Source organism: Nomascus leucogenys, chromosome 22a (genome assembly GCF_006542625.1).
Source record: "Nomascus leucogenys isolate Asia chromosome 22a, Asia_NLE_v1, whole genome shotgun sequence".
Classification (NCBI taxonomy): Eukaryota; Metazoa; Chordata; class Mammalia; order Primates; family Hylobatidae; genus Nomascus; species Nomascus leucogenys.
Genome location: NC_044402.1, coordinates 104,162,490 through 104,234,578, shown reverse-complemented (window position 1 = coordinate 104,234,578; position 72,089 = coordinate 104,162,490). Strand labels below are relative to the sequence as shown.

The window sequence follows — 72,089 nt, the reverse complement described above, 5'->3', positions numbered from 1 at the left end:
AGGTGAGGACTTTAGGAAGTAGGTAGGTCATTTGGGTGAGGCTCTCCTGATGAAATTAGTGCTCTTCTAAGAAGAGACTCAAAAGAGCTTGCTTCCTCTCTCTATTTCATACCCTATAAAGGTACCACAAGAAGATGACCATGTGCAAACCAGGAAGCAGGCCTTCACTAGACACTGGATCTTGGACTTCCCAGCCTCCAGAACTGTGAGAAATAAATCTTTGTTGTTTAAGCAACTAGCATATGGTAATTTGTTATGGCAGTCCAAACTGACTCAGACAGACGGGAATGCCAATAAACACTATTAAAGCAATTAGATTTAACTTAGATAAGCTATAGAATACATTAGCAAAGATAAGTAAAACAACAGAAGAAGATCCTCAACAAATTGCAGTCTTTGTCAGAAAATGAAATTACTTCTGTGTTAGTTCTAGCTCTAGTTATTTGATATGAATTGTTGCTTACTATTTACTATTACAAAAAGAAACAAATCTAAATGTGGATATTTTATTTTAAAAAGAAATTTAATTGTTATTTTAGAGTGAATGAGTTTTCTGAATAAAAAATACATGTTAAAAATGCAACTAAAGTAGCATTTCAACAAAACAAAGAAATTAGAATAAAACACAAAACCATTGGCATGGATATGAAGGAAAAGATTCACCTATAAATAATCCTGAAACGAATTTCTCTAGAGACTATTTTCTGGTTGTCTGAGATAAAGGCACAATCTCAATTGAGACTAACAACTACAATGAACAAAGAAAACGTGTTTAATTTATAATAGTATTAAGTCAATAATACACAAATTATTTGAAAAATCTTCATTAGACCACATTATTTATACTGAAATAAAGGCAAGAAAAATAAATTTTATGGGCCAGGCACAGTGGCTCATGCCTGTAATCCCAGCACTTTGGGTAATTTGTTATGGCAGTCCAAACTGACTAAGGCGAGGCGGGCGAGTGGATCCCCTGAGGTCAGGAGTTCAAGACCAGCCTGGCCAACACAGCAAAACCCTGTCTTTACTAAAAAGTGCAAAACTAGACGGGCATGGTGGCAGGTGCCTATAATCCTAGCTACTTGGGAGGCTGAGGCAGGATAATTGCTAGAACCTGAGAGCCAGAGGTTGCAGTGACCCAAGATCATGCCACTGCACTCCAGCCTGGTCGACAAGAATGAAACTCTGTCTCAAAAAAATAAAAAAATAGTCCGGGCGTGGTGGCTCATGCCTGTAATCCCAGCACTTTGGGAGGCCAAAGCGGGCAGATCACGAGGTCAGGGGATCCAGACCATCCTGGCTAATACGGTGAAACCCCGTCTTTATTAAAAATACAAAAAATTAGCCGGGCATGGTGGCGTGCGTCTGTAGTCCCAGCTACTCGGGAGGCTGAGGCAGGAGAATGGCGTGAACCCGGGAGGCGGGGCTTGCAGTGAGCCGAGATTGTGCCACTGCACTCCAGCCTGGGTGACAGAGTGAGACTCTGTCTCAACAAATAAATAAATAAATAAATGTTATGACGTAAGTATTTGATAAATCCTTTAAATTTTCTGCTATGGAATAGTAAATACAGAAAAGTACACAAGTCATACATATATAGCTCAGAAAATTTGCAGTGAATAGTAATCAGCACCCATTTCAAGAAACTGAATATTGTATCTGTCTTAATTTTATTGCTCATACAATCATCTCAGCCCATAACAGAAGACCCGGACATGTGTGATAATAACTAAATTCAGTTGTCATTGATATTTTGCCAACTTTCAGTTTTACTTTACGTGTATTTTTCTATTTGTCATCATAAAGATATATTTGTCAAGATAGGGGGATAGAACATATGTAATAACACTTAGCTGTCTTGATTGATGATGTCTAGATATTTAGTGGGTCTCCGTTATTGGACTTTATCCTAAGTTCCACAAAGATTATGGCTGGTCCTGACCATGACTTCCACTTCAAAATGTCCTCTGCACATGGCTTCTTTAACTCTTCTGCACCTGGCAGATCTAGGTATAAAGAAGCTTTGCCTGCCCATCTGTTTCCCTCCCAGGCCCCAGTCTAAATTTGGTGCATGCTGTTATTCTATCACATAAGCCTGTATTCTTTTTTGTAGCACCTACCACAGTCCATAACTGCATATGTATTTGTGAGTTTCTGTGTTAATGTTTGTCTCCTCCGCCAGCTTAAAAGCTCCATGAGGTGAGGAAGTTTGTCTCTTCTCTCATTATTTTATACCCAGCATGTAGCTCATAGATGGTACTCAATAAATATTTATTAAATGAATGAGAAAATGAATAAACTACACGTTGAGGGTTGGCTCATAGATCTATCTCCCTAGCCTCTGCTCACTCCTGACTGCCACAACTCTATTAGTTGTCCAGCTGCATCATAAGGCATCTCCACCTGGATTCTCACAAACACGTCAAATTCAACATGTCCAAAGTGAAATTCAACATCATGCCCCCTACTAAAGTTAATTTCTCCTCCTGCATCTTTAGTTCAGAGAGTGTAAGTACCACCTGCACCAGTCTAAAACCAGGGAGTGGCCAGGTACGGTGGCTCACGCCTGTTATCCCAGCACTTTGGAAGGCTGAGGCAGGTGGATCACCTGAGGTCAGCAGTTCAAGACTAGTCTGGCCAACATAGTAAAACCCCATCTTTACTAAAAATACAAAAATTAGCTGGGCATGGTGGCACCCACCTGTAATCCCAGCTACATAGGAGGCTGAGGCAGGAGAATTGCTTTAACCCAGGAGGCGGAGGTCACAGTGAGCTGAGATTGTGCCACTGCACTCCAGCGTGGGCGACAGAGCAAGACTCCATCTCCAAAAATAAATAAATAAATAAAACCAAGGAGTGACCTTTTCCTTCCCTCTATCTTCTAGTCTTCCAATGGTCCTCACCTTTCTGTCCTCTAGGTACCTTCCGCTAATGCATCCCTCCAACTCATGTTCTTTGATTTACTGCAACAGCTGTTGAACCACTCCTCACATTGCTAGCAAAATAATCTTTCCAAAATGCAAATTTAATCAGGTCCTTCTTGTGCTTAAAACCTTCCAAAAAATTGGAAGGGTGGGAGTTAGTAGAAGTGAGCTGAATTCTTCATCTTCATAGTGGAGAGTCTGTAAATACTGTTCGGTTTGACAAACCAAGAAACAGGGATATAAACATATTGAGAGTTATGGAGGTAAATGGAAACTGTTAAAAAAAAAAATGGTAACCTCTGAAAAATAGAACCGTGGGACAGGGGACAAGGAGGAGGAAGACATTTAGTTTTCATTTTATAGCTTTCTGCAATGTAAGATTACTGGTTATATATTATAAATAATTTTTAAGCAAATTTTTAAAATTATATATTTTATTAGCTTTCCCTTGCCCTTGGGATAAGCCCTAAATTCCTAGGAATAAAGAGTTTGTCTTAATACAGGTGGTCTCATCTCTTATACTCTCTTGGACTTAACCTACTCTCCAGCCACCCGGAATTCACACATTGAACTCCTCAAAGGCATCGTACTTGTGCTTTTGCACAAGTCAGTCTCTCTACCCGAAATGTAATTCCCCGCTTCGTCACTTGCCTAAGCCTCCCTTGTTCTTTAAGATTCAGCTGCTATCATCTACAAATACTTTCCTGAGCCTCCCCAACTCCTTGCATGGTTAGGTGATGCCCCACCTTTGAGCCACAATAACTCCCTATGTATAGATCTATCATAGACCTGAAAACCATGTGAAAAGCTTTGTGTCTCCCATGGCCTGGGAGCTTCTTGAGGACAGGATCTATATCTAACTCCTGTGACAAGTGCAGTGTCTGGCATGGAATGGATACTTAATAAATGCTGATGAATAAACAAAGAAACAATAAGCTTACATCTTACATCTATTCATCTCTAAAATGAAGGAGTTACAAGCAAAGGAACAGTTTCTTTGAAGTGATTCTACATTAAAAAGCTGACAATACAACTGAAAAAAAAAATGGGCAGAGGATGAGTAGACAGTTCACAGAAAAAAAATAAAAATGACTCTTATGAGAAATGAAAAGATGATGAATCTGATTCATAAAAATGAAACACAAATCAACTCAATGATAAAATATTAGGCCGGGCGCGGTGGCTCAAGTCTGTAATCCCAGCACTTTGGGAGGCCGAGGCGGGCGGATCACAAGGTCAGGAGATCGAGACCATCCTGGCTAACATGGTGAAACCCTGTCTCTACTAAAAATACAAAAAAAAAATTAGCCGGGCGTGTTGGCGGGCGCCTGTAGTCCCAGCTACTCGGGAGGCTGAGGCAGGAGAATGGCGTGAACCTGGGAGGCAGAGCTTGCAGTGAGCCGAGATCGCGCCACTGCACTCCAGCCTGGGGGACGGAGCAAGACTCCGTCTCAAAAAAAAAAAAAAAGATAAAATATCATTTCAAACTATCAAATTGGCAAAGATCAAACATGTTAACACTGTGCTAATGAGAATAAATAGGGTAAAAGGCTCTCTCATATGTGACTGATGGGAGTGTATATCAATATAACCTCTGTGCAAAGCAAATTGACAATATTTCTAAAAATTAAAAATGTAAGTACTCCTTCTCAAAGCTATTCTATTTCCCACAAGTTTGAAAAGCTGTGTATTGCTTTTCGGGGCCAGATTGGAATTCCACTCCACAATAGTCTTTCACCTCTGAACTTGAATTGCATATCACTTAATTAGAGCTTAGCATATCCTACTTTTATGACCAGTTATTTCCCCAACCTAGTAGTAAATTGCTAAGGTCAAAATTATGTCAAATCTCTTTCTGTTCTTCTCAGTGCCCATCACTAAACTGAACACATGTGTGGCCAGTTTGTGTCCTTTTCACAGGACACAAGCAGGAAATCCCCAAGGCATTCTAGAAGCTAATGTGTTATCCCAGGACCCCCAGAGAAGATCAATGTTACCAGAGGTGCCACTGCCAGAATCAAAGAGAGACTGAAAGGATGAAGATCTAGGCCCAGTATCTACTTTGGTCTTATGATAACATTTCATTAGAAGAAAATTTTAAATATAAGTATACTTTGAATTTTTAAACATGACTTTTTTTTTTGAGATGGAGTCTCGCTCTATTGCCCAGGCTGGAGTGCAGTGGCTCCATCTCGGCTCACTGCAAGCTCTGCCTCCTGGGTTCATGCCATTCTCCTGCCTCAGCCTCCCAAGTAGCTGGGACTATAAGCACCCGCCACCAGGTCCAGCTAATTTTTTTTGTATTTTTAATAGAGACGGGGTTTCACCGTGTTAGCCAGATGGTCTCAATCTCCTGACCTCGTGATCTGCCTGCCTCGGCCTCCCAAAGTGCTGGGATTACAGGTGTGAGCCACCATGCCTGGTCTAAACATGACATATTAAAAAAAAAAAAAATTTTTTTTTTTTTGAGACAGAGCCTCGCTTTGTCTCCAGGTTGGAGTGCAGTGGCAAGATCTCGGCTCACTGCAATCTCCGCCTCCCAGGTTCAAGCAATTCTCCTGCCTCAGCCTCCCAAGTAGCTGGGATTACAGGCACGCACCACCACGCCCAGCTAATTTTTGTATTTTTAGTAGAGACAGGGTTACACCATGTTGGCCTCCATCCCCTGACCTCATGATCTGCCCACCTCGGCCTCCCAAAGTGCTGGGATTACAAGCATGAGCCACCACACCCAGCCTAAAATATTATTTTACAACTACAAAAACTAATCTCCTCTACAGGCCCCTGGAGTTTAGGCCAGCATTAGGTAACACAGGGGTAGAAAGAGATCACTGAGCTAGGAGAATCATGGAAGATTTTACTCATATGTTGTATTTTATATTACCAGGAAGTGAGCCAGTTTTCTCATTTTTCACATACATACTTTAATTCAAAATACAAATATTGGCTGGACTTGGTGGCTCATGCCTGTAAACTCAGCACTTTGGAAGGCTGAGGTGGGCAGATCACTTGAGGTCAGGAGTTCGAGACCAGCCCGGCCACATGATGAAACCCCGTCTCTACTGAAAACATACAAAAATTAGCTGGGAGTGGTGGCGGGCACCTGTAATCCCAGCTACTCGGGAGGCTAATACAGGAGAATTGCTTGAACCTGGGAGGCAGATGTTGCAGTGAGCCACTGTACCACTGCACTCCAGCCTGGGTGACGGAGTGAGACCGGGTCTCAAAACTAAAAATAAACAAACAAAAAAAATACGAATAATTTGGTTCCTTCCTGGAGGTGCTCCTTCTCAGCAATGTGTATGACAAAAAGAAGGGAAGAAGAAAATCTTGATGATCTCTTGTGGGGGTCTTTGTATCCTCTGCTGTTCTGTGACTTATAATGCTTCCCAAAGAAGCAAATTGTCCAAATTTCATATGTCAGTGGACGTGGATATTGTCCTAAATGTGGTAATGACATTTAGTTATTCAGGGTTATCAGCGATTAATAATTGAACATGTCAATAGAATAAGATACTATTGAGTCAAATCCTTTGTATCCCCCAAATAATAGAATCTATTAGTATTTATACACATCAATAAATATGAAGTTATCAGAATGCTTTAAACTTCATGCAATAGAAAATCCAACCCAAAAGAGCTTAAACAATAAAGTTATTTATTGTCTCACATGACAAGAACTGGAAGGAAGGAAGGAAGGAAGGAAGGAAGGAAGGAAGGAAGGAAGCAAGCAAGGAGAATTCAAGTCGGCTCAATCTGCAGCTCAATAATGTCACCAAGATCCAGGTTCCTCCCCTCTTTCTGCTCTTCCTGCCTCAGCATGTTCTCAGGCCAATTCCTCCCCTGGTCCCAAAGAGGCTATATCAGATACTGCTTGCAGACACAACATTCTATAGCAGAAAGGAAACTGTTTATTTCCAAACATCTCTTTTTAAAGAGCAAGGAGAGGCTGAGCACGGTGGCTCACACCTCTAATCCCAGCACTTTGGGAGGCTGAGGCAGGTGGATCACTTGAGGTCAGGAGTTCGGGACCAACCTGGCCAACATGGTGAAATCCTGTCTCTACTAAAAATACAAAAATTAGCCAGGCATGGTGGTACATGCCTGTAGTCCCAGCTACTCAGGAGGCTGAGGCACAAGAATTGCTTGAACCCAGGAAGCTGGAGGTTGCAGTGAGGTTGCAGTTAGCCAAGATGGCACCACTGCACTCCAGGCTGGGCAACAGAGTGAGACTGTCTCAAAAAAAAAAAAAAAAGAGCAAAAAGAAACTTTATCAGAAGCCCATCAGGCTATTGGTCAGAATTTTATCATGTGTCCATGCCTAAACCAATCACTGAGAAGGCTAGGACTACCATTCTGGCTTAAACTAATCCTTATCCACTCCCTGGAACTCCCCAGTAGCACATGGAGTGTAGATAACTGGACACAATTAGAGTTCTGTTTGTTGCCGAGGAACAGTTTTTGCTTCTGAATGTCTAAACAATGTCTTAAAATGCGTATTAATTAATACATTTCCATAATTTAAAAAAATATGAATTTCCCAAGTCTTTTCATAGTATCTAGTTAACTAATTTGTCCTCAATTTTCCCAAGTCTTTTCATAATACCTGTTTCATCTAATTTGTCAAAAACCAAAATAGCTTGCAGATATTTATCAAATGAAAGATAGTCATTCATTTATCCATCCATCTATTGATTCACTCATTAAGGTATTCTGAGCACCCATCACATGCAAGATGTAGTTTACTATGAAGACTTCAATAATGTATAAGAAGTTTATTTGGAAAATGACAAGCTTTAAAAAATGATGTAAACTATTATATCATTTTTTAAACTTTAAACTTCATTAAACTTTAAAATTCATTATTTTAACTTTAAACTAAACTTTAGAATTCATTATTTTCTCAAGAAAAAGTGATGGAAACAATTTTGGTAAATTAGTAAACTTAACACTTATAGAGAATTATAGATTTATTCAAATAATTTTGATTGACAAATCTCAAACATAAAATATTTATATCTGTAAGACTTAGAAATGTGATAGTGGAGAAACCCAAAACAATGGTATTCATGTTGGGAAGATAATTCCAGGAGAGTTATAATATGGAGTATGAAAACAATTATAGGAACGAGCTCTGAGTTTATTTAGTCTGGTCCCCTCATGTACTGATAACTAGGAAATAAGAGTTGACTACATTAACTGAAGGGTTCTAGGTACATCCCCAAAACTAACCCCAAACCCAGTGTCTTAGTCCATTTGCATTGATATAAAGGAATACCTGAGGCTGGGTAATTTATAACAAAAAGAGGTTTATTTGGAACGTAGTTCTGCAGACTGTACAAGAAGTATAGCACTCTATTCTGCTTCTAGCAGGGACTTCAGGAAGCTTCCAGTCATGGCAGAAGGGGGAAGGGGAGCTGGTGTGTAAAGATCACATGGCAGGAAGTGAGAGATACAGAGAAAGAAAGAGAGAGTGAGAAAGACAGAGAAATAGGCAGGGGAGAAGGGAGGCACTGAATAGGATGCCAGACTCTCTTTGACAACCAGATCTCCCCGAAACTAAGAACAAGAACTCACTCAATCCCATACGAATGGCACCAAGCCATTCATGAGGGATCCACCCCCATGACCCAAACACCTCCCACTAGACCCCATCTCCAACACTGGGGATCAAATTTCAAAATGAGATTTGGAGGGGACAAATATCCAAGCTATATCACCTAGTATTCCTCAGGTCACAAAAACATTTTTTGTTTTTCTTCTAAGAGCCAAACTAGGACACGAACTAGGAAGTTTCTTCTCTCATTACTCCCCAAAGACAAACCCACCCAGTGTAAGTCAAGAAAAACCAACCAACTAAATTGAAACATGCAGAGCTAAGGTGAAGGAAAGACTAAAGAAGAGACCGAGGAGATAAATTTTTGTGATATTTAGAACCATTCTATTTTGTGGGGGAGGGGGTAGTTTTATTTTGTTTTAACTATTACTCATCCTAGAAAATTCCTACTGTAAGAATGGGGATATAACTTCTATAAAGCTCAGTAACCAAGTGGCAGAAAGGCTAGCATTCTATCAGGGCCTCAATAGCCCATACATGAGGGCATTAGCGAAGGTACCCTCTCCTTCATTAAGCAGGTGCAGAGCTTGATAAGGGGAGCTTGACTAGATTTCAGCCCTCTTCATTCCCTTCACTAGGGGCCTTTGTGCAAGGCACACAATGCATAAATGTACATAGTAGCACTATTTTCTGGAGTAGAAAAATCTTGGGATTTCCTGAAGCTGTTCACCCCAAGTCAGAACTGGAACACCATGTGCAAAGTCAGGAGAATTCATTCTGCCAGAAGCTTTTTTCATTACTGACATCCTAGACTGTTGGCACAATAATCTTAATCATCTGACCTTTTAGAGGCAATTTCCTGATCTTGGCTGGACAGACCAGTCTAAATGCTCCATTTGGCCCTATTTTTAAATTGCCCAGATGGTGTGAATGGGTGTGTGGCTTAGGGTGCCCCCATATGCTGGGCTGCTTCCAGGAACGATTTGTACCTTGGGTATAACAAGACTGGAGTGAGGAATGGGGGCAAGGGATGGTAAGGGTTAGGTCGGTGCCTTTCTGATCTGAGTAATACTGATTTCATCAGCTACTTGTGAAATGCTGAGTCTTAATGTAGATTCATGAGGGGTTACTCTTGGCCACCCATAAATGGCAGCCAAATGCAGATTGGAAAAATGAGATAGGTAGAAAGTAGGAGGCCAATTCTGAGACAGCTGCTTCTGATCTCTACCCACTCCGAGTTGGATTTGAGTGTACTGCGTAGGGAAGAATTAGCAGGAAAGTCAAGCCTGTTCATCACATTGGACACAGACCATTTTCTGCCCCCTTCCTTCTGTGCATTTGTTTCCTGGCTGGGCGTGGTGGCTCATGCCTATAATCCCAGCACTTTGGGAGGCCAAGGTGGGTGGATCACGAGGTCAGGAGACCGAGACCATCCTGGCTAACACAGTGAAACCCTGTCTCTACTAAAAATACAAAAAATTAGCCAGGCGTGGTGGCGGGTGGCAGACGCCTGTAGTCCCAGCTACTCGGGAGGCTGAGGCAGGAGAATGGCGTGAACCCAGGAGGGAGAGCTTGCAGTGAGTGGAGGTCGTGCCACTGCACTCCAGTCTGGGCGATAGATCGAGACTCCATCTCAAAAAAAAAGAAAAAAGAAAAAATTTGTTTCCTTGGAGATTACAAGGATGTGATGCCTAGAAAAGAGGGAAAAGAGTAGAAAGGACTTGAGAAAAGAGTAACAACAGTTCCCAAGACATTTAGGCTTTCATCAATAATATAGGCCAGGCACGGTGGTTCGTGCCTGTAATCCCAACACTTTGGGAGGCCATGGTGGGTGGATCACTTGAGGCCAGGAGTTCGAGACCAGCCTGGCCAACATGGTGAAACCCCATCTCTACTAAAAATAAAAATAAAAATAAAAAATAAAAAATTAGCCAGGACTGGTGGCATGTGCCTGTCATCCCAGCTACTGAGGAGTCTAAGGCATGAGAATCGCTTGAACCCGAGAGGCAGAGGATGCAGTGAGCTGAGATCATGCTACTGTACTCCAGCCTGGGTGACAGAGCAAGACTCTGTCAAAATTAATAATAATAATATACAGAAGACTCTGTCATCCTGAAACAGCCTCTCATTCCCTTTGCTTATAACTTCCCATTTCTTCTACCTCAAATGGCTTTCCTTAGATGAAAGCTCTTCCTTCTTCTTTATTGATCCATGTCCTTCTTTCAAAAGAGATGCTTGACTCTCATCACTCCCAAGAAGCCTTTACACACATTCAAACTGATTCCTTCTGGCCCTAAAAATGTAGAAGGTGGCTGGAACTCAAAAATAAGCTTATAGCTAAGGTTGCGGCTTAGACCTAAGTCAAAGATCAGCAAACCGTAGCCCATAAGCCATGTCCAGCCCACTACCTGCCTTTGTACAGCCCATGAGCTAAAAATGGATTTTCCATCTATAAGTGGTTGGGGGAAAAAAACAAAGGAAAAGTAATATTGCATGACATGAAAATCACATGAACTTCACATATCAATAACCATACATAAAGGTTTATTGGAATGCAGCCATGCTTATTTGTTTATATATTGTTTATGGCTGCTTTCACACTACAATGGCAAAACTGATTATCTATAAGAGACAGTATAGTCACAAAGCCTAAAATATTTACTATCTGGCCCTTAACAGAAAAAAAATTTGCTGATTCCTGGTCTACGATGTTGAAAGAGTTAGAGATCTTAAATAGGAACATGTCAAAGAAATCAATTTCAGGCAAACTAACAAAGGCTATCAAGTAGCCACATTAAGATCTAAGTCCCAAAATCAAGACTAAGTGGTTACCCCTAGAAGCAGGATATAGGGGGCAGGAAAAGAAAAAAAAAACTGAAGTAATATACAAAGCAGACACTCTACACTTCAGAAGTGTGGAGGTAATATCTGTGCTGCTCACTGCCACATCCCTGTACCTAGCCCACATCTTAGTGCTGGGCAGGTGCCCATTAACTAGTTCTAGAATGAATGAAGTAGAAGAGAGGAAGGAGAAACATAAAGCAAATGAAACAAGCATTGCATAGGTTTGGGGATAAAAGAGGGTCCCCAACAACCACCTAAAGTTTGTCTGCCCTGTGTAATATGTCACAGATTCTCAAAAGTTAGCAGAAACCCCCATTTGGGAAGCTAAATGTGTGCCCAAGAGACTGAAGAAATGACTAAATAACTATGGTAACTACCCTGATGCCCATTCAAGGTCACTTTTTCCACCCCTTCCTCAGTCACCAGATGCAAATATATTTAGTCCAGAGAATAAATTCAGACGTGGAGATTAGCAAGGGGAAGGAAATCACATATAAAGCTCATGAAATAAACAGCACCACTTGTCACTGTTGATCTTTGATTAACAGGCTCTTCTTTCCGAAACAGGGCCTCCTTTTCTTCTTTTTCTCTCTCTGTCTTTCTCTTTGTTTTCAGGTGACACCCACACATATCCTTCAGTGTTGGCAGAGATGCTCACTCAGATAACAACTGGAGTTCATGCTGCACATTTTCATCTTCGTGTGTCATCATCACCACGTAAAACCACAACTATAGGAAAACAAAGCTGTTTGCTGCTCTTCTTCTCAACTGACATTTCCACCCAGCTCATGATTTGTTCTTTGGAGCCAGAGGAGAGTTTCAATCTATCATTGAGATAGCTCTGCCTGATGAAGTGAGTGTAAAATCCAGTCCACTCCCTGAAATCCATTCACCTTTCTTCAACTTTCTGTCCCTTCAAATTCCTAGCATTCAAGGGTCTTTCACAGAGTTTCAACAGGCAAATCAGATAGGAAAATGAGCTTCGGGGAACACACATTCTGGCCCTGAGAGTTGCAGCAAGAATGAGGTCAGCTTAGAAGAGCTGATACATTCTTTGATCACTTCAAGCAATTTATCATCTCAAGCAATTTTCAAGTGTTGGGCCCAGTGTCAACACCCTGAAATGAACAAAAGTCACTCTGAGAAAGTGTGTGACCTTCTGCTCTGGACAGTGGCCTGGGTTTCTAAGTGCTAGGATCCTGTGAATCTTCAAAGAGAAAGCACATATTTCTTCTGGGATACCAAATCAGGGAAAGCTGAGAGGCCCCACCATTCACATGTGTTCTTGAAGGGGTGTGATCCCAGTTCACTGCAGCCTCAGCCTCCTAAGTAGCTGGGACTACAGGCCTGCACCATCACGTCTGGCTAATTTTTTTTTTAATAGAGACAGGGTCTCCCTATGTTGCTCAAGCTGGTCTTGAACTCCTAGACTCAAGTGATCTTCCTGCATTAGCCTCCCAAAGTGCTGATATTACAGGCATGAGTGACCGTGCCCAGCCCCAAACTTTCTTATGAGCACCACTGTCAAAAAGTCAAGAGTTAGGCCTCAGTTTAGGAAACACAGACATAAGAAGCAAAGTTACCAGACAAGGTTCTGGTCTACTTTCCAGACCATCCCATTTGCTGCTGCATAGGGTGATGGTTAGGTCCCCATTACAATGGATCCGGAAGCTTCTTTAATTTTTTCTCACCTATCCATTATCTCTGATCCCGACAAGATGGGAGAGGAGAAAGGGTATTGCTTTAAAAAGGAATCAATCTGTTTTATCATACTGGAGGGAAAAAGTGAATTCGGGGTTGTGGGCAATTACAATATTCACCCAGTTGGGTAGCTAGAATGTTGTGGGAGGCGTTAGGTGAAGCGAAGTTTGCATTTTATTTTGTTTTGAACTTGAGTTTCAAAGTACTAGAACCTTTTTACAGAACTGAGTTACACTATTTTTATTAGCATGGTAAAGGAGTGCTTATTAAGCAGATTCAATTCATGGCTGACTTTTTTTTTTTTTTTTTTACCCATCTTGTTCCTTTCCAGTTGATTTAATTTGTCTTATTGAACTATCCATGAGTAACCAGCTGAGTTCAGTCTTTCTTGGAGTAGTAGGAGACATATAAGCTCATCTTTTTCAAGTTTAATTACCTTTATTAAGTTTAATAAGCTTCATTTCACCAAAGAAAAGAATCAGTTTAGAGATGAACTCATTGCACACCGATTTAATTGACTCTGAGTCACCTTCAGAGTAAAATTTCAACGAAGGAAACAGAAGGTGCTACATGAATTATTAGACCAGCTCTTGTGTCTATTGTTCAAGCACCTTTCCCTTCCCCTTCCCCTGCCCACAAGATGATGTGTGTGTGTGTGTGTGTGTGTGTGTGTGTGTGCTATTAGAGTGTTCAGCTATGATATGAGTATGACAGGTGAAGAAGTTGAAATTTTCTGTCCCCAGCATTTCCATTTGTGAGCACTTTTTGAATCAGAGCCAGAGAAGGCATTTATAGAATTTTTGGGGGGTAAAATCACCCCAGAAAAAAGAGCAGCAGGTCAGTAGTAGGATGGGATTTTAACTACAAAGACAACATTTTCAGAAGTCTTAAACTAAACATATGTTTAAGACATAGCCAATACTCCATTAAGAGGGAATTTGGGGACTTCAATGGAAAATCAACCTACTCCTGACAGTGGCTGAGTTGGCATGACTTTTCTAACAGTATTGGTTTTCCTCACTGCACAAAAATTTCTAAAATGTAAATGAACTTATATTCATCAGATTTTCTTTTACTAGATTTGGCTGTGTATGTATTTTGCCTCCTGTTTTTTTAATAAAATGCATTTTTGAATTTCTTAACAGGAAAGTAGAAAATAGAACTGGCTTTCTCCCTCTCAAAGTATGATCATAACATTTAGGCCGGGCGCGGTGGCTCACGCCTGTAATCCCAGCACTTTGGGAGGCCGGGGCAGGTGGATCACAAGGTCAGGAGATTGAGACCACGGTGAAACCCCATCTCTACTAAAAATACAAAAAATTAGCTGGGCGCGGTGGCAGGCAACCTGTAGTCCCAGCTACTCAGGGGGCTGAGGCAGGAGAATGGCGTGAACCCGGGAGGCGGAGCTTGCAGTGAGCCAAGATCGCACCACTGCACTCCAGCCCGGGCTACAGCGAGACTCCATCTCAAAAAAAAAAAAAAAAAACATTTAGACTGACCGTTCTGTTAATTCATAAGGCCATGTAAAACTCATTCACTCGGTCAATAAATATTTATTATATACCAGGCACTGCTCTGGGCACTGGAGATACAGCAAGAAACAAAGCAAAGTTACTTGCCTCGTGAAGCTTATAAACCACAAATAAATAAGAAAAATGTCTAATGTAAGAGATGGTAAAATGCTGTGGAGAAAAATAAGCAAGGAAAGCAGACAGGGTGTGGGGGAATTTAACTAGGGAAGAAGATGACACTTGAGCAAGGACCTGAAGGGTGATGAGGCAAGCCAGGTCATCTACAGAAGGACATTCTAGACAGAGTAAATAGGACCTGTAAAGGCCCTGAGGTAGGAACATGCCTATGATGGTTGAGTATTCCTGACACATTCCTATATGTCAGAAAGTATGCATATATCTATAGGAAAGAGAGACTTCCTGAGCTTCAAATGGCCTTGCAGATAACACAGACTCCCTCACCCCAGGTCTTGAGAGAGTCTATGTCACTGTCTTTGACCTGGATTATTAATAAGTCTATAGCAATCAAGATCCTGGTTCTGGGTCCATTATTGGCACCATCTCTAATCTCCAGCATGTAGTTGAATTTAACACTTTGGGATCAGTATCCAGGTGTGGTATAGTTCCCATCTGGTAGTGCAAATGGCTGGCATAAGGGATGAGACATCCATTTAACCATCAATATCCTCATTAAAATAGCCATGAGGACTGGTGGCTCAGTTAGTTAGCCTGAGGGACTGATGGGGTCAAGGCTGAAGTTGGATCTCTCTCAAACTTCTGAGCACTCACATGACACAGAACACATAGGTAAGCCTAGCCTTACATCTCAAAGAGGTCAGCCACTGGTCTGATAAGAAATTGTGACTGAAGTCAAGCAAACAAACCAGAAATGTACCCTGCTTGAAGTGAAATTAGTATTTGAAAGTCTGGCTTTTTCAAAAAAGGCTAAACTGGAGATTTATACAAGGATTTACCCCACACCTCTTTTAAATAGCAAATTCTACCCAAATTCATTGCCAAAGTGAAGCACATCTGTTCTGAAAGCATATCTTTCTTAATACCAAAAGGCAATATTAAAGTACAAATTTAAAGCAGACATATAGTAGTTTAGTAATTTTATCACTGAATATATAGAACATAATGTACACTTGGTCTCTTTAAATTGGCATGCTTAACCCAAATAGGTGGGCTCATAATCAAAAATTACAGGAGTACCATTAATTATAAGACTCTTACAATAATAGCAGCAAATGACATTGTTTTCTTCATAACTACCTTATCTGAAACTATAAAAGCATTGCTCCTACCACTGTTTTTGAACCATTTCTTGGTTCATACTAATAGTGAAAACGGACTTCCCTATATAACATTTCTTCTTTGTTTCTGTGCAGTGAGTAAGAAACATCTGAAGTGTGATTCATCTTTAGTAGGCCTACTTTTCCAGTCAGAAAACAAAATCATTTACTACCATAGATCAAGTCTTTCCATTTAAAAAAAAGTATTTATTTATTTATTTGCCCCTGCCATTTCGAAAAGCTCTCCAGCTCTGTCATTTTCAAATACAATCTGATAACTTGGCTTGAAGAACTCTGTGTGCCCAAGAAGCTGGCAAGTGGCACACATGCCAGGGTAAATCCAACAGTTCTTCAGCACCCAAGTACTGCTGAGTTTGATCTTCTTGGGACTGATTAAATTCATGGAATGGAAGCCCATTTAAAAATCAACCAAAGTACAGTATTTTCTATCTGGAATCTCAAGATTCCTACTCCTTCCTTCCTTCTCACATTAAAAAAAAAAATTAAAAGACCTCTTTCTATACATAAAAGTGGGAGATGCCCTATATTTCATTACAAGATAAACTATTTCAAAAAACAGGAAAATGATGGAAGTTAAAAGGTCCTCATATTATAGCACCTCATCCCTGTGTAGTGGGTTTAAATTTGTGTTACAATATTCCTCCCTTCTTAGGCTATTGCCCAGTTTAATTTTTATACATAATCTATCTATATGGCAATAATACCAATAGCTAACATTGTATGTCAGGCATGCTACTAAATGTCAGGGATAGACAGAGACAAAGACAGACTTGGGCCATGCCCTCATGGAGATTATACTACAGGAAGAGACATTTGTGACCATTATCTTCATTTTATAGTTGAAGAACCATCATCTTAGGTGGGCAGTGACTTGCCTGAGGCTATTCAACTACTAACGAGACTTGAACCAAGTCTATGTGCCTCTAAAACCTAAGCTCCTTCAACACCTGAATTAACTGAAGCATGAACAAATGGTGAGGGCTGCTGATGGGCCATTCCTCAAGGTCCCCAGGCATATTCTAGTTGACTCAAACTATAGGTAGAAAAATATCCATGGTCATTTCAGGGTCAGGCCTTACCCAGTCCCTTAAGAACTCTGATGCTCTCTCAAAAGACACATTCCAAAATACTTTCCCATGTGAATGGACCTCCAAGGTACAGAGCAGCTGAGCCCAGTGTTTTGGAGCTCTGAGCCCCAAACCACATAAAGTCCCTGTAAAGGAGCTCTCACCAGGGCTCCTTCTGCCTGACACCTTCTGGAAGATTGTCACCTAATGCTGGCTATCTCCTCAGCACATGGCAAGAATTTCATCATTCCATTCTATTCATCCTTTTTCCAAAGAACCTCCTTGGGACTCATCCTCATACTCTAATGAACGCTAACATCCCTTTTTCATAGTATTCTCACTTCTCCTATGGACGCTTTTTCCACAACCCACTTTGGATCTCCACACCAACAATAAAGAGACCAACTGTGCAACCCTGAAACATATGAAACAGGAAAGCTCCTACCTGATCTAATTGGAATGAACTGTTAGACAAATAATCCGTCATAGTACTCAAATAATTTTGTGGTTTTGTTGTTGTTGTTGTTTGAGACGGAGCCTCACTCTGTCGCCCAGGCTGGAAAGCTGTGGCACAATCTCGGCTCACAGCAACCTCCGCCTGCCAGGTTCAAGCGATTCTCATGCCTCAGCCTCCTGAGCAGCTGGGATTACAGGTGCCTACCACCAGGCCCAGCTAAATTTTGTATTTTTAGTACCGACGGAGTTTCACCATCTTGACCAGGCTGGTCCTGATCTCAAGTGATCTGTCCACCTCGGCCTCCCAAAGTGCTGGGATTACAAGCGTGAGCCACTGCGCCAGGTCCCATAGTACTCAAATAATTTTGACATAAAGTGACCTTATTTCCTGACATATTCTTTCTTCGTGTAGGAGAACTATTTTATTCTTTCAAAAGTGTATTGTGAACATTAACACTGAAGTCTCATGACAGGGAGTGAGGAAAGCAACTTGGTTTACCTGATACTGCTTTGAAGGAATCCCTCATTTGGTCAAAATGACTAAATATGATCAGAATTCATAAAAGACAATGTCCACATAGTTCTAAACTAAAAGGAAAACAGCATTTAATAGGAACTAAGTGGCTCATTTCATGAGTGGGAGACAGTGTTTTAATGGTTTTTAAATATGTCTTCCTATCCCTCCCCCTACTCTAACTTATCCCGTTTAACCCACTAACCAAAAGATTAAACGGCCATTTAACCAAAAGGAATGATTTCCTAGCCTTTCTTCTGCAACTAAAATGTCTGTGGATACCACACTTTGCTTGACTGAGATGTGCAGGTGAGTGAGAAAGGAAAGAGGCTCCCAGAATCCATTCCCTTTTTGTTTTCTACCCTAACTTCTCAGTCAAGTCAATAAGTACATAGTAAGTTGGAATGTGGGCCATGGCACTGCAAGACTTGGCCTGTCACAGGAAATGTCTTTTACTTCATTTCAGAGTCTCAAAATCATCTTGATATTTGGTCTAGTCACTCGAGAAAAATCGGCATTGGTGGCCCAACAGGGGCCTGAGGTGGCCGGCTGGAGATGAGGTGGTCATTTCCTATCCAGAGCAGTGATATTGAGCAGATGGGGCCTGCCAGCCGGCTGGCTTCTGGATAGGCGTCCGTGTCAGGAGCGATAGGCTGCGAAGTCACGCGGTGGGGCATAGGGCTGGTAATGCTTGCGGGTGGGCCCAGGGCGGCGGGGAGTCATGTTCATGTAGTCACTGTGTAGGAGCCTGCTCCTCTTACTCCTCATCTGCAGAAAAGAGAAGTGTCAGTATGGAGGGACAATGTCATGGAAGGAGTTCTAAGACTGTGGACACAACTATTCACAATATTAATTGTCAAGTGACAGAGACACTAAAACACTAACCTTTTTTGAGCACCTTGGACTTCGGTAATGACTAATCACACCCAACTACTGACTCTTCACATTGAACTTGAAAAATCTCAAAGAAAGTATTTTAGAGAACTGCATCCCTGTTACTCTCAATGCTGTTATTTGACCTGAATTAAAAATGCATACTAATTAACATATCCACTGTTGATATGTACATACACTTGAAGGCCCTTCCTCCTTTGACTAGGTTAAGCCTACCCACAATGCGATCTTCTTACATTAGCTTTTGCTTAACAAGCTGTTTTTCCATAATTAACCAAAGAGGACTTTCAGCTCCTCCAGAGTCTGGAATAACCACAAATTTGTAAAGATGGAGTCCAAACTAAGGGCAATTTACAGTTCTAGACAACTAGTACATTCCTATGTCTTTAAGGGTATGTATTTCTACACTCATCTCTCTTTCATAGGCTCGGCTCCATCAGGATGAATTTCCACCAGAAGTGAGGGAAGTAAGGGCAGTAGTTTCACCCACCATGAATCTTAGCAAAATTTTTGACTAAGGGTTAGGAACATCATTTCTGGATCAATGTGATAGTAAAATTTTACATTCCTTACAAATGACCCAGAAAACATCTAAAAACAGAAAGCCATCAGATTTCTGGATTCAGAATTCTCTATTATGAAAAAAGTGCCTAGTTCCTGGCACACACGCCAATACCTAAGTAGGTATGCTGTACATGAATGACATGATACCTGAATGAATAAATAAGTGAATGATTTCAGCCCTGGTTTTGTTTCCATACACTCCTGCCTGAACACTTCACACTTTCCTTGTCAAAGGGGCATGAGTAAGTGCTAAAGAAAGGTTTGAAAAACACTGACCTCCATGTTACTAAACACAGCTAACATGTTTTAAGTCCTCATCTTCTTCAACTCTCAGCATTATTCTATACTATTGATAACTCTCTTCTTTTTGTGATACTATTTCTCTTTGCTATCTATGACATCCTAGTTTTTATCCTACCTGTCTTGTCACTCCTTCCCTGCCTCCTTTGCAAGCTCATCCTTCTCTAACCAGCCGTTAGAATTTCTCACTGCTTGGTCCTAGGCCTTCTTCTCTACTCTATCCTCTTTCCCTAGGCAATCTTATCCACATTCACAGCTTCAATTACCACCCACTCACCCAAATTTATATCTCTGGACTAAACCTCAAAGCCACTCTAAACTCAACATGTCTAAAATAAAACTCAAGATTTCCCCCAAATGCTGTTTTTTTTACCAGTGTTTCTCATCTGAGTGAATGACACTACCATATATACAGTTGCCCAAGACAGACCTCCTAACCTCATCCTTGACACCTCAAGCTCCCTTAATCCCTGTCCCAGGAGACATTTAGTGAAGTCTAAAAACATTTTGGATCATCACAACGGGGAGCGATGCTACTGGCATCTACTGGGTAGAGGTCAGAGATGCTGCTAAACATCCTCCAATGCAAGAATTATTTTGGTTCTACATCCTTTCTGTAAATGAAAGACTAGAGCTGTCTTGAGCACAGGATCACAGCATGGCAGGGGTGAGGCCAAGGAAATGTCTGTCCCCAGATGAGTGTAGAAAACAGCTGATAACCTGGGAAGCATTTTTAATACTTACTCCAACCCTGAGGACTCACTTTGCCAAACCTCCAAGTGTCAGCCTCTGCCTCCGGACACCCAAACCAAATCATAGCTGGTAGAGAGGCCACAGTAATAAAGGTGTCTTGATTCTCAGGTTCTTTACATTACACATAAAATAATGAAAGGTCTGTTGCAGTCAGCTCCCATGCTTATCCTCAAGCGATTGTCAGATGGCAGACTTACTTATTATCACCCTAACTCTAAACACAGCAGTGTGATGAAAATGACAAATGCATGGCTGGGAACAAACACCATGCAGAACCTACAGCACCCATGTGCATTGAGTATGTGTGCATATGTGTGCAGGAAGTACCTACCCTATGTGTCTGTGTCATCTCCACCCCTTCAACAGTGAATGTCAGCTAATGATATGTGATTTCTGGACCATTCCTCCTTTGCCCTTCTCCCCATGCCAGCCTTACCCACTTGTTTCCTGGGAACAGCAGCAATACACAGGGCATATGCAAGGTAATCTACTTAAGTACATGGTCTTCAAGAATCTACTGTATTATTATAAAAAGCAGACACTACCTCTACACACGCTATCTACATTCCTCACATTGTGATCTGCAGTGGGGAACATAATGTTTTTTAAAAAGATTTCTTTAGGAAAACGGGCGGCTTTACCAGCACAGCTGCATGAATGGAGAATTGAAAGACAGTGACAGGTGCTGGCCTGTGACAGCTTGACCAAAGGGAGCTCTTTATTTACTCAAATGTCAACATCAGGTCAAGAACTGAGATAGAATCTGCAGCTGCTCCCAGAAACCTGCTCAGCCTAGAAACCCACTCAACCCAGAACTGCCTACAGTAGCATATCATGGGCCCTCAGGAAGTTCCGGAAAACAACAACTTACATCAAGGCACGCTGCAGACCAGCCAAAAATAGGATCTCAGAAAATTACCCAGGAAATAGCTAAACTCCAGGGATCCATAATGGCCTAGATGCCCAACTCAGCAAGGTACTTGTTGCTTAAACAGCAACAGCAGGAAAAGATGAGCCCAGAGTAAAAGTAATATGTTATTCTACGAAATATAGACAAACTTGTATGTATACTCTTTTGGTAAGAGAGTACAAAGACCCAGGTTTGAGATGCAGATAAGTGGTAGTTTTTATTGGGTAACCGAATTGACTACAAGAGGCCACAAATGACAGGACTGCCCAATTCACAAGGAGTCTGTAAGACAAAGTAAAACAAAAATAAAATTTTTTAAAACAAAGCAAGATGAATCTCACTAGGAATTAGTAGTGCTGCCAAGGAAAAACCCAGCATGTCCACGATGTGTCTGAGTCGAAAGTGAACGGTTTAAATCCATTGAAAGTGAGAAGCTGCTTTTGTCCCTTTGGGTGACTCAAGTCACTCAGCAAATTGATGTCTCATTATAGTAACTGACATTCTAATGAATATTTATAATCAGTTTTCAATAATGAGCCGTGTCCTCTGGCCACTGAAGGTTAAAGTAGTTCCCAAAACTACTTTCTGCAGAGCTAGTAAATTACTTTGACCTAGGTCAGCATATCACAGGGGAATGCCTTTCCTGGAGGGGTACCCAAAGGGCCACTGCACCTGGCCTTTAAGTTAGAAAGTTGAGATTCCCAATGAGAAGATTGAAAAGCCATATGATAGGCATAAAAGCCAATGGCCAGAGATTAAGAAGAAACAAGAACTAAGAATTCTAAATACTCTAAATTTATCAGCAAACACCACAGAGGATCAAAGCTAGAAAGTAAGTTGGATGAAGATACCAAGATCTGGAAAGATGAAAGTAGTCAACTAACATCAGAGGCAGAATTCAGGCAATATTTTACAATACCAAAGCCCCACCTTCAGGATTGGGCAACTTGCAGAAGGCAAGCCAGGCAAATTCTTAAGATGATACCTAGTATAAAGAATTTCCAGGAACAAGCAACCACTTTGTTTCCTACCCTGCAGCAAGTACAGAGTAAGCAACAGGCAGCCTGACAAATGTCCATCTGAGCCCTAGGGTCTTCTGAACTACAAGGAGCATGTGGGGAACAATTGAAAGGTAAGCTTTGGCAATAGGCCAAGAAGAGTCTAAAAGAATCTAAGACTGGATAATAGGAAGGCATGACTGTGGATCCAGGTCTGTACCCGCAGTCACCAAGCTGATAGTAAACAGAATGACTTCACATGATATGACTTTCAGAAATCACTGACCCATCTATGAATTAGGTACATATGGATTATGCCTTACACATGAGTATCATACTTCAGGCAGACTCTAGGATTTAATTTGACTTAAGGATAATAATAGACTTAAGGATTTAATTTGACCTCTCTGGAGGTTATCTATTCATCAATCTGATAAGCATTCATTAAGCACCAAACGTACTTAATATCAAATGGAGAATATCAAGAGAAATAGTCTTTTGGAGACTATCAAGAGAAATAGTCTTTTATCCTTGAGAATACATTTCTCATTGAAGAAATGACTCATCCATGCATGTAACTTCTACAAAAAATTCAAAGACAACATGGAGTCAATACATTCTGTACCATACTGCGTACCTAAGAAGTTTCTGAGTAAGAACAAGGGTCATTCAGGGGTACGTTCTTAACTGTAGATGCGTTCACCAAAATGTGTTCAAACCCAGGCCAAAAATTCAATGTTGAGGAAGGTAAAGAAAAATACACCACATTTATTACATAAACATTTGCAAAAGTTAGTACTTCAATTCAGTGGTGAGAGCTCAGAAAATTCTAACTCCCATTATAGTTTCATAATGACAGCACCATACTTGGCCTCACACAATTCAACTGCTTCAGAGGAGAAAAAAAATATGACTCAGATAAACAGATCTAGTTTCTCTGCTAGGTTTGAATACACAATTTCAGTAGCCAAGTTTCTCATGATTTTTGATCAAGCCAACATTGTCCATTGGCTTCAGTTGCCTAGCTTCCCAAGTTGCCTAGGTGTTTATACATATATACACATTAAAACTGTTTTATGTGTCATAATTATATTGCAAAATGGGGAGAAGAAAGGCAACTGCTCCTAATCCCGCCACCCTAATTTGCCCATTTAGCTTCTTATTTTGCCTCACCACCTACTCAATGCCGTCTGGGAAATCTAACTCATACCAGATTTTTTATCTCAGATAGAGTTGAACAAGCTAAAAGAGAACCTACTCAAGCATGGGGAAAAGAAAATCATCATCCTATATTAAACAGAAAATAAACCACATAGGCAAAATTCTTGAATGTGTTCAGATTGCATGTGCAGTGGAAAAGTTTCAAAAAAGCAGTGCTGCTTCTCTTACCCAGAAAATACTAAAGGCCACTGTTACTAGCAAGCTATAGCAAGCCAGGACTCCACCAACCACCACCAGCGCCCAAAAGGGCTTAGAAGGTCCGGGAAATAGGGGACTTGGACAAAGGTGTTTCCCTGAAAAACAAAATAGAGTGGATTAAATGATACAGGAATAGCAATTGAGTGCATTTCCTTCCTTGTGAACATCAGAGAAAAATGTGAAAGAAATAAAAATATTAAACATATCACCAGCTTAGAGTGAATAGATTTCCTCTTTGAGACTTACCCAACCCCACCACTGACCATGATCTGGTCAGCTTTCATGACCACAGTTGAAAGCCATTACGTTAGGATGGTACACTGGTAGACTTGTATTCACTTGACTTTGTGGATTCTACTGTGTGATTCAAAATGGTGACTTCCAATGGCCTTAACCTAACTTTACCGCTTTCTCCCATCAGAAGATAGTTAATCTAGACCCTAAACTGCATCCTTGGAATAAGTTAAATAATATACATGTTTTCAAGCCTTAAGAAAATCATCAGCCTAATATGGCAGTCAGAACACTGGACTGCTAATCAGAGGATAAATTTCTAGCTCCAACCCTGTCTAATAGATTATATAATGACAAAAAAATCACTTTATATCTTTAGGAATCAAAAAGGGATGAGAAGGAACCTATAGAATTCTATTCAAAATTAGAGAAAATTAGAACTAGAAAGTATACCAAAAATCCTCTAGTCCATTGATTTTCAATCCTATCTGCACATTAAATTATCTGAAGAAGTTTGAAAATATAATGATGTCCAGCAGCCCTTCCTCAACCCATATCAATTACATCAGAATCTCAGGGCTGGAACTAGGCATTGGTATTTCTTTTAAAACTTACTCATATTTATAATATACAGATAGGATTGAAAATTACTAAGTACAGGATCATTGGTGTCGTTCTCAGTTCTAATATAAATGATATGTGTATATGTGTGTATACATATATATAAAATACTATCCTAAAGTAGCATATCATTCATATAGGAAAAAATATTTCACTCTTAGCTACAAGCAAAACAGCATAATTTTTTAACCTTTGACTTGATACAATTAAAATATTCTGCTTGGACGTTATAGATATTAGAAATCTAAATGGGACTCAGCAAACAAAATAGTCACACATTAATTGTCTCTATTTTGCCAGAACACAAAAGCTTATCTGCCACATTAAGTTAACAGTTCTTTGCTTATTTAGTACCCTATTTTTCGTCAGCATGGCTCTGTTCCAGCATAGAAGAAAAACCATTTATTGGCATTATGCTAGGACTCAGTACAAAACTGAACATATATGTTTCTTATTATCATTCCACAAAAAGGAAAAGCTATGATATATCCACAAAGTATACCAAAAAATCAAATTTTACTTGTTGCTACCAACACCGTATTCTTCTGAGTTGGGGAATCACGATTTTTCTTCCTAACATTTAGGCAGAACATAACGTCAACAAAAGCTCAGTAGACTTATTTTCACTAATTCACAAATACTGCTTAACAGTTGCACCGAGTTTTTGACTATGAAAAAGTTAGGTGACTTATCCAAGATCGCAGGGTTGATTAATAGAAAATTTTATGTCCTCTGGTTTCTAGTCCAGCATTCTTTGTATATTTTAGAAAACGGAAAGATACGGGCCAGGCGCGGTGGCTTACTCTTGTAATTGCAGCACTTTGGGAGGCCGAGGCGGACAGATCACGAGGTCAGGAGATCGAGACCATCCTTGCTAACATGGTGAAACCCCGTTTCTACTAAAACTACAAAAAATGGCTGGGCGCGGTGGCTCACGCCTGTAATCCCAGTACTTTTGGAGGCCAAGACAGGCGGGTCACGAGGTCAGGAAATCGAGACCATCCTGGCTAACACGGTGAAACCGTCTCTACTAAAAATACGAAAAATTAGCCGGGCATGGTGGTGGGTGCCTGTAGTCCCAGCTACTCAGGAGGCTGAGGCAGGAGAATGGCGTGAACCCGGGAGGCGGAGCTTGCAGTGAGCTGAGATCTCGCCACCGCACTCCAGCCTGGGTGACAGATCAAGACTCCGTCTCAAAAAAAAAAATTAATTAAAATAAATAAATAAATAAATACACAAAAAATTAGCCAGGCGTGGTGGCGGGCGCCTGTAGTCCCAGCTACTCGGGAGGCTGAGGCAGGAGAATGATGTGAACCTGGGAGGCGGAGCTTGCAGTGAACCAAGATCCCGCCATTGCACTCCAGCCTGGGCAACAGAGCGAGAGTCTGTCTCAAAAAAAAGAAAAAGAAAAAGAAAGAAGAAAAAAGAAAATGGGAAGGTACTTCAGAGGAAGATTATGGAGCACAAAAAAAGAATTAATTACAAATAGAACTGAGTCTTCCTGAGTCTTAACCCATTAGACCCAGCTGTTACTTGAGGACACCTGGGCTTACATTTTAATGGTAACCTCTTTTCTGCCATGATCCACTCAAATGGAGAAAAATGATCCATTCCCACATGCGGTAACTTCATCACTTACTCTCCTGCTCAATGTCAGCAAAGGAAAATAAAGATATTCAAAATATAACCTTGAATCTCCTCTACAGTAAAGGGAAAAAATTTTCTTAAAACATTGTCTTTGTTAGTATCAAATCACTTAGGCCTTATTCAACTCCACCACTGACCACGACCCAGTTTTCAGGACTGCATTTGAAAACCATTACTTTAGGGTGGTACACTGGTAAAGTTGTATGTTACCTTTCACATGGATAATGGTTCCATTGCTCTTCTCATTGTCTAGGTAAGGAGGAGGATACATGACTTCAATTTTGCAGAAGTAAATATCTGTTTGGTTAACATACAAATTCTGGAGGTAGAATGTCACTGATTCATTGCCCAATTTCCCATCACAGTTGAACCCCGTTTTTGAGTAAACCTGAGGGTGCTGGGAGTAATTCCCATACACAACACAGACTTCCACAGCACTATCCAGTCCTTTATGAAGGGATGCCCGGAACTCCCTTGAGAAGAGATTGTAGGAATACTTGCAGCTAAGGTTGACCGCATTGTCGTACGCTACAAGCATGGGCGACTGCTTCACCAAAATCTTGTTTCCTGGGAGAAAAAAATCATTTGCTTAGAACAAGAATATAAGGATAATTTATCTTCCTGAAAGCAAAATGTATTAATTAACTAAATGAACAGATCTCCAGCAAAGGTTTTCTCTTGGCAGAAGATGTACGACCTCTTCGGGGGATAATTATACTGAGAGTTCAAAAGTTAACATTTTGATATTATTTTCATCCCCTTTTGAATGGAACAATGGAGCATGTTTTCAGCTGGAAGGCAGTACATGGCTTTCTGTTGGCATTGAGCACCACAGCTAGGCACTCACAATTTTTAAATCTATATTCCTAAGACATTAATATTAATCATGCATTGGGCCAATTTCCTGACTGAGTGATATATTTGGAGATGGCTTTACTGCCTGACACAGACACACAAATAGATCTGTTTCTTTGTTTGTTTGTTTGTTTTTGAGACAGTCTTGCTCTGTCGCCCAGGCTGAAGTGCAGTGGTACAATGTCAACTCACTGCAACCTCCACCCACCGAGTTCAAACAATTCTCCTGCCTCAGTCTCTTAAGTAGCTGGGATTACAGGTATGCACCACCACGCCCAGCTAATTTTTCTATTTTCTTAGTATAGACGGGGTTTCACCATGTTGGCTAGGCTGGTCTTGAACTCCTGGCCTCTAGTGATCTGACCGCCTTGGCCTCCCAAAGTGCTGGGATTACAAGCATGAGCCACCACGCCCAACCTACAAATAGATTTGTTTTTAAGTTGTGATACAGGTTTTTGTAAAGGAATTAAAATATTTTGAAACATTTTTACTTTGTTTATTGCCCATTCCAAGAGTGGGATGAAGAGATAAGAAAAAATATAACCCAAGAGTTTGCTTTAGTTTGTTTTCCACACCAAATTCAGAGAATAGCCTCCCCAAGAAATTGATAGATTTATTCCCTTAAATCATGAAAGGTGAAAGACTCCAGAGGGGAATTATCTCTCTGGTCCATCATCTACCTTTACTGCTATCCCAGTAAAAGATCAAAGAATCTGGAGATCATTTAGTTCAATCTTTAAAAGCAAAGAAACTGAAACTAGTTTATCAACTCCATAAGGGAAGAGAACACATTGATCTCATTTCCCATGGTATCCTCATTGTTGGCACATGACAATACTATTTCTTTTTTTTTCTTTTCTAATGACTGTATAAGGCCTAGAAACATTAGCTGGTTTGTCTGAAGTCACCAAACAAATGGTGAGCAAAGACAGAACTAAAACCCAAGTTGTCTATGACCACCTAAGAAATAGACCACTGAAGCACTGAAAAACTGAGAATCATTGCCCAGGCTGGAGTGCAATGATGTGATCTCAGCTGACTGCAACCTCCACCTTCTGGGTTCAGGTGATTCTCCTGCCTCAGCCTCCGGAGTAGCTGGGATTACAGGCATGCACCACCATGCCCGGCTAATTTTCTATTTTTAGTAGAGACGGGGTTTCTCCATATTGGTCAGGCTGGTCTTGAACTCCTGACCTCAGGTGATCCACCGCCTCAGCCTCCCAAAGTGCTGGGATTACAGGTGTGAGCCACTGCGTCCGGCCCTCAATAATTTTTCTAAAACAACAAACCACTTTGTGTCTTTGATTCAAATTTCAATACAAACAAAAGCATTTTTTTGCTCTTGTTTTGGGGTATGTTAATACTTATTTACCTACTTGCATTTCTTTTAAGTTTATTTGAAGCAACATCCCATCTACCCACACTGAAGAGCCAAATAAATCAGATTCATTTTTAAATGAAATTTACAATTTAACTGAATTTGAATTCATATACACAGGTGTTTTGTTTTGGTTTTGGTAAGAAGGGAATGTCATAGAACTAAATTAATAGTAGCTTTTTGTCTCCTATATAATCAACAATGCTGGCTGGGAATGACGGCTCACACCTTTGTGATCCTAGCACCTTGGGAGGCCAAGGCGGGAAGAATGGTTGAACCCAGGAGTTCAAGACCAGCCTGGGCAACATAGAAAGAACGCATGTCTACAAAATTCTTTTTAAAAAATCATTGCTGGCTTTATATCAAGAACTTTAAAATGAAAAAACATCTGTGCCCAAGTCCTCCCCCTTCCGGAAATTCTGATTTAATTGGTCTAGGCTGGGGGGAAGGATTGATACTAAGCTTTTTTTCTTTATTTTAGATAATAACTTTATTGAGATATAATTCAGGTACTATAAAGTTTGCTGTTTTAAAGTGTAAAATTCAGAGGTTTTTTAGTATATTCACAAATTTATGAATGAATCACCACTATCTGATTCCATAACATTTTCATTACTCCGTAAAGAAAAACCATACCCATTTACCATCATCCTGCTTCCTCCCTCCCTTAAATCCCTGGAAACCACTAATCTACTTTGGCCCTATGAATTTGCCTATTCTGGACTTTTTTTATAAGTAGAATCGTACAATATGTGGCTTTTTGTGTCTTGCTTCTTTCACTTATCGTAATGTTTTCAAGGTTATCCATGTTGTAGCATGCATCAGAACTTCACTCTTTATGGCCAAATAATATTCCATTGTATGGATATGCTACATTTTGTTTTTCTATTCATCACTTTTTGGCTATTATGAATAATGCTGCTATGAGCATTTGCATACAGATTTTTGTGTGGACATATGTTTTCAACTCTCTTAGGTATTTGCCAGCAGTAAAATTGCTGGATCATATGGTAACTCTATGTTTAACTTCTTGAGGAATTGTCAAACTGTTGCCAAAGCAACTGCACCATTGTACATTCTCACCAGCAGTGAATGAGGGCTTCAATTTATCCTCACCCTTGCTGACACTTGTTACTGTCCATCTTTTCTAATATAGCTATCCTGGTGGGCATGAAGTGATATCTCATCATGGTTTGATTTGCTGTTTCTCTAATAACTAATGATGTTAAGCATTTTTTCATGTGCTTATTAGCCATTAGTCTATTCTTTTTAGAGAACTCTCTATTCAGATCATTTGCCTATTTATTAACTGGTTAGGCTATTTATCTTTTTATTATTGAATTATTAGAGTTCTTCATACATTTTTTATACTTTTTTTTTTATTTTGACAGAGTCTCACTCTGTCACCCAGGCTGGAGTGCAGTGGCACGAGCTTGGCTTACTGCAACCTCTGCCACCCGGGATCAAGCAATCCTCCTGCCTCAGCCTCCCAAGTAGCTGGAATTGGAGGTGACCACCACCACCCCCAGCTAATTTTTGTATTTTTAGTAGAGATGGGGTTTCTCCATGTGGGCCAGGCTGGTCTCAAACTCCTGACCTCAGGTGATCTGCCTGCCTCAGCCTTGATACAAGTTTCTTATCAGATATGTGATTTGCAAATGTTTTCTCTCATTCTGTGGATTGTCTTTCATATTGTCTTAAAAGTTCCCCCACTTGATTCTAATATTCAATTGGGTTGAAAGCCACTATGGCCTAGTGGAATTCACCTGACAACATATTTAGAATCACCTGGAAAAATCTAAAACCCTTTGGTTTTCCAAGGCCAATTAAATCAGAATCTCTAGGTATAGGACCCAGGCATCCATTCATATTTTTTAAGTTTCTCTAGTAATTCTAGATGGCAGTCAAATTTGAGAACCAGTGGCCTAACAGAGGAAAACTAACTTCTTATCCTCAAATCGGCCTCCACAGGCTTTTCCAACCTCATTTCCTCAAACCAAAACCCTCCTAATTAGACAGACCATTTAAGCCAACATCCCAGGAACACACTGTGAGCATTCCTACCTCCGTGCTTTGTCTACTAACTCCTTGGCACAGAGCACCACTCCCTTCTCAGGTCTCAAAATGATTACTATCTGTATCACTAACTTGACATTTGGTCGAGTTCTACCTTTTAAACAATTCTTGTTTCACATTCTTCAATTTGCTTAGCTTTGGATTCATGTGCATTTCCCCTAGGCCCCTAGTTTCCAAGTCTCTTGACAGAAAGGACCACATGTTATGCTTCTTTACATAACACGGTATGACTGATAGACTCTCATTAAATAATTGTTGAGTGAAAGATGGTGATTCGGCTGTATTGTTGTTAGCAGCAGCTAGGTGTAACTACCATCTCATTAAATCCTTTTTCAAAACCTGTGTCAACAACTTTAACTTCACTTATTATTTGTTCCACAAATATTTTGCAAAAGCACTGAAAAGTAAACATGCAAAGAATCAAAAAGTTCGACCTGTCTTAATACAAACATCCAATTTGTTTTTTTGTTTTTGATTTATTTTGTTTGTTTCCTTTTTTTACTTAGAAGGAGTCATTAGGTTAGTTCTAATTGGAAGAGCAACCAACTCCAGCAAGCAATGCCTGCATATCTCCTCCTTTTCAGAGAGTGAGTGCAGGTTAGGCATTTGTATTCTGCTTGCTCACCCCCCTGGGAATTGTGTTTCTATTGCTAATTATTTGGATTCTGTTTTAATGCACGTTCAAATTCTTCCTGATCTGCCTTTGTGAGCTGATTTAAAGAAAAAGATGAGAATGAGAATAGGACTTCTTTGTGGAGATAAAAAAGGGAGTGTGGGTGGGCTGGAGAGAAACCCCAGATGGCTCCCCAGTTTGACTCCCTCTCCCAGCACCCACAGTGAGGTGGAGAGAGGGAAGGGAGAGAGAGGAAGGAAGAAAAGCTATGGCATCTGGAGTCCAGTGGTTTGCTGAATATGTCCTGTCTAACTCAGGGTGTGACATGTTCCTAAGATGCACATGGGAGAGAAGAATTGATTTCCCAAAAATGAACGGCACTCAATTCCTGTCCTAGGGCAGCTCACGATCTGATGGGGAAGAAAGATATAAATGACCCTACTTTAAACATAGTGACACAGTGATCTGCACAAAGCTTCTGGGGGCAACTGGGAAACTGGCTAAGGATCTCCGGAGATGACTGCTGACCTGAGTCCTGAAGGATTATGCTTGCATGGATTTGACCAACTTTTACTAACTAAAAGTTAGCCTGGCTAAGATGTGTCTTTGTGTTGGGGACTGACTGGGGTGAGGTGAGAGACTGTGTGTTTGGGCTGGGGTGAGTTAGGGGACTGTGGGGAGGATAAGACGAGAGAAAAAGAGTAGTCTGGGCAAGGGAGATGAGGAGGGTAAGAAAGAGTGTGGCAGACTTGGGGAATTACAGCTACCTTCTTTTTACTGGGCCGTGAGTTATGAAACACAAGATTGTCAAAGCAAGCATAGTTCACTCCATTAGAGAGCTTGGGCTCTCTTCTGAAGGTGACGAAGATCTACGGAAGGCTTTTATGCAGAAAAGTGCTAAGATTTTGCTGGAAAAGAGCTTGAAAACTATTTGTTTTCGATAAGGCCATTTGAGGAAAACCCATCCAATTTATTGTTCATGTTTACTTTCCTCCCTGTTCTTTGTCAACATAGATCATTTTTAAATTAGATGGCTCTCAAACACAGATACTATGCTTGAAATAGTTTGCTTACTATGTGTTAACATGTAGCTAACAGCCTCCTAGTTTAGAGTTCAAGCTGAGTTCAAGGTTGGCTGATAAAATCTCGTTTCTCAATATTTATATCCTCATGGCATTTGGTCCCACCTTGGTTCATGTCAATAATTCAGAGAAGCCTAAATGGGAAACTATCTCACAGGACCTCAAAATCTCTATCTGCTTTGCAAGACACTAAATGAGAGAATTTTCTTTTGGTGCTAGAAAAAGATAACCAATGACTCTAAGTGATACTAAATAGGTGTGATCATTGTGACTTGAGTAAACACAATAATTCTGATTTTTCTTATTTTCTTTTAAAATGGGGCATGTGTAAAAATGCACACCCCCTGCTCTATGACACTGAAGTAAAAACATGGAGAAATCAAAGTAGCTGATAATCAGAACATCAGATGACATTTGGCTTTGATATGTATTTTGGGTCTCTCAGTTTCTGAAAATCCACAGTACTTCAAATAATGTAAGGACATATTACAAATGTAAGGACATATCTAGACTCAGAAGAAACCCAAATATGTAGCTCCCTCGTCCTAACTTGTGTTTGATTTCTTTTTGCTTTCCAGTTCATGCTAGGAGTGGAAGGCATTCTTCTTAGGCTACTTGGGTATTAGGAGACCTAGCCCTTTCCCTGTGCATATTTGATTTTACTTCTTGTGAGTGTTCAGGTAAGGTCTACCTAGGTCAAACCTACTAGGTTAAAAGAAACATTGTCAACCCATCCATTTTCTTTGCTTACGTTATCAAAAGATTGGCCTGACTGACATTTCTCTAACTGAATTGACAAGTTGTTTTGAAGATGAATTTAGTGCTTTGCTTTTCAAAGCCTTTCCTAGCAGCTAAACCAGCTAAAGGTGTGGAGACAGGAAGTACTAACCTCAAATCTCCTTCCCTCACGGCTCCTGCTTAACAACAGGCAACATGAAGAGTGAGATCGGAGGTAAGAAGGTACTTATCTGCTGCTTGTGAGCAAGATACTGAGAGCTAAAAGATTTCCCACAGATAATCTGTGAATCTTGTGATACAGCTGACTTCAGGAAAATTGAAAGTTGCTTGAACTTCCATGAGAATGGCAGTGGGTGGTGGGGAAGCTTGGTTACAAAAAAAAAAAAAAAAACTCTTGCCATTTACACCTATTATAAACGGGTCAATTACCATATTTAGTAATGAGGTCAACCCTCTGCACAGGTGGGGTGGTAACCACCTCTAAGGTGTGGCTGCCAGCATCAAAGAACCCTGACCTTAAAAGGACCCTCCCACCAGCTCAGTTAATGCTTAGATTTCCAAAGAAAATGAAGCCTAAAATGCAATATGGGAAACACATTGGCTTAATTTAGTATTCACAGGGCTATAAAATGCTCTCTCTTATCTTATCTGAACTCTATATTCAACTGTGAAGTAAGTAGGCAGGACAGTCATCTTTATGCCCATTTTACAGATGGGGAAACTGAGGTCAAAGAGGTAGATGAGTTGTCCAAGGTTACAGGAAACATAAGTGATCCTTGAAATTTAAGCTCATACCTCATGACTTCTAATCTATTGTTCATTTCCTTCTGCCATGTTGCATCAAAATTTCAACACAATTGCAGTGATTGGTTCTAGATCCTCTCAAAGTTGGACTTGATAGGGAGGATGGTACTAGATGTCTGGAGTGAGGGTTAGGGAGGAGATTACCATTACGTAGGGGAGTGAATGGAATGGGAAGAGGACCAGAACAAAATAAATTTCATTTTCCCCACTATTTTATTAGAGTCTTATCTTGCAAAAAAAAAAAACACTCAATTGGAAGGAAACTTGGAGATGATCTATGCCAATCCCTTATTTTAAAGAAGAGGCCACTGGGGAGGAAAAAAGAGAAGAAGAAGTAAATGACTTTTCAAACAAGGTCACACAAATAATGGAAGAGCTAAGATGTAATTTATTTATTTAGACATCTAGGAGTAATGTTTTAAATCATAAATGGACAGAAAAACAACTTTGTTCATTCAGCAAGACTGAATTTATTTCATGCTCATATCTAGAAAAAAATACGTTTCCAAATTTTTTGCCTCTAATGCACATATACAAAACATTCTGCTTACAATTTTGAAGATTTCCTCAAGGTCATAGATGGATCCCAGATAAGGCTTACAGACAATATGATCACATCAAATGATCTTATAAATTATTTCTGATGCACAAGTAATAATTATACCATTGAGATCTTCCATTCTAGCTTACCCAAGTGTACAAAAGGGATTGAACGTAGACATGAGTCAACACATAAAGTCACACTTCAGTCTGAACTTCACTAGGAAAATCCTTAACTTCAGGGCTTTTGTGAATTACATTTGTTCGTCATGTTTTTCCTTTTCTTTATTGTAGCACCATAGAGAAATAAAATGGCACATAGACACTGGTGAACCAGAGAGTAAAGTCAGCAGCACTCAAGAGTGGAATATGTACTGGGAAGCTAAAGAAGCAGTTAGAGAGCTGGAATACATGATTAATTAGCAAAATGTGATTTTCCTCCAGAATCTTTAAGAACTTTATCAGGTTCCATTTATGCACATCGTAGTCTGACTTTCTTTTGCAGTTGAAAAATCAGGTTGTAAGATTCTAATTATCTTATTTCCTTTTAAAAATTCGGACTGAACAGAATTTCACATGTTAGGTAGGAACCAAAAACAATGAAAGCTTCTACTTTCAGCCATCTTGCCCTATAATATTTGTGAGCATACTGTGAAGGTGATGCTGATTTCCCTGGCATAGAAGAGCACCTCCCTCCTGACCACAGAGCTGGTTAAGTTACTGTAACTTTCCTCTGAGTATATTTCCTGTTCAGGCCCAGGATGCCCTTCGACACGTGACCATCTGACCACTGGCTCCTTTTCAGGCTCTGTAAGGGGTAGATTCCCCAACAAGACAACCTGGTGGTTGCTCAGGAACCTGTGAGACAAACTGTGCTCCCTGAGAAGAAAGGGGGGCTCAACAGTCTATGGCTCTGATAACCTTAGCTGGTGGCCTGGCTTCCTTCTGATAAGAGAAAGAGAAGTACAAAACATTCACCAGACTGTAGCACCTTTCATCATCCTCTCTGAGCTGCAATGAAGATAAAAACAAAGCTATTCATGACTTACCATGTTTTGAATGGACCCAGCCTTTCTCTCCCAGAAATTCATGTTAAAATGAAAAAATGGTAATAATAATGATAATAATGCAGGTTATGGTTTAAAAATAATTCTGTGGTCATTTCATCTAGTTTTCTGTTGACTGTTACCTTGAAAGTCTTCCCATTTTCACAAGAAATGAAGATTTAAGGAAAATCTCTTCACACAAAAAAGGAGGCTTTGAATAATCTTGATAAACATGCATATACAGTGGTCCTCTGGATCCATGGGGGATTGGTTCCAGGACCCCTGCAGATACCAAAATCCATGGAAGCTCAAGTCATGCAATTGTTTGTCATCTGTATCCATAGATTCTGCATCCCACGAATACTGTTTTTGATCCATGGTTGATTGAATCCACAGATGCATAACCCATGGATACGGAGGGCCAGCTATATGTTGTCTCATTCCAGATCCCAAATGAAAACAGATGGCACATACACAATTGGGCAAGAGTAGGAGGGTTATTTATGAAAGGACTGCTGGTAAAGGTGTGGCAACAGCAGAACCATGAGGGGTAGTGCCAGAGCCTGTGACTTGCAGCAGCAGAATTATGACCACCCTTAGATCTAAAGAGACCAGGGGACAGCGAAGTTACCAGAACCAGAAGGAAAGAGAGTTGTGTAGAGGAGGCCACCATGACAGAAGCAATGACTTCCATCAAGAGAAGCAGACCAAGCAACCAGCTTTAGCCAAGATTGTGTATGTCACAGCTATCAGTTATATCAAGCACATTAACTGTTCTTGACAGAAAGTATGGTTTTAAAACAAAATCTAAAGAGGTTTTAGTTCGAACAAGGACAAATGATTATAGGTAACAATAGAAATAGAATCCTGATTAATAAGTTTACTAAAGGCCTGGCACAGTGGATTACACCTGTAATCCTAGCACTTTGGGAGGCTGACACAGGTGGATCGCTTGAACCCAGGAGATGGAAACCAGCCTGGGCAACATGGCAAGACCCCATTTCTACAAAAAAATACAAAAATTAGCTGGGTGTGGGGGTACCTGGCTGTGGTGGCATGTGCCTGTAGTCCCAGCTCCTTGGGAGGCTGAGGTGGGAGGATCACTTGAGCCCAGGAGGTCAAGGCTGCAGTGAGTGGTGATTGCACCACCACATTCCAGCCTGAGCAACAAAGTGAGACCCCATCTCAAATAAATAAATAATTTACTAAAGAAGTTACTTTTGGTCAGCACTAATCTAAACTCCACATTTAACCTTTATTTGTGTTCCTACACAGGCAGACACTATAATGTAGAGGACACTTGTTCTTGTCCTCTTAAAAAAATTATTGTGCTACGTGTAACTGTCAAAAAGTAAGTCAAAGGTCAGATAGTTCAGTAGCAAAAAGTCCCATCTGAGCACCAAGACCTAAGGCATTCATTTTTGAGAGGAAAAAGTTATCAAAAACAATCAATGAGTGCTTTCTGAGAAGAAATTTTGATGTGTCAGAGAATCATCCTTTGGTATTCTGACTTCTGCTGTGACAGCGTCATTCATTCATTTATTCATCAAATAAATAAGGGACCTAATGTACTTGATTCTTAGGAGACAGGAAGATGTAAAAGACAGAGCTGTTTCATCCTAGGAGAAATCCGAAGGCAGGTACACAATCAGCTACTCTCCGAAGCCATCCATGGTACATGAACCCTATAAAGGGTCATTGACAGGCACGTGAAAGAGGCCTTGTTTCCAGACAGGATGATTCTGGAGGCTTTTGTAGAGACTTCACATTTAGCTGGGCCATAAGGTCTGGGGCAAATTTAGACAGGCTAAGATCATGGAAATGACCTTAGTGTGAGAGTTTATTGGGAACTGGCAGAGTATTCCATTTATGTAGGATGGAAACAGATAAAGATGGCCGATACCAGTCATGGGGAGCCTTAAATGCCAAGAAAAGGCACATAGACTTTACCAGAAAGGCCATGGGAGATGCTGAAGATGTCTGAGTTGAGAATGTTGTGGTACGTGCTGCCTTGGGAAGGTTAGCACAGCCTTGAGGAGTGCAGCAAGCAATCTTGGCTGCCCTTGGCTTGGAGCAAGGGAAGAGCTGAGGCAGAGACCAATCAGGAGGCTGATGCAATAGCACTGATGTGAGTTCATAAGGCCTGAGCTGCGGAGGTGGCAGCTGGTATGAAAGGGTCAAATAAGGCATTGGTGCTCAGTTTTACAGACTGATGTTGAACAGGAATGGAAACTGACCTGGAGTTCACGCACTGGGTAAGGGTATGAATGGAGGCACCATTGACAAAATTAGGTAAGTTAAGAGGAAATTTGTTCATCCTGGGGGAAAGATCCAGAAGGAGTTGGAAGTATAGGACTAGAGTTCGAAGAAGCCAGTTGGGGATAGAAATGTACATTAGGAAGTTCATATGTATTAGGATGACAGTTAATATTAAAATTGCTAAAAGCCATCACCTGTGCTGTAATCCATCCCTACCACTCAGAGACGCCACCCAGCAATGCAGGATGTGAGTGCTCTGGAACCAAAACTTCCTAAACCCAAAGCAACATAAACTCAGGTGCAGTGTGACCCAGTCCCTGCCATTCACAGGTCAGGTCTGCAATTTTCCTCTGATCTCCTAATGTTAGAAAGACAATCTAAGGGGACAACATAGCAAGAGCACCTTAACTTACATGAAAGTGGAACCCATACCAAGAGCCACCAAACAACTCCCCAAAATCAAATCTTACTATTCTAAAAGGTAGCCTATAGTCCAAATAGAAGGTAACCAGGGAATTACAGCTTTCTGTACATATATATTATTATAGTAATTCAGTTAACAGATCAAAAGAAAACCCACAGGTATAAAGAGACCTCCTCTATTAATTTATTATTTTCTAAATATATGTTTTAATCTAGTAACCAAATTTGAGAGCCATATTTTCCTCCCAAGCCACGATTATCCTGATCCCTCATTCAAAACAACTCTGTAATGAAGACAACAGTACATTTTTCCTGTCTGTTCCATTCTGCCTAAATCACATACCTCTGAAGAATCTGCTCAGGATCACCTTGTCATATACAGAACCTCCAGGTAAATGTCATGGCCCAGAAGTTTAAATAATTACTGTGTTGGACCTTAACATTGCATAGCAAAATAGGAGACAGCAAAGGCAGCATTGCCCCCTCAAAGTCCAGCAGTCATTTCTAAGCACATTAGCAGCATCTAGGATCCTGGTTAGCAATCCCTGCAAGAGATTTCAGAGATGGCTGGTTTGTAATTTCTTGTATTTGCTCTATCAGGTCATAAGGGCATCCACAAGGGGATGGGGTAGTTGAGCTGCCTTGTTAGACTCAACAAAAGTTAGCTTTTTAAAAAATTCCACTTCAGAAGCACTTTTAAGCCAGAAAGTAGACCTGAGATATCCTCCAGGCCAAACTCATGAAGAAACCAAGGCCTAGAAAAGTTCTGTCACAGCACGACAGACTAATACTCCTAATTACATCCCCCACCTTGAGAAATCCTTGGGATTAGCTTTTGAGTTTGAAAAAAGAGAGGGCAAAAGAATAGCGGACTGGCCTCCCCAAGCCAAGGTCAAGCAACCATATCCTTGTTCCAAAACACACAGGGAAATGCTAAGATTAACATCCCTGACTGGAAACTGGAGCCCCGCCCATAATGTTGGGCAGGGTTGGTTTGAACTCTGTGACCCTGTGATCTCAGCCATGAGCTGAGGTCAAGCCTAGCCATAGTGTGCATTGTTGAGGACTCAAGCAAGAATTTAAAGTACACATGGGCAAAGTCTTCAGAGAGAAGGCGTGTATTACCCAGTAGCCCTTGTTGATATAGGTTTAACATTACAACCTACTCTGAGAGATTTGTTTGTTTTTAACCTCAGGTTCACCAGTATAGAATCACTCATCTACCATAGCTTCATTCTAACTTATCTCTACCCCTGTAAGTCTCTTCTCTTCCTCCCCATCTTCTTAGAGATTTGTCCTCCTCTCTCTAATACACCCATCTCCTATGAAACAAATCTCCCTCCCCATCTCCTTGAGAAAACTGCCCCCACCCTCTTTTCTTCCTCTCCCTCCTCCTCCTTTCTTTCCTAATAACAGCCTTCTCTACCCTCAAGCCCTGCAATGCTACACACACACACACACTCTCACTCTCTCTCTCTCTCTCTCTCTCTCTCTCAGGTCCAGCACTTGGCTCCTTCCACATGTCAAACACAATTAAGTCACTCAGCCATTTGCAAACATTTATTATTACATGCACAAAATACCATGGTAGACATTGTAGGTGATATAAGTTCCTAATTGTCTTTACCTTATCTATTTCCTCTCCTTTTCACTGTCTCTGTTTTGTCCCCCTCCACTTTTTCTTAATCCTGTGAAGTCTTATCTTCCCTCTCCATGTCTCTGCCTAAACTCAAAAGTCCCAGCTGGCGTTTCAGCCAAATCCCGAGCCATTATTCACTCCTTTCCCTATGTTTAATGCTATTAACCACTATCTTTTTGAAACTCTTTCTCTTGTTAGCTTTAGTGGCATTCCACTAGCCTCACTGTATCCCCCTGCCTCTCTCACCACTTTCTCTGTCTCCTTCACTAGCTAACCATCCTTTTCAGCTGACTCCCATCAGAGCCAGTTTCCAGATTCAGCTCCACTCTCTGTTTTTCTACAGTTATGCCCTCTCCTTTCGACTAGCCATCCATTCCCATAACTTCAGCTTCATTCCAAAGATAAGGATTCTGAAATATTTTCTTCTTACCCAGGCCATTACTTCAAAATGACTTGAAAATAAAGTTTGAATTTCTGTTATCAGTATTCTATCCTTTGCTTAACTGGATTCTCCCCTGCTTCTCCATGATCTCACACATTCAGAGTTGCCATCTGTTCTGAGAACATGAAACAGTATTCCTGGTTTAATTTCTTTATTAATCCACCTTTTCCTTCCTGAGACAACACAGCATTGGTAAGAACATGAACCCCAGAGCAAGACCATCTGGATTTACATACTTAGTAGCTTTGTGACCATAAGCAAGATGCTCTACCCACTCTGTGCTTCAGTTTCCCCATCTATGAAATAGTATAATCATAGCAATCATAGTAACTACCTCATAGGACTTGGGGGAAGATTTAAATGACTTAATACAGAGAAAGCCAGGCAGAATACTACCTGGCACATTATAAGTGCAAAATAAATGTTAGCTAGCAATTATTATTAATAACAATGTACATTCAAATCTTGTCTACTGTCCAGTCTAATTCCCAACTCTCCATAAAGGCTTACCTTTCTACATTAGTCTTACCAGAGTATTTATTTTATGCTTCCTCATTTTGTTACTAATTCATTCATTTCCTTCTTCAACAAATATTTATTGAGTAACTACATGCTTACAGCATTGTGCCTAATACAGAGGTTAGAAGGATGAATAAGACATGATTCTGCCCTCAAGGTGTTCATAGTCTAGTGGAAAAGAAAATAAATGTGTCAATACACAATAATAATTTGGAGAAATTGAGAGGGAAAGAAGTCCCTCTCTTTTTCATTTGGGGTCTCAGAGAAGGCTTCTTCAGGTGAGAGGTGTAGAGGACATTTCAGATTATAAAAATAATGTATGCAAACCAAAGTCCTTAAGTCATCAAATAGCATGGTGAGGTAGTGACTGCCAAGTGTTATTTATCTGTTTCCGGATGTTACATCCTCCTGTTATATATAATCTACTCAACTAAATCATAGGGGCTGTAAAAGCAGAGAGAACTCAGTTAACTACCTAATTACTTGTACTACACAATGCTTGTGTACCGATTTTATATTTCTTTTTTCTTTTTTTTTTTTATTGAGACGGAATCTTGCTCTGTCACCCAGGCTGGAGTGCATTGACACGATCTCTGCTCACTGCAATCTCTGCCTTCTAGGTTCAAGCAATTCTCCTACCTCAGCCTCCCCAGTAGCTGGGACTACAGGTGTGTACCACCACGCCTGGCTAATTTTTGTATTTTTAGTAGAGATGGGGTTTCACCATGTTGGCCAGGCTGGTCTCAAACTTCTGACCTCAGGTGATCTGCCCGCCTTGGCCTCCCAAAGTGCTGGGATTACGGGTGTGAGGTACCACATCCGGCCTATATTTCTTTTTATATTCTCTGAGACTCTGATGGAGATTAAAATATGAGAGGTTTAATAAATATTTGTTAAGTTGAGCTACACTTCCATCAGAACTCCTCTTCCAAGACCACAATAAAGGCTGAAGTATCCAGAAGCTTCTTCAAGGAGGTGGATCTTTCACCAAAAGTCTAACATGAAAGACAAGTAGGTTACATGGTGGATTGTGAGCCAATGAGGTGATTCAGATATTGCAGAAAGGGACTCACAATTAGATCAGAGGCCAAAGTGAACTATGAGTGAGTAATTCTGAATGACACCATCAGGAACCATTAACCTGGTTATATTGTCAGCCACAGTACCCAAGATAATGAAGATGATGACAAAGAAAAAGATGACAGTAATGGTGATGCAGAGATAAGGGAGCAGCTCAAAGTTAAGTAAGAAATTCTCCACCACCTTGCAGGTTGTCTTCCAGCAATGAAAACAGAAGCACATATAACCTGCATGGTGACACCAGACTAAATAAACATGCCTTTGAAATTAACATTGAAATAGTGAGAAGTTCAAACTCTTTTTTCCAAGCCTCTACCAAATGACTGAGTAGTTCTTGATCCTATCCAGTGCACTTCTCTTCTAGTGTTTGGAGTCCTCAAAATGAGATTAACAAGGAAAAAGTTAGACGCTTGCATGCAACCACCTCTCTGTGGGGCCTGGGTTACCTTCCCCCCAGCTTCAGCCACCAATTCTCATGCTATAATTATCAGGCTCAAAGCTCTGAGTGAATTGTCTTGGTTTTTTCGGTTTTGGATTTTTGGTGCTAACACCCTGTCATTGGCCAAAAACGACCAAAGAAATCACCGTAGAAGAGACACAGATATCTTAACACAGCTTAATCAGAGATCCATTCAGTCAGTCACAAAACCACCCAGATGTAATTTTTCCAGATGCTCAGCTCAACTATGTATTGAGAAGAAAAGTTCCAGCCTCTGTGAAGTTCCGTAAATAATAAATTTCTTGAAGAAAAAGGCAAACAAAAATTTAACCAACATGAAAAAGAGAAGAAGATTCTATCCCTTGCCATGACCTGCTGGGAAACAGTTGTGCTTTGAAGGAGTGTCCGTCCTCTGATTTTTAGACAACCAAGTCTGACATGAATTGTGTATCCTCATCAATGCCTACACTAGCTAATAAAGGGCTTTTGTGTTAGAGATGATAAACCACAACAAAATTTTCTTCTGGGATGTTGGTGGCATAAAAATTTTCATTTTGTAAATGTCAGCACACTGCACGCAGGAAATACTTGGAGGAAGATATCCACACAAGATAAAAGCCAAATGGTAATCATATGGCATTTCTCCACCCTTGAAAAAAGGAATAAGACGTTAAAAAGGAGGAGGGTCTATGTCTTAAAGAAGGGGAGGCAGCGAGATCCTCTCCCCACCCGTAGTAAAAGTTTGAATGTGAGAGCTTTGGAGTTACAATCACAGATTCATTTCTATTTCTAATCTATCTGTGGCAATGACTCATTCCATTTCCTGGTATTGATATATTGATATTAATTTTGCAGTCCTTGCTGTAAACGTCCTTGCTGGATGGTTGCCTTAAAAAACACAATGTGTTAACTAGGGCACGGTAGTAGAGTAAAACAAATCCTTAAGCAATGCCTATACTTTTGAAATATCCATCAAATTTACTTGAAATGACAAAAACATCCAGTCAATTTCTTTTAACAGAAAAACTGGCCACAGCATATTAGAAGTCATGTAAATACGTCAATCTGTTGATTTTTCGACATTCATCTTTTCACCTTACTTTCCCAAGCCCAGTCTCAGAGCAACACTTAACTGTGAGAAACAAATTACTTCTTTTCGTATACAACTAGCTCAGGGGAGTCCTTGGCTGAAGACTAGAGTAAAAATAAAATTTTTAATTGCTTTGCTGATTACTTTTTATTAAATGTCAGTTATTTTCCTGCCTTCTGTGCCTCTCTCAGAAAAATAAGTGCTGAGGGGAAGGCGCTGGAGAAATTAGCTTTGTCCAAACTGGCCATTTTGACAGTTTTTTGCCCAAGTTTTGGAGAAGTGAAAAGGAATGATTTCATGGAAAAATAAGTGGTAATATGCTGATTTTTCTCTTCATACTGGATGATTAGGCTTGCTAAAAAATAGCCAATATGGCCTGAAACATGTGACCAATGTCAAGTATTTTGTGCATACCATCCTTCTATCATCAATCCCAGAGCATTTCCCTTTTAAGGCTCTGTAGTTCTGGGCTGGACTCCTATCCCAAAGTCCAGCAAAATCCTCTCTGTGGATCTCAGTTGCACAATTATCCAAGTCTAGTAGAAAACCTGCAAAGGGCTTGTCTAAGTTAAGGTTTCCTCACTCTTCCTAAATCACACTTCTTTAACTTAGCCATAAATATCTCTCTACACTGTCATCCAACTCAAGGAATCAGGTTAGACTTAACCTTTATAGAATAAATATTTCAAGCTATGCTATGAACAAATAAGTTACATTATTAAATTAATGGAAAAAAGAACTATTCTTTATATACATACATACACACACATTATTAAATTAATGGAAAAAACTATTCTTCATATACATACATACACACACATGCACGCACACAGATACACATCTCAACACAGGCATAACAGTGGTTTCTCAGACCTAGGAAGGACAATTACACTTTGACCAGAGAATTTCCTTATCTATAATTTCTTAATGGAAGGTGTATACAGAGAAAGGGAAAGCACACAAGAAGCTTTGCACTATTTGATTAGAATGCATCAAATTTTATTTTATTTTATTTTTTTGAGACTGTTGCCCAGGCTTGAGTGCAGGGATGCGATCTCAGCTCACAGCAACCTCTGCGTCCCAGGTTTAAGCAATTCTCCTGCCTAAGCCTCACAAGTAGCTGGGACTACAGGCGCATGCCACCACACCCTGCTAATTTTTTTGTATTTTTAGTAGAGATGGGATTTCACCATGTTAGCCCGGCTGGTCTCCAACTCCTGACCTCAAGTGATCCACCCGCCTCGGCCTCCCAAAGTGCTGGGATTACAGGCATGAGCCACCACACCAGGCCAAATCATACATTTTTTATGTTGTCATTCTTTTCTTGCTCGTAAGTTTTCTTACCGGATAAGACTGTAAAAGTGTCCCCTTCGCTCCCATCCCTTTCCTTCTTCATTAGATAGCCACTCAGTATCAAATGCTAAAAGTTATTAGAAAAGTGAATTGGCATTTGAAAAGTAAATATATCTCAAAGTAGAAAACAAAGGCCCTATGTGTGTGAACTCTCCAACCACTTATCTAGCTAGCCCCCTTTTAATAAACATTCTAAAGAAAACATACAAAGTTTTGAGTCTTACCAAAAACTCTTCAAAAGAGAGTGAATAAGTTGATGACAGATAGGTGTCCACAAGGCACATCAGAAAAGTATTTAGTGTACAATTACCAATTTTAAATAGTTTTCAGTCAGGGTAGGCTTCCCTTGACTGTCTAACAAATTAAGAAAGTTTAAATATTCTTTAAGTTTGAGGGATCTCTTAAAAATAAGGTTTAGACCTTTTTAAAATAAATGTTAAAGATTCTTGTAGAATATATTTGGTAGCTGTAAATGCTTGGTACCAGATCTCATTGCCAACTCATGTCTTTCATTATATCAACACGTTTTATAAATATACACAATTTGTGCTCACTGGTACATCAGACCATAAAATAAACGTGTATATATGCAACTACTGTACCTCTGCAGATTGGGAAATTATACTCTTTGGGCTGCATACACTTAATGTTTAGGAATAACAACAAATAATACAGTCTCTGTACTGCCAAAATAAGAAAGAAAATTAAAGATACTGGCTTTTCAATGTATCTTTCAGGGAAAAATAACTGTCCTTATTTAAGCATGACTGTTGACCCCTATCAGTCCATTTTTTGAACCAAGCGGGGGCCTTTTTCTAACTCTGAGAACAAGTTGAATGAGCATCTTACTCCAGCCCACCCAAGTAACAAATTCTTTCTGTTAGGAATTGTGCTTGTGATTTTCCAAAGTTAATTTAACCCTGGATTTATCTGAGTCCATGAAATTACAAATCACACCATGTTAGATGGAATAGCATAATAATCTACAATACTAGCTCTGGAGTCAGACTAAGGTGGTTCAGACCCTGCCTCCTATAGCTGCCACCTGTACATCCTTGGGCAAATCCCTTAATGTGCCTACCCCTCAGTCTCTTCATCTGAAATGAAGTTAACTGTAATAACTACCTTCTAGTTACCAGAACTGCATGCTGCTCAAAGTGCTAGATGTATTATCCTCCTCATCATCGTCATTGGGAACTTAAAGAATTTTAATCTAAGAAAATACATTTTGGCCGATTGTAAAAGAAAACTTATTTATTAATATTGGTATTGTAGCAGCTTCTGCGGTGACTCCAGGGTTCATGTTGGAACTCATTCAATTCAGGTAGATAGAGTAATTACAATTCACATTTATCTTGCAAGCCAAGCACTGACTGAGCTGAGCCCTTCACATGGATTATTTCATTTTACCTCTCAATGACCTTGAGGTGAGGTTTATTATTATTCCCACTTTACAGATAAGGAAACTGAGGTTTAGAGAGTTTAAATAATAGCTAAGCCTAAGCTTAGCTAGTAAGAATTGGACCTGTGATAGGAACATAGGCAGCCTAAATTCAGAGCTTCCAGAACCAATCTACTTACAGCAGCTTTCTTAAATTAAAAAAAAAAAAAAAGAAAGAAAGAAACGATACGTAAGTTAAAAATTCTTGGCCGGGCATGGTGGCTCATGCCTGTAACCCTAGCACTTTGGGAGACAGAGGCAGGTGGATTGCTTGAGCTCAGAAGTTTGAGACCAGCCTGGGCAACATAGTGAAATCTCGTCTCAATTTAAAAAAAATAATAATAATAAATTCTTGGGACACTATCAACTAATAGCTAGAGAAACATCATTTATTTCCAAGGGACTTTTGTTAAGATACTATATTGTAGTCTGAGAATCAATGATTTTCAAATTAACACATTGCCCTATTACATCAAAACTACACTTCAAATGTTCAAATTTCACACATTGTTAGAAATTTAAAATAAGCTACGCCCATTGGAAGACCTCAAAAAATATTTACAGAAAGAAAGAAATTAACATTGTTTACCTGTTACTTGAATTGAAGGGAATAAGTTGAGAGCCAAGAGCAGCCTGAGCATCTTTGTCCTGATGATGGGCTAGGGTTCCAGCCCCTCCTCCCCGAGGAACCCGAAGTGTGAGGGGAACTGAAAGACGCACCTGCCAAGGCCTGAGAGTCTCCGTCATCCACGGCCACCACCACCGCCACCATCCCCTTAGGGCACATGATCAAGGCACTCAAACCACAAGGCATCCTGACTGCAGCATTTCACACAGGATATAACGTTGTTTTGATGACTTTAGACTTTTACTTCTATTTTTAAAGACTTTTTTTTTGTCACTGAAAAATAGCCGGTCACTACATGATGGGCTTATGGGAATTATTCTTTATTGATGGATATCAAGAGTTGTGTAAAAGGGGTGCTTGAAATCCAGCAGAGATTAAAGGGGAGACAAAGTGTTCTTAAGAAAGAACAGGCCGGGTGCGGTGGCTCATGCCTGTAATCCCAGCAATTTGGGAGGCCAAAGCGGGTGGATCACTTGAGGCCAGGAGGTCAAGACAAGCCTGGCCAACATGGTGAAACACCGTCTCCACTGAAAATACAAAAAACTAGCCAGGCATGGTGGTGGGTACCTGTAATCCCAGCTACTAGGGAAGCTAAGGCGGGAGAATCGCTTGAACCCAGGAGGTGGAGGCTGCTATGAGCCGAGATCATGCCACTGCACTCCAGCCAGGGCAACAGAATGAGAAAAGAAAGACAGAAAGAAAGACAGAAAGAAAAGAAAAGAAAAGAAAAGAGGAAGGAAGGAAAGAGGAAGGAAGGAAGGAAGGAAGGAAGGAAGGAAGGAAGGAAGGAGAGAGAGAAAGAAAGAAAGAAAGAAAGAAAGAAAGAAAGAAAGAAAGAAAGAAAGAGAAAGAAAGAAAAGAAAAAGAAGGAAGGAAGGAAAGAAAAGGAAAGAAAGAAAGAAAGAAAAGAAAGAAAGAAAGAAAGAAAGAAAGAAAAGAAAGAAAGAGAGAGAAAGACAGGGAGGGAGGGAAGGAAGGAAGGAAGGAAGGAAGGAAGGAAGGAAGGAAGGAAGGAAGGAAGGAAGGAAGGAAAGAAGGAAGGAAGGAAAGAAGGAAGGAAGGGGAGAGAGAGAAAGAGAAAGAATAAAGTCTTGCAGAGGAGAGATTTTCATAGGATGAGGACAGATCGTGTCAAAAAGATAATGGTAAGAATTCTATTGAGGAATTGGGAAATATCTGCATAAATGTTTAAAGGAGTTACAAATATTAGAAATACAACATTTGTGTGGGACATAAGGTAGCCCTCTGGAGCATTTAGCACACAGTGCTTGATTTATGTCAAGCCTCCTCCAACTCACTTCTAGGAACTTTGCAAAACCCATTCTACTTGCAAGCAGCCAGCTAGCTGAGTATCTGGGGGAGGTTCCCTAAGCAAAGGGAAAGTCAGAACAACATTCTGTATTCTTAGTGGGACAGTAAGGCAACCAAAAGCCCCTTGGTGTCTCATGCTCTCTATGTCCCTCAAGGTTAAGTAATAGGGCACAAAAGGAGGCTCCGTGGCAGGATTTCTGAGACTCATAACCACCTGACTGCACCCTTCTTCAACTCCCAGGCCCTTTGCAGAGAGGATTATTCCACCAGCATGGCCAACTGCTCTCTTCTTCCGGCACCTACGTCAGTAACTTGTACTCAATGACTTCGTCAAAACTTTTCCAGTAATTTTTTTCTTCTTTTTGGTAATCTAAGCTTTGTGTAATTATTCTACTTAGGGGTTTTGTGTATGTGGGTTGTTTTAAAAGATAACTTGTATTGCTTTTTATTCTGACTATAAAAGTAAGGCATATTTCATAGAGAATGTTTAGAAAAATTATAAGCGTTAAAACAAGATTCATCCATAATCTTACCACCCTAATATAAACACTGCTAATATTCTGGTCCACTGCCTTGCATCTGTTTGTCTGTTAAGATTTTTACATATTTAATATCATGATTTACTTATAGTTTTCATCAGATATGTACTATTATTTGTTATATCTTGAACATTTTCCCATGTCATTTAAGTATCTTTATAAACATTATTTTTAATTGATGAGTAATATTCCATTCTATAATTATATCATAAATTGTTTAACAAACCCCTAGTGTTATTACTTTTTTTCTTTGCTATTTTAAAATGCTATAGTCAAACTCTTTGATGACCTAGCTGTAAGAGGAGGCAGGCTTCATGTCCCTCCCTCCTGATCTGATAAATGACAGATCAAAAGTATTTCCTCTCCTGGTATACCTTCTTTGTTCACACTTCAATTTTCCCACAAACACAGTCTTTGTGAACCCCTCTTACTAACACATCTTTTGGTCCTTTGGAGAAATTTGTCCTTGGAAATGATTCACTCACACTTCTGAGCTGTAGGTAAGTGACAAAGATATGCCCTGAGTCCTGGAGAAGATATACTTCTAGAATTTGACTCAGCCTTCCTGGCTCTGATCCTCTATCCAGTTAGGGGAACCCATGCCTTCCCCAGGGCCTGAAGTCTATCTGGGGAAAATTTACAGATGGCAAGGTGACCTTTCCTAAAGGTCATCCATATTTTAGAGCCACCAGACTACCCAGATCTTAGAACAAGAAGCTCTGAGACTCATTATACATACTGAGAATATACACAGTAGAAACAAAGATACCCAGTAGTTTTCCATGATCAACAACAAAAGTCTAAGGAGTGAGTTAATAACTGTCTTCAAGCATGTTAAAGATGACTACATAGCATCCAGTTAATACTATGTAAATAGCAGTAATCAGGTCAAACTTAGCTGAAAAAGAAACAGTTCACTCATCTGGTCTAACTCCCTTATCTTGCAGAGAAGGAAGCTGCAGCCCAGAGAGGTCAGCTGACTTATACGAATTCACAAAACAATAATTAAATATTATTGGCCTTATTATTTGACCAGCCATATTTAATTTTCCTTCCATAGAATAAGAAGAAACACAAACTACGACATTTGCCTTCCTTTGTTTTAACATGTATGACACTAAAGAAGCAAACCATTTCATTAGAATCCTTTCACATTTGCTTTTGAAATCCAATAGCATTCACATATACCAAGAGGTAGAAATGACAGAAATAAAATAAGGACCTTAAATCCAGCAATACACAGGATACTGAGACCCTACAACATTTTCAGTAAAAATAATAGCATCTCCATACCAAGAACTTTACATTCCAGATCTCATTTAATACACAACCTGTGAGGAAGATTATTATCTCCATTTTACAGATGAGAAAACTGATCTGAGGAGGGGTTAAGAATTATCAGAACAGGCCGGGCACGGTGGCTCACGCTTGTAATCCCAGCACTTTGGGAGGCCGAGGCGGGCGGATCACGAGGTCAGGAGATCAAGACCACAGTGAAACCCCGTCTCTACTAAAAATACAAAAAAATTAGCCAGGCGTGGTGGTGGGTGCCTGTAGTCTCAGCTACTCGGAGAGGCTGAGGCAGGAGAATGGCGTGAACCTGGGAGGTGGAGCTTGCAGTGAGCCAAGATTGCACCACTGCACTCCAGCCTGGGCGACAGAGCGAGACTCTGTCTCAAAAAAAAAAAAAAAAAAAAAAGAATTATCAGAACAAAAGAATGTCATTTTTCACAGAATTTGAAAAAGCAATCCTAAAACTCATGTGGAATCCAAAAAGAGCTGAATAGCCAAAGCAATCCTAAGCAAAAAGAACAAAGCTTTGAAGTGTCACATTACCTAACTTCAAATTACATGATAAGACTATAGTAACCAAAACAGTATGGTACTAGTATAAAAATAGATACATAGAACAATGGAACAGAATAGAGAATCCAGAGATAAAGCCACGTATCTACAACCAACTGATCTTCAACAAAGTTAACAAAAACATATGCTGGGGAGAGGACTCCCTATTCAATAAATGGTGCTGGGAAAATTGGCTAGCTATATGCAGAAGAATGAAATGGGGCCCATACCTCTCACCATATACAAAAATTAGTATGCATTGAAGTCCTAAATGTAAGACCTGAAACTATAAAACTCCCAGAAGAAAACCAGAAAAAACTCTTCTTTACATCTGCCAAGGCAAAGAATTTATGAACAAGTCCTCAGAAGCAAAGGCAACAAAATAGACACATGGGACTTAAATAAACTAAAAATCTTCTGCACAGCAAAAGAAATAATCAACAGAGTAAGGAGACAATCTATAGAATGGGAAAAATATTTGCAAACTATACATCTGACAAAAGGCTAATAACCAGAATCTACAAGGAACTGAAACAACTCAATAAGAAAAAAACAACCCCATTAAAAAGTAAGCAGAGGACATAAACAGACATTTTTCTTTTTTTGTTTTTTTAAATTTAAGTTCTGGGATACATGTGCAGAACATGCAGTTTGTTACATAGGTATACATGTGCCATGGTGGTTTGCTGCACCTATCGACCCATCATCTAGGTTTTAAGCCCCATATGTATTAGGTATTTGTCCTAACACTCTCCCTCCCCTTGCTCCCCGCCCCCGACACGTCCCAGTGTGTGATGTTCCCCTCCCTGTGTCCATATGTTCTCATTGTTCAACTCCCACTTATGAGTGAGAACATGTGGTGTTTGGTTTTCTGCTCCTGTGTTAGTTTGCTGAGAGTCATGGCTTCCAGCTTCATCCATGTCCCTGCAAAGGACATGAATTCATACTTTTTTATGGCTCCATAGTATTCCATAGTATATACGTGCCATATTTTCTTTATCCAGTCTATCATTGATGGGCATTTGGGTTGGTTCCAAGTCTTTGCTGTTGTAAATAGTGCTGCAATAAACATACGTGTGCATGTCTTTATAGTAGAATGATTTACAATCCTTTGGGTACATACCCAGTAATGGGATTGCTGGGTCAAATGGGATTTCTGGTTCTAGATCCTTGAGGAATCGACACACTGTCTTCCACAATGGTTGAACTAATTTACACTCCCACCAACAGCGTAAAAGAGTTCCTATTTCTCCACAGCCTCGCCAGCATCTGTTGTTTCCTGACTTTTTAATAATTGCCATCCTAACTGGTGTGAGATGGTATCTCATTGTGGTTTTGATTTGCATTTCTCTAATGATCAGTGATGATGAGCTTTTTTTTATATGTTTGTTGGCTGCATAAATGTCTTCTTTTGAGAAGTGCCTGTTGATATCTTTTGCCCACTTTTTATGGGATTGTTTGTTTTTTTCTTGTAAATTTGTTTAAGTTCCTTGTAGATTCTGGATATTAGCCCTTTGTCAGATGGATAGATTGCAAAAATTTCTCCCGTTCTGTAGTTTGCTTGTTCACTCATGGTAGTTTCTTTTGCTGTGTAGAAGCTCTTTAGTTTTAATTAGATCCCATTTGTCAATTTTGGCTTTTGTTGTGATTGCTTTTGGTGTTTTAGTCATGAAGTCTTTGCCCATGCCTATGTCCTGAATGGTATTGCCTTGGTTTTCTTCTAGGGTTTTTATGGTTTTAGGTTTTATATTTAAATCTTTAATCCACCTTAAGTTAATTTTTGTATAAGCTATAAGGAAGGGGACCAGTTTAAGTTTTCTGCATATGGCTAGCCAGTTTTCCCAGCACCATTTATTAAATAGGGAATCCTTTCCCCATTGCTTGTTTTTGTCAGGTTTGTCAAAGATCAGACGGTTGTAGATGTGTGGTGTTATTTCTGAGGTCTGTTTTGTTCCATTGGTCTACATATCTGTTTTGGTACCAGTATCATGCTGTTTTGGTTACTATAGCCTTATAGTACAGTTTGAAGTCAGGTAGCAGGATGCCTCCAGCTTTGTTGTTTTTGCTTAGGATTCTCTTGGCTATACAGGCTCTTTTTTGGTTCCATATGAAATTTAAAGTAGTTTTTTCTAATTCTGCAAAGAAAATCAATGGTAGCTTGATGGTAATAGTATTGAATCTATAAATTACTTTGGGCCATATGGCCACTCTCATGGTACTGATTCTTCCTATTCATGAGAATGGAACGTTTTTCCATTTGTTAGTGTCCTGTCTTATTCCCTTGAGCAGTGGTTTGTAGTTCTCCTTGAAGAGGTCCTTCACATCCCTTGTCAGCTGTATTCCTAAGTATCTTATTCTCTTTGTAGCAATTGTGAATGGGAATTCACTCATGATTTGGCTCTCTACTTGTCTGTTATCGGTGTATAGGAATGCTTGTGATTTCTGCCTACTGATTTTGTATCCTGAGACTTTGCTGAAGTTGCTTATCAGAAGGAGTTTTTGGGCTGAGACGATAGACATGAACTCATTCTTTTTTATGGCTGCATAGTATTCCATAGAATATACGTGCCATATTTTTATTTTATTTTATTTTTTTTATTTTTTGAGACAGAGTTTCACTCTTCTTGCCCAGGCTAGAGTGCAATAGCACGATCTCGGCTCACTGCAACTTCTGCCTCCCGGGTTCAAGCAATTCTCCTGCCTAAGCCTCCCAGGTAGCTGGGATTACAGGCATGCACCACCACACCCAGCTAATTGTTGTATTTTTAGTAGAGATGGGGTTTCTCCATGTTGGTCTGGCTGGTCTCGAACTCCCGACGTCAGGTGATCCACCTGCCTCGGCCTCCCAAAGTGCTGGGATTACAGGCGTGAGCCACTACGCCCAGCCCATATACGTGCCATATTTTCTTTATCCAGTCTATCATTGATGGGTATTTGGGTTGGTTCCAAGTCTTTGCTGTTGTAAATAGTGCTGCAATAAATATACGTGTGCATGTCTTTATAGTAGAATGATTTATAATCCTTTGGGTATATACCCAGTAATGGGATTGCTGGGTCAAACGGTATTTCTGGTTCTAGATCCTTGAGGAATTGACACACTGTCTTCTACAATGGTTGACCTAATTTACATTCCCACCAACGGTGTAAAAGAGTTGCTATTTCTCCACAGCCTCGCCAGCATCTGTTGTTTCCTGACTTTTTAATAATCGCCATTCTAACTGGCGTGAGATGGTTTTCTAAATATACAGTCTAAATATACAGTTTTCTAAATATACAGATAGGTTTTCTAAACATACAGTCATGTCAGCTGCAAACAGAGACAATTTGACTTCCTCTCTTCCTATTTGAACACCCTTTATTTCTTTCTCTTGCCTGATTGCCCTGGCCAGAAGTTCCAGTACTATGTTGAATAGGAGTGGTGAAAGAGGGCATCTTTGTCTTGTGCTGGTTTTCAAAAGGAATGCTTCCAGGTTTTGCCCATTCAGTATGATATTGGCTATGGGTTTGTCATAAATAGCTCTTATTATTTTGAGATATGTTTCATCAACACCTAGTTTACTGAGAGTTTTTCGCATGAAGGGGTGTTGAATTTTATCAAAGGCTTTTTCTGCATCTTTTGAGATAATCATGTGGTTTTTGTCATTGGTTCTGTTTATGTGATGGATTACATTTATTGATTTGTGTATGTTGAACCAGCCTTGCATCCCAAGGATGAAGTCAACTTGATCATGGTGGATAAGCTTTTTGATGTGCTGCTGGATTCGGTTTGCCAGTATTTTACTGAGGATTTTGGCATCAATGTTCATCAAGGATATTCGCCTGAAATTTTCTTTTTTTGTTGTGTCTCTGCCAGGTTTTGGTATCAGGATGATGCTGGCCTCATAAAATGTGTTAGGGAGGAATCCCTCTTTTTATAATTTTTGGAATAGTTTCAGAAGAAATGGTACCAGCTCCTCTTTGTACCTCTAATAGAATTCAGCTGTGACTCTGTCTGGTCCTGGGCTTTTTTTTGGTTGATAGGCTATTAATTACTGCCTCCATTTCAGAGCTTGTTATTGGTCTGTTCAGGGATTTGACTTCTTCCTGATTTAGTCCTGGGAGGGTGTATGTGTCCAGGAATTTATCCATTTCTTCTAGATTTTCTGGTTTATTTGCATAGAGGTGTTTTTTTTTTTTTTTCCTTTTCAGACAGAGTCTCGCTCTATCGCCCAGGCTGGAGTGCAGTGGCGCAATCTCGGCTCACTGCAAACTCCGCCTCCCAGGTTCACACCATTCTCCTGCCTCAGCCTCCCGAGTAGCTGGGACTACAGGCGCCTGCCACCATGCCTGGCTAATTTTTTGTGTTTTTAGTAGAGACGGGGTTTCACCATGTTAGCCAGGATGGTCTCAATCTCCTGACCTCATGATCCGCCCACCTCGGCCTCCCAAAGTGCTGAGATTACAGGCATGAGCCACTGTGCCTGGCCGCATAGAGGTGTTTATAGTATTCTCTGATGGTAGTTTGTATTTCTGTGGGATCAGTGTTGATATCCACTTCATCATTTTTTATTGTGTCTATTTGATTCTTCTCTCTTTTCTTCTTTATTAGTCTGGCTAGTGGTCTATTTTGTTAATCTTTTCAAAACACCAGCTCCTGGATTCACTGAATTTCTGAAGGGCTTTTCATGTCTCTATCTCCTTCAGTTCTCCTCTGATCTTAGTTATTTCTTGTCTTCTGCTAGCTTTTGAATTTGTTTGCTCTTGCTTCTCTACTTACTTTACTTTTGATGTTAGGGTGTTGATTTCAGATCTTTCCTGCTTTCTGATATGGGTATTTAGTGCTGTAAATTTCCCTCTTAACACTGCTTAACTGTGTCCCAGAGATTCTGGTACGTTGTGTCTTTGTTCTCATTGATTTCAAAGAACTTCTTTATTTCTGCCTTAATTTCATTATCACCCAGTAGTCATTCAGGAGCAGGTTGTTCAGTTTCCATGCAGTTGCACAGTTTTGAGTGTTTCTTAATCCTGAGTTCTAATTTGATTGCACTGTGGTCTGAGAGACTGTTTGTTATGATTTCCATTCTTTTGCATTTGCCAAGGAGTGTTTTACTTCCAGTTATGTGGTCGATTTTAGAATAAGTGCTATGTGGTGCTAAAAAGAATGTATATTCTATTGATTTGGGATGGAGAGTTCTGTAGATGTCTATTAGGTCCACTTAGTTCAGAGCTGAGTTCAAGTCCTGAATATCCTTGTTAATTTTCTGTCTTGTTGATCTGTCTAATATTGACAGTGAGATGTTAAAGTCTCCCACTATTATTGTGTGGGAATATAAGTCTCTTTGTAGGTCTCTAAGAACTTGTTTTATGATTCTGGGTGCTCCTGTTTTTGGGGCATATATATTTAGGATAGTTAGCTCTTCTTGTTGCATTGATCCCTTTACCATTAGGTAATGCCCTTATTTGTCTTTTTTGATCTTTGTTGGTTTAAAGTCTGTTTTATCAGAGAATAGGATTGCAATTCCTGCTTTTTTTTTGCTTTCCATTTGCTTGGCAAATACTCCTCCATCCCTTTATTTTGAGCCTATGTGTGTCTTTGCATGTGAGATGGGTCTCCTGAATACAGCACACCGATGGGTCTTGACTCTTTATCCAGTTTTCCAGTCTGTGTCTTTTAAGTGGGGCATTAGCCCATTTACATTTAAGATTAATATTGTTATATGTGAATTTGATCCTGTCATCATGATGTTAGCTGGTTATTTTGCATATTAGTTAATGCAGTTTCTTCATGGTGACTTTATATTTTGGTGTGTTTTTGCAGTGGCTGGTACCAGATTTTCCTTTCCATATTTAGTGCTTCCCTCAGGAGCTCTTGTAAGGCAGGCCTGGTAGTGACAAAATCCCTCAGCATTTGCTTGTTAAACAGACATTTTTCAAAACAAGACATACAAGTGGCTAACAAACGTGAAAAAATGCTCAACATCGCTGATCATCAGAGAAATGCAAATTAAAACCACAGTGAGATACCATCTTACAGTCAGAATGGCTATTAATAAACAGTCTAAAAACAGCCAATAATGGTGAGGAGAAAAGAGAATGCCTGTATACCATTGGTGGGAATGTAAATTAGTACAGCCTTTATGGAAAACAGTATGGAGATTTCTCAAAGAACTAGAAATAGAACTAGCATTCAATCCAGCACTCCCACAACTGGGTATATACCCAAAGGGAAAGAAATCATTATGTCAAAAAGATACCTGCCCTCGTATGTTTAGCACAGCACTATTCACAGTGGCAAAGATATGGAATCAACACAAGAGTCCATCAACAGAGGATTGAATAAAGAATATGGGATATAGCTATACATTGGAGGTATATATATATATATATATATACACACACATACACACATATATATGTACAAAAGGTGGTGTGTGTGTATACATTATACACACACACACACACACACACACATATGCATACACACATACCATGGAATAATACAGAGCCAAAAAATAATGAAATCATTTGCAGCAACATGGATGGAACTGGAGGTCATTATCCTCAGTGAAATAACTCATAAACAGAAAGTCAAACACACATGTTCTCACTTAAAAGAGGAAGCTAAACAATGTACACGTGGACAAACAGAGTGAAATAACAGACATTAGAGATGCCAAAAGGTGGGAGGGTGGGAGGTGGGTGAGGGTTGAAAAGTTACCTATGGGGTACAATGCTCACTATTTGGGTGGTGGGTACACTAAAAGCCCAGACTTCACCACTATGCAATATATGCATGTAAGAAACCTGTATTTGGCTGGGCACAGTGGCTCATGCCTGTAATCCCAGCACTTTGGGAGGCCAAGGCAGGCGGATCACCTGAGATCGGGAGTTTGAGACCAACCTGACCAACATGGAGAAACACCATCTCTACTAAAAATACAAAATTAACTGGGCATGGTGGCACATGCCTGTAATCCTAGCTACTAGGGAGGCTGAGGCAGGAGAATCACTTGAACCTGGGAGGCGGAGGTTGCGGTGAGCTGAGATTGCGCCATTGCATTCCAGCCTGGGCAACAAGAGTGAAACTCCATCTCAAAAAAAAAAAAAAAAAAGAAACCTGTATTTGTTCCTCCTAAGTATATGTTTTTTTTTAATTTTAAGAGCTATCAGACAAAAACATAAGAGTATTCAGTACCTTTGAGTTGCAAGACATCTAACATGGTGTATCTCTTTAGAGCTTAAATGGAGTCACTTAGGAAACAGTGGAGTGGCCCAAATGGCTCTAGGAAGTCATAATTAACTGTGCTTCATAAAAGTGCACCTGTATTTTTCTGGAGAAATTCCAGATTTGTTAAATCCACACAAGCCCTTGATATTCAAGGACATATGCATCATGATGAAACAAACAACTTTAATCAATCAGTGAGCAGACTGAAGTCCCAACCACATTGCTTGTTAGAGAAAAATATAATACAGGTGACCAAATTCTATAGGCTGTTTGAAACATAACAGGAACTAAGGCTGAAAATAAGATCCTGTGAGGGAGTTGAGTGAGGAATGAATCTCAGGGCCTTCACCACTTATTGCTCTCTGGTAAGGATTTTTCTCTCCAATCTGAGTAAATTGCCCTCATTCTTCCAGGTTCAGAGCAAACAGAACCTCTTCAAAGATACTGTCTCCAGCCACCATTGGCTACACACACACACACTCCCCACTTCTGACCCATCTAAACCAGGTCTCCCTGCTATAATCTCCATTGCACTCTTTATACAGCGTACTGGGAATGCCAAGGAGAAAAAGTAACTACAGATGTGTTCGTGCCATTAAGTGTTTAATGTCTATGTCCTCCAGTAGACTATAAACATGATGAGGGTGAATCCATGTCTCTCTCATTTCCAGCTGTATCCTCTGTGTCTAGCTCAAAGTAAGGGCTCAATAAGGCATTTACTGAAGGAATGAAACACTCCACCATTGCTCTCTGACCCCCAATCAATATGCCTGCAATTGTGAATCTTTTTCTCTCTGGTACTCTGGCCATGGTAATCTTCCCATCTCTGGTTTCCCAAGGATATGATACTAGATATATTCTTGCTGAAAACAGCATTTTGCCACTAGCTAGGACATATATATTCCTGTCTGTTCTCTACCCTATATTCCTGTCTGAGCTGTGCTCAATGATACAGAAGACTCAAAGACCTAACACCTTCACAACTCATTTCTCCTACAGCCAAGGCCAGAGTCATGCCTAGCCACTCAGCATCCCCCTCCTCTTTCTCCTGGAACCCCTGTGGTTCCCATCTGGAACTTCAGAGATGAGGAGCTTCCTGCACAGAATGCATACCCGTACTCAGTTTGCCATTTAGAATGCAGAACAGGAAAGGTAACTGAGTTGGGAATTCCAGTAGCTAACACACAGACTTGAAGTCCCACAGATTTAGGGATCAAATGTAGTTGGACCACTTTCTAGTTTTATAATAATCTCATAAAGTCACAGCCTCAATTCCTCATGTGTAAAATAGGGATGACAATACCTCACTCAATATATTGTCCATATCTCACACGAAGTGTACATCTCCCCTTGCTTTTAAGACACAAAGAAAGTTTGGTGAATCTCCATTTCACACTTATCATAGGGGCTCAATAAATCTTTGTTGGAACAACTAGAATGGATCCTTGAATATAGATTCGATATATTTATGTGGATCGATTTTACTCTACAGCATGAATGCCACCAGAACCCGATTTTTAAATAAGCATAGTATTCCGCCTTCATGTACAATCCTTTAATAACATATACCAGTATAAACTGCAAAGTATCATTGAAGAGTCTTTAAGAATTATTGTGGTCAAGCTGGTCAATGAGAAGCCCCATGGCTCTCTCTTGTACACAGCAAGCCTACCAGGATAATATCTTCTTTGATCTAAATTCCAGCTAGAAACTTGCCTTTCATTTCAGTATCTAATCTTCACCAAAGCTCTGCCTTACAGAGATTCGAATTGTCACATGGTGATTATGGGGAAATAATGAAGCCTGAGACTTTCTGTTTGAGCTGTGTGGTATTATTCCAGCTGTTGCTATGAAAAACTTTGTCAAAAAAAATAGACAAAGATGAAGTTAAGAAAGTCATGCATATTATCACAAACCAGCAGGACCAAAGCCTGAAAAAAAAAAAAAAACCACTATGCTAAGCCTAAGAGAAAGAAAAATCAGAAATAATGGCCATATTCATTGACTAATCCCACTGAATAAACAAATATTACAAAAAGACATATGTGCAGGAAAAATACATGAGGCTTTATCAAGGATTACATGAAAAATAAGGTGTTACATGAAAAGTGTGGTTAAAAGTAGCTTAAAACAATTACCTAAAAACCTTTTGATCACTTAGAGAGACAGGCCTATTACTACAAGTTATAAAAGCAACAGCTATCATTTATTAGAGGCATCCTGCCCCCAGGTACTGTGCTAAGCATTATGCATGCATTATCTCATTTAATCCTGATAACAACCTAGGGAGTTGGTACTAGTATTATCTCCATTTTATAGATAAGCAAATCTAATCCTATAAAACTTGAGTAATTTGTCCACAATTATACAGCAAGCAGAAAAGAAGAGATTTGATCTCAACTTTGACTCAAAAAATGGAACTCTAGATTTGAGCATCATGTGAAAGATAGAGACGGTCCTGACGAACTAGCAGCTTGATCATGTGATAGGTAGTACAGAGGTTAAGAGCAAGGTTTTTAGAGAAATGTACCTTCTGTATAAACAAATCTGACCTTCAGTCACCAACTTTATAAAGATTCAGCTAGAAGTCTATGTGTGACTTGCAAAGTCTTCCTTTACTCCAGGTTATGATGCGGTTCTTATTACTTCCCTGCTGACTTTATATTCACGTAGATCCAGACAATAGAAGATGCAAAACTTGTGTAGTTGTGACATCATCCTGGAGAAATTAATCCTGACCAGACCATGAATTTGTGTACCGTCAGCAAGAGAGATACATCGTGAACCCAGGCGGTGCTGATCTGAGCTTCAGGACAGCTCCATGACAAAAGGTCCATTCACTTGATCATCTGAAAAAAAGCAGAGAGGGAATGACAAATATAAAAAAAAGTCAATTGCAGCCAGCACAGTGGCTCACTCCTGTCATCCCAGCACTTTGGGAGGCCGAGGCGGGAGGATCATGAGGTCAGATCGAGACCATCTTGGCTAACATGGTGAAACCCCATCTCTACTAAAAAATACAAAAAATTAGCCAGGCATGGTGGTGGGCACCTGTAGTCCCAGCTACTTGGGAGGCTGAGGCAGGAGAATGGTGTGAACCCGGGAGGCAGAGCTTGCAGTGAGCCAAGATCGCGCCACTGCACTCCAGCCTTGGCGACAGAGCGAGACTCCCTCTCAAAAAAAAAAAAAAAAGTCAGTTGCCATCATTAAAGGTGGGGGGAAACTATCACCAATCATATTCCATCTAAATTATCATGACAGGGTGAACTTATAAGTCTCAGGACCAAAGAGATTGTTATTAGGGAAATCTATACTTCTCAAAAATCCTGTTATTCTGAAGATCTAATGGTCTCACTGGGCCATGCTCTTTTTGGGTTCACTGAAGACCAGCTACCTGCCTTGTTGCTGACATTCCACAAAGGTATCAACAGCTCTGTGTTTGGCTGATTTTTTTTATTTTTTTGAAGCTACTAGGACACTTGGATATTTTCTGGAAACAGGAATGTTAATTAAATATGACTAGGGTTGAGAGGGCAAGGTAAGGAATGTATTTCACTCCACATCTTGTATTGAACCTGATTTGACCCTCCCTGATTCCCTACTGTGCAATCAGTGGAATGGTAAGGAAGCAACCTCTGACCCCTTCAGGAACTGCAATCTTGTCCTAGCCTTGGGAAAACTGTCATGCTTGGTTTTCCTCCTTTTGGAACAATTTTAAGGGCCTTCCTCCCCTAACACGTTGTTTAGTACAGCACCTCCAGGAAACAGAACTGTTAACTTCAACATTGCTCTCAGTGGTCTCTCATGTTACCAGGCACCATGGGAACATTCTCATCCTCTCCCTCGCTGTATCTCCCTTCCCCCTACCCCTTCCCACCAGTTCCCACACTCACTAAATAAGGAAGGTCAATCTGAATACATCTGTCCACATCTCCAGAATGTCACAGAGGAGTAACAGCTGTTGACCTCTGTTCTGAACACATTATCCTGTTTGTCCCAAAAGTAGCTTGGGCGAGTTCCAGCTAATATATGCAATCTCTACTTCCTATGGGGAACTTAGAGCCAGCAGAGCATACTCCCCACACTTGCTTTTTGGCATTGGTATAAATACAACCTATTTTCATGTACCAAATCCTATCATTGCTATTAATAATATTAATACTTATAATAACAATTATGGCCAAAATGTATCGAGCTTTTGCTAGATGCTAGATACAGCACAAATCTAAAAGCATCCCAAGTTTTTAAGCCTTAATTTTTCCTTTAAGTTTTAGAAAAAGCAGTAATTTTCTTTCTCCCTATGTGACTACTTCCACATCTTAATATATACACACAGACGAAGCCTTTATTAACCTCTCATAGGTACAGGCAATAAAACTGAAGACTGTGTGCTTTCTCCTAGAAATATTGGAGGAAAAATAAAGGAACTTGGGGAGAAAAAAATACCTGAAACTGAGATGTTGCAAGATACCCAATATTAAGGTAAAGAGCAAAAGTAAAGAGGCTACAGCCCAAGACAAGGTCCAAACAAATCTAGTATTTGCCTGAGAATCCATCCAGAAACACCCATTAACACCACCGTGCATATGATGTCATGTATACATTGTCTTGAGGAAAATTCCAGGCTAAACTTGTTCTTACAGACTTTAGCTTCCATTATATTACAGATGGCTCAGATTTGGAATGACTGGTACTTGGCTCATCATTCTCTTCATTGAGGGGCCAGAGTCAATAGTGGAAACACGAGGAAATCTCATCCCTTTCAGGAATCTAATCTAGGTTGACCTCTCACACTGCTGTTCATTGCATGAAGTTCATCCAGCTTTGCTATGCCAAATTGTTATAGAACTCTTCTGGAAAACTGGAATTGTGTAACTGGCCTCTAAGCAGAGAAAAATGAGAGTAGGAAGGCCTATAATGGCCTTGAAACTGCACTTGCTTACCTAAAAACTTGTGTTCAGTGACTGTGACACAGCAGGTGTTGCTCTGCACCATGATGCCAGGAAAGACTAAGGCAGTAAGAAGGCCCTAACTTGCCTGAAGAGGCTTCTCTGGCCAGAGGTGCTATGAGTTGGAGGATAATCAAAACTGGCCAGATCAGCATGGCGAAGCGAGGGCCTTCCTTTCCAAGTAAAGTATACACCACTTGGAAAAGTTTTAAAGTGCATGGCTTGCTAAGGGAACCACAAGGAGCTCAGTGTGGCTGAAACAGAAAGGACATTGAGGAAGGGCCCAGGAGGTGACAGGTAGTTGAGGCCGGTGACAAAGGTCCTTTTATGCCTTGCTAAGCAGTTTGCTCTTCGTCCTGAGAGCAATGAGGAACCCTCACGATATGGGTCAGCACACAGGTCTGGGTTGCCGGGACAGATTTAAGAGGCAGCAGCATATGAAAGCCAGGATTTCAAATAGGTTGAATCTCTTACAGCAGCTCCAACAGATTGAAATCAGCTGTCTGACTCACTGTGTTGAAAAGGATTTCTGAAACTTCATATCAGTTCAATGAAAGCATAGGAAGGGGAGGAGGCGCATAGGAGATGGTACTCCTGGGACTCCCGGGTCAGGGTGAGAATAAAGCCATGAACCCAGATCAGATTGCAGGCTGCTGTTCCCCACCTGTCCCTTAAATCTTGGCATTTTTCCATTGTTGGAGTTCGAGGTGGCTAATAAATTACTCCTTCCTACTTGTTAATTCAGTTCTAAATCCTATAAGACAGACCAAGAAAGTCAAAGGAGTCAGGCAGAGAGAGAGGAAAATATCACTGATAGAGGGCTACCCGAGAACGTGGCTGAGCTGTGCAGTCACAACAAGCACCCCAGAATTGTTAAGCAGACCTACCCACCGGTCACAGTTCTTGCCCAGAAACCACAGGTCCCACCTCCAGGGAGAGAGTCTTTACCACTAAGCTACCACATGGCCCAGAGCAGGACGCTTGCTTTCTGCAGGGAGGCAGGTCCCCAAGGTGGGAGCAGGTGGCAGCAGGAGGCAGAGGGAGAAAGACTGAAGATATAAGCGGTAGAGGATAATCTGCAGGAGAAAAAAACGAGGCAATGAGAAATGGCCCTAGGATGCCAGCTAATACTTTAGCATTCATTAAACAGGAGCAAGCTTCCTTTGAGACTATCACACTTGTCTAGGAAAACAGAAGTTATAGCAGTTATAGATTAACTAGCGTTGATCAGGCACTTTTCAATTCACACGTTATTTCATAGAAATACTGTATAGGAGTAATTATTATTATTCCATTTTATAGATGGAAAGATCTAGTAAGTAGCAGAAAAGGATTCAAACACAATCCTTCCAGTCTAAGATTGTAATCTTGGGAAAGCTGATGGATTCTTTGACTATGGCTTCTTGCTCTTTGCCATTAAACCATCACTTCAGAATGAGCTTCCGCTAGACTGTGTGAATGAGTGAAAGGGGCATTATCAGAAACCATCGTTCGGTTTGTGTGGTGGAGGGTGGGAAGAGGAGGATGGGGGTGAGTGAATGGCCTCATTTTCCACCAGCGTATGTGTTCCCTTTTCTCTGCCACTTTGCCAACATCTGTTATTTTTTGACTTGTTAATAATAGCCATTCTGACTGATGTGAGATGGCATCTCATAGTGGTTTGATTTGCATTTCTCTGATGATTAGGGATGTTGAGGATTTTTTATATGCTTGTTTGCTGCATGTATGTCTTCTTTTGAGAAGTCTCTGTCCTTTGCCCAATTTGTAATGGGGTTTGTTTGTTTTTTGCTTGTCGAATTATTTAAGTTCCTTATAGATTCTGGGCATTAGACCTTTGTCAGATGCAGTTTCTGAGTTTTTCTAGTTTTAAATTGTCTTGTGATACTAAGAAGAATTTTTATTTGATTAACTGGAGACAGACCCTGCTTGCAAGTTCAATTTCTAAAATACCTGAAGAAATGAACAAACATTTCTTCTTCCCTCTCTCTTTCCTCCCTTCAAGCTGCAGAAATAGAAGCATTTTAATTTCAGCAGAGGGGAGTGAAGGTGGAGTGTTTACTCTGGGTCCACCCTCAGACATTTGGGAAATAAGGCTAATTTCTCAAGGCTTGCTGGTGATGCTGTGTCTCTATTGAGAAATTCAGACTTCCTAAAAATAGCATCCATAAGGTGCTGAGCAATGAGGGGTGGCAGACAGGCTAGTGATTTGCATTCCGCTTGCAGATGTTGTCCCAGAGGACTCTGAGGCTACCGCCCAAGGGAATAGGGAGGGCTCTGGCTGACTGAATGGACTTTCTCCAGGTCCTAGAGGTCAGAGTTTCAAGAAAATTATGTCCATTCTTTTCCCAGATCTCTACTTAGTGAAGGTTTATGGAAATGCACAATATGTACCCAAGATTGTGGGTTTGTTCTCTCAGATCTCTCTCTAAGCTCTCTAGATCTATTACTCTCTTTTTATTTCTCAGAAATTCAGTCTCTGAATTAGTCTGCAAGCTGGACAAAGTTATATATGTGTTTCTGTGCAAGCATGAGGTTAAGTACTTACTGGCTTTTCCCTTTTTCTACTCAGTCAGAATGCAAAAAAAAGTCTCATATGAAAGTGAATGTGTGGGCATTTTGTCCCCAACATTCCTCTTATATCCAACTGGCAAGACTATGTCCAATAAGTCTGACAGCTCTTAACCTTTTTTGTGTCAGGGACCCCTTTGGTGGTCTGGAAGCCTAAAGACCCCTTCTCACAATTATGTTTTGAAATGCATAAAATAAAATACATAGGATTGCAAAGAAAACTGAAAGTTTTGAAATGTAGTTTTCAAATATTTTTTTAAAAACAAATGTTCATGATATAGTAATAAATATGCTTCATTAACATATTAAATCTAGCTATGGTATGGTAACTACCATAATTTTTTTTTTTTTTTTGAGACAGAGTCTCGCTCTGTTGCCCAGGCTGGAGTACAGTGGCACGATCTCGGCTCACTGCAGGCTCCACCACCCAGGTTCACGTCATTCTCCTGCCTCAGCCTCCTGAGTAGCTGGGACTACAGGCCCCCACCACCACGCCCAGCTAATTTTTTGTATTTTTAGTAGAGACAGGGTGTCACCATAGCCAGGATGGTCTCAATCTCCTGACCTCATGATCCTCCCGCATCGGCCTCCCAAAGTGCTGGGATTATAGACGTGAGCCACTGCACCCAGCCGATAACTACCATAATTTTGAAGTAGTGGTAAGCATAAGTAATATTTTGAGACACCTGCAACAACTATAATGTGACATGAAAATATCTGTGATTCTATTGATGACAAAGTGACAAGTACTGCAAAAAATACCGTGGTTTTTTACTTAAATATATCATTGAAATGTTAAATTTCAGTTGGAGAGGATAATGAAAATGAAGGTGTAATTTTTTTCTCAACCAAGTTTACATTGGACACCTAGTTAAGAACCCCTGAATACATCAGTATATCTGGCTCCCATCAGCATCTCATCTACCCACACGTGGATGACACACACACGTACACACTCACATACACACGCACACTACTGCATTCCCTATGGTCTCAATACTGGAATCTGGCAGCATTTTAATGACAACCATAAAGGACACTTCCCAGATGGTTTATGCAGTGAAAGATCAAGGAGCAGAAAGTGCAAATAACATTGTAGACCTCAGTAGCAGAATTCTCTGTAGCTTCCAGTTCCAAATACTAGTTGGATGTGGATGGCCGCTCCCAACCATGGTTTTCTCCTTTCCTCGTGATACCTGGACCAGAATGATAAGCTCTACAGTTTCACATGTACTTGTTTTACTCCCACATTTTAGATAAAGTCCAACATTCCATTCTACTCTCTATTACTCAGCAGGGTAGAACATGTAGTATCTGAGATTACATGTGCAGTGGGAGGACCACACTCAAGCTCAGACCTCTTGCTGTGGATAATGATGTAAAGCTTTCTGAGCATTCTGCAAGGTCAACATCCACCATTTGATATCTTGTCCTTGATAATAGATCCAAAAATCCTTAGAGGACTTCTGCCAGTTAGGACACACTCACCCCCTCACTCACTCTGCTATAGACTCATGGGCATTGTTTTTTATCCTCTAAAACAACAATTTATTTTAGGCCTGGGGTCTTTAACATGAGTTTTTTTTCCTCTAAAATGTTCTTCCCCTTTACTCATCCCAGGCCTTTTCCTTCCTCCTGACAGTTATTTCTCACCCCCCTATGTACTTCCATTTCATTCTTACCTCAGTATCTAGTTTTTCACAACTGGCCACATAAAACATAATTATTTTATGTATTTTGTTTATTTGTCTGACTCTTCCATTAAAGGCTGAACTTTTTTTTTCTTTTGAGACAGAGTCTCACTCTGTTGCCCAGGTTGGAGTGCAGTGGCGCTATCTCAGCTCATTGCAACCTCTGCCTCCTTGGTTCAAGTGATTCTCATGCCTCAGCCTCCCGAGTATCTGGGATTACAGGCATGTGCCACCACGCCTGGTTTTTTGTATTTTTTAGTAGAGATAGGGTTTCAGTATGTTGGCCAGGCTGGTCTCAAGCTCCTGGCCTTATGCGATCCACCCGCCTTGGCTTCCCAAAGTGCTGGGATTACAGGCACGAGCCATTGCACCTGGCCAAAGGCTGAACTTCTTAAGGGCAAGAACCATGTCTGGTTTGTCCACCTGTGTACTCCAGCAGCAATACAGTGCTTGGCACATAGCAGGCACTCAACAAAAATTTGTAAGTGGATTAATCAATAGTGAGTATTCCCTCTTATAATAGGGGAATATTTTCTATAATATACAATGTACACTCTTGGCTCCTACATGAGAGCAGTCGTGGAAGGTAGTGAGCTGGGTGAAGTATCGAATATTCAAAAGCATCCCTCTATTTTATGGACCAGAAGTGATATCTCATTTGGCCTAGTTTGTCTGTCACCTGTTGATCCAGCTGCCACAATTCACCCTACTTGTTGTGCCAAAATCTAACAACTGGTGTGGATAATTCTTATTCCAGGAAAGATGGTGATATGAAGCACAGAGCTGTTTAATCTCTGGAATCATGTAGTTTGGCACTTCAAGGATGTTCCAATCCTGGCTGGCTAAGCACTCCTTCGGGCAAACTCTCTCATGTCAGTGTCATGGTACAAGTCAACTTTTGGGTGGTAGTCACCTTCCTGCAATTCACTTCCTTTGCAAGCCATTCATTCATCCAACAAATGATTAATGAGAATTTTACTCAGTGATAGGCCCATTAGTATGGGCTGGGAAGACAAAGACAAAGCATTGCCCTCAAGTGGCTCGTAACAGACAAGGAAACCAATGACAACTTGCACAAGTTGAGGTTCTACTTTCACACTGAGAGAAGCAGAGACATTATCCTGGCTCATAAAGAATTACCTTTCTAAAATATCTATAAAACTATTTGAATGAACCAACCTGCTAAGCACACCCACAGATATGTTCACGTGTATGTGTATATGTATGTATATATTCACATCTGCTGTCTCTCACAAGATCCTCAAAGTACCAAAAAGAAAATGAATTTCCCTCCCAGGGGCATATGAACCAGACTTTACCATTCAACACAATTACTGTTGCTTTAAGAGAATGTCTGGAGCTGCTGCGCTGCCCAGCCCAGTAAGCACAATGGAACATTTTCCTTGAGATTACCTCACTCTTACTGACCCACACAGGAAATAATTATTTTGGTAGTCACCAGTAAACAGTGAAACACACTTACTTGAAAAATAAGCTCTTTTTGACCCTGCAAGACAGTGGCTTCACAAGTATGGCTGAACCTAGTTTCCATCCAAATTCAACAATTTTGTACGTAAATGGTGCCTTATTCTTGGATTGTGGGTTCCCAGATCCAGACCACACTTCAGAGTTCTGCCAAAATGCCACAGCAAACAGTGGTTTCCTTGTATTTCTGGCTAGAGAAGAATGTAGCATCAAAGAAATATCAGATTTCTTTCCCAAGATAGAATATGAAAATTCCACAGATGCCCTAGCAACACATTTAAACACTGTAGTCATGTCTGAGAAAGTGCTGCTGCTCCTTCAGACGTCAGTCACTGGGTGTGCCGGAGAAATATGGCAACGTTTAAGGGAGTAAGTATCAGTCTTGGGCAGGATTTTTGAGTTGAAGTGAAAAGTCTAGATCTCCACTCCCTTTTCTGAGGCCTAATATCATAGCCCTTTCTTTCTCTATGTAAGCATAAGTGATGCCATTTCTGGGTTGTACCCTCAAAGGGAAGAGGCAGGCCATATGGATTGGCAGATTTACATGATAGAAGGCACCTAGGTTCCAGATCCTTGAGCTGCCATACCAGTCCTGGGCTGCTTAGATCCAGATTTTAGATGAGACAGGAGAAATCATCTCTATAGTAGTCCCGAAAAGGCTGCACCCCCAGTGGAAACTGCAGAGTGTCCCAGGAACCTATCTCTGAGAGAAGTAAGGCTACCTGTTGAAAACAGGTGACTTGGGGTAATGAGGCCATGTTCTCAACTAACATTGACTCTATTCTACTGAAATCCAAAGTCACTGAATTAGGATAAAGGCTTGACCTCCTTGACAGAGACCCAAAATAATAGCAGTTTAAGTACACTAGATGGTTTCCCCTGTCTCATCTAATAATCTGGAACTAAGAAGTCCAGGATCAGTATAGCAGCCCAAGGGTCTGGAACCAACGTGCTTTCTATCATGTAACTCTGCTGACTTCAGACCTATATGGCCATGGCTGTTCCCAGCTACATGTTGGGAATTCTGTTACTATAGAAAAAAAAAAAAAAAGGAATCGATGTTGGGGGATAGCCAGTAGTTTGCTACAGTCGTCAATTTTCAGATAACTCCTTTGAATGATGGACAAGACATAGCCTCTTTTGTTGCAAAGCTATTGCAATGTGCCTCCCTCCAAAACTGCTCCATTTATCAGACTAGCTGCACCAGTATGACACACTGGTATGCCTAAGCAAGGAAAGGCTGTGAGAGTAGAGCTACTGTGTGTAGTAACCCCTGACCAGTTGAGTAAGCAGGGCTGTCCCTTCCCCTGGGAAACTCCCTTGCTGATGCCTCTGCTGGGTCTAAGAATGTTACCTTTTTCCTGTAGACCAAAGACTCTGTTTTGATGACCATAAGCCCCAGAGGTTATTCCATGGTGTGAGAATGTCCTTGTCTCATTCTGTCTTCTCTATGGCCCTAATAGGTGAGCAATCTAGTAGTGAGTCAGAGACTCAAAGCTCCTAGGCAGTTTCAGCTTTGGAAAGGAGAGAGGGTTTCTCCAACCCTGAAACCCCAAAGGAGTAAAGTAAAAGAAAGGGGCTACATGGCAACTTGGAACTTTTGTGTGGATTTCTGAGGTCACTCCAAGAAATAGGTTATATCAAGAGGAAGCTTGGGGGTAATTGATCCAGCCCTCTTCTTGGGTCATTTTGGAATGAGACTCACTAACTGCTAAAGCTATAGAGAATTGCTGAGCAGGGGCTTCCCAGAGATTTTCCTTCACTACAGAGGAAAGAACGAGGGGCTCCATACTGAATGGATTAGAATCCCACCTGGTGTTTACCAAACTGCAGGATATGCTTAATATCCTGGCATGAATAGGCCATCACTTGGCGGCGGCAGACAGCACCTGTTTATGGTGTCTAGTCTGTTCAAATGAACTCAGTGACGCTCTAATATCAAGTAATATAAAAATAACAAAGGTATGGATGTTCAATATCTCAAAGATCAGCTGAGAAATGAATCAGTATAGGGGGCCAAACTGAAACAATTTCTATTGAGAGAGAATGAAACAGAAGTGAGTTTGTTTTTGTGTTATTAGCAGAAATTGTGATATATTACTACCAAATTATGATTAAGTCATAGCAAAAAAAGTATTTGAGTTGAGAAATATTAATTCTCCTTTATGAAAACACAAAATATCTTTTAAACATAGATCTACAAACTATAGAAACTTTGAGATTTAAGCAATCTCACAAAAGTTGATTTTAGTGACTGTATATAGTACATGTGTTGTGGCTGATATATAATGTTCACACACACATACACACACACACACACAAACACACACACAGGGTACAGGACAACAAAATCTTAACAATGATTTTAATTACAAAACTATTCCAAATTCCAATTTAGGTCTCTGGTCAGGGAACATTAGGACATCCTTTTCCTGTTTCTGCCTTGTCCAAAAGCTGGGACAAACTCTTGGAGGGGGTCCAGGATGTCAGGAAGAAATTATTTTAAGTGTTGTTATGTTTGGGAGGGGCAGCAAGGCAACATGAATTGAGCTCTATATCTGCATCCACGTATAGTAAAATAAAGCATGCCCCGAAAAGACTCTGCTTTCTTCATTTCTGGCAGTGGGCAAGGGAAATTGCACAAATGCCCTACACAAAACCTTAGTCACTCCTTCCTTCATTCCCTTAGCACAGTGTATGTCCCTCCATTAGCACTTACCTCATTCATTACACTGTAATTATTTGCTCACAGGCCTGTCTCCAGCACTGGCCTGTGACATGGGAAAGAGTTAAGAATACTAGCGCTGGAGCCAGATTGCCTGGATTTGAATCCTAGCTCTGCCATTAAATAATTTCTGTGACTTTAAGCAAGTCCCTTAACTTTTCCAAGCCTCAGTGTCTCCATCTGTAAAAGTTAGTAGTTATCTGTTTCATATGATGCCTGTGAATGTTTTAAGACAAATGAGTGAGAACTACATCCCATTTTAAGGCACATCTTGAATAACTGTTAGCTGTTCTTAGTATTACCATCTAGAGATAAATCGCATCCTTTTCATCTTTGCATCCCCAGCCTTCATAGTGTGGCTAACTCCTGAAAGTCTGTAAGTTGAATGAACTAAAGAATGAGAAAATGTGGTGGAGAAAAGGCATTCCCCTCCAACGCCCTTAATTCACTCTTCTCCAAAGCAGCAGAAAAGCCTGGTAAGTTTTGAAAGAATAGGTATGTGTGGCCCAGCCCCACCCGGCTTCCTCTTGAGCATAAGCTGCCTTCATGGGGCCCTTGCCAGACTCTACCCTTCCAGCTTTGCCCTGGTGAGTAATAGGCCTACCCCTTTCTTCCCTATCTTCCCCTGGGGGACCAATTGCCCACAAAAAGCAAACACTCTAGGCTGGGTACAGTGGCTCACATCTGTAATCCCAGCACTTTGGGAGGCCGAGGCAGGCAGATCACTTGAGGCCAGGAATTTGAGACCAGCCTGGCCAACATGGCAAAACCCCATCTCTACTAAAAATACAAAAATTCGCTGGGCGCAATGGCAGACACCTGTAATCACAGCTACTTGGGAGGCTGAGGCAGGAGAATTGCTTGAACTCAGGAGATGCAAGTTGCAGTGAGCCAAGATTGCACCACTGCACTCCAGCCTGGGCAACAGAGCAAGACTCCATCTCAAGAAAAAAAAAGTAAACACTCTTTACTTTCCTCCAGGAATAGACTCTCCCTGACATGGTTTGGTGCCATCTGAGACTGGGTAGGAAAGACTGATGAATTCTGGGCTCAACTAGTAGATTTATAGGTCCTCACACTAAGCCATTCCTCCA

At 40.5% G+C, this 72,089-nt stretch overlaps 1 protein-coding gene across 4 annotated transcripts; it reads right to left on the bottom strand.

The window, feature by feature from the left end:
• Positions 1-14,559: 14,559 nt before the first annotated feature.
• Positions 14,560-46,910, bottom strand: CD28 (CD28 molecule). 4 transcript variants are annotated; one of them, XM_003253969.4, is made up of 4 exons: positions 46,637-46,837; positions 26,441-26,797; positions 23,699-23,823; positions 17,761-18,658 (listed from the first exon to the last, which is right to left on the bottom strand). In XM_003253969.4, the coding sequence occupies exons 1-4, from the start codon at positions 46,686-46,688 to the stop codon at positions 18,530-18,532; spliced, it is 663 nt and encodes a 220-aa protein (XP_003254017.1). In that variant the 5' UTR covers positions 46,689-46,837; the 3' UTR covers positions 17,761-18,529. The 4 variants fall into 4 exon arrangements, with proteins under 4 accessions (XP_004092056.1, XP_003254017.1, XP_004092057.1 ...); XM_004092009.3 differs by having other exon boundaries at positions 26,732-26,797; positions 46,637-46,770; XM_003253970.1 differs by having other exon boundaries at positions 18,530-18,658; positions 46,768-46,861.
• Between the last annotated feature and the right edge of the window lie 25,179 nt (positions 46,911-72,089).

Excerpts from the sequence above, each read along its gene's own strand:
- CD28 (XM_003253970.1), bottom strand. The coding sequence starts at position 46,861 with ATGCCTTGTGGTTTGAGTGCCTTGATCATGTGCCCTAAGGGGATGGTG. Across the intron at positions 26,798-46,767 it reads AGACTCTCAGGCCTTGGCAG|GAAACAAGATTTTGGTGAAG; the intron begins GTGCGTCTTTCA and ends TTTTTCTCCCAG. Across the intron at positions 23,824-26,440 it reads AACCATTATCCATGTGAAAG|GGAAACACCTTTGTCCAAGT; the intron begins GTAACATACAAC and ends TTTGTTTTTCAG.